The sequence below is a fragment of the Mesocricetus auratus genome, unplaced genomic scaffold (assembly GCF_017639785.1).
Source record: "Mesocricetus auratus isolate SY011 unplaced genomic scaffold, BCM_Maur_2.0 Super-Scaffold_100003, whole genome shotgun sequence".
Taxonomy (NCBI): domain Eukaryota; kingdom Metazoa; phylum Chordata; class Mammalia; order Rodentia; family Cricetidae; genus Mesocricetus; species Mesocricetus auratus.
The window spans coordinates 7016072-7088160 of record NW_024429188.1 but is presented as its reverse complement, the minus strand read 5'-3'; the positions used below and the strand labels follow the sequence as shown (position 1 = coordinate 7088160).

Below are 72089 nucleotides of genomic sequence, written 5' to 3'. Positions count from 1 at the left end.
TCCATGGGGAATGATGTGGGGATTGGGTGGGTGGCTGGGAGGCTCGTGTAGGGACAGAGGAGGAGGGGTGGGAGAGGGAGCTTGGATTGACATGTGAAGCATTCATGTTTCTAATTTAAATAAAACCATTACCAAAATAGAAAATCTAAGCAAATCAATTGTTGGAATAGAAACTGTCATTCCTATTTTCACAGTTTCCTAGAATGTGCACATTTCTAACGAAACCTATGCATGACATTTTATAATTAAAGACAGTGTGAACACAAACCTTATACAACTATTTGTAACTGGAAGGAGATATAGCTTGATGGTGGTGTAATTAATTAACATGTGTGAGGCACTGAGCTCATTCCCCACTACCACAAAATATCTGTATGTAGAAGATGAAGAGCAATGGATATGTCCATTTTGTAGCTAGTCCTTACTCTATATTCCACCTTGAGACAATGAGGTGCAACATATAATGTATACTGACGTATTTTTGGTGAACAAATATCTTCTTTGAGACAAAGCTTACACTTCACATTAACGCTATGAAGCATCTTATTTAGATCTATTGAAAACTCAAATCTTTGGATGTAGCAATAGTGAAAATGAGAAATTCACACTGAGGGATCCCACTGATTCATTTAGTAAAAAGGAAGGCAAAGTCCTCCAGTCATTAGACACATAGATAATGACATTGCCATTGCCATTGTCCATGCAGAAGGTTTGAGGGACCCTCAAACTGGATCTCCTTGCCAGGAAACCTTCCCTACCAGCTATCCACTGTTCCACAGTCTCTGTGGAATGTACTTTCTAACTGGGTGGAGGCAGTATAGCTGCTCTACTAGGGCAGTTTCATCAGCAAGATAGGTTTTAAATAGATGGTGGCTTGGGAAAAACCCTGTCCATCCCCTCTTCCTTGACAAGGCAGGTCTGAGGCAGTGGACTGCACAAACAATGTGCTTTGAAACAGAACGAAAGCAGTGGAAAATGCTGTTGTGCCAAACAAATAAGATAGCTGGGCAGACTTTTATGCTTGGATCTGAAATCCAAAAAGAGGAGGTATTTATTTCTTAAAGACCCAATTGGAAAGCCTCCATACAACTTCATTTAAATTTTTACCTTATTGTTTCCTGGGTGAAGTTATCCATTTGGAAGGTGGCAGAATTATAAATGCACTACAAAGCAGCAGGAAATGTTGACCATAGAGGTCATCACATGAAGAGGGAAGTACCTTGAATAAAAGAAATACTATTAAGCAGATATTTCAGTTCAGAACAAGGCTGGCTGATAGGCTCTCACAAACTTTGGATTATCTGGAGAGTCATTTATACACTAGAGGAGTATTAGCCCATTTGATATTCCTGTCCCTCCAAAAATACCCATCCAATCATTATACCCATTCTGTAGATAAGGAAACAACACAGAGAGGCAAATTCACACAGTCATCTTCAAGGAGCTACACAGACGGCAGTGCAGCTCCCTGATTTCCTGTAGTCACACATGTGCCTTCCAGACAGTTATGATATTCAGCAGGACTTACACACACTCAATCACAAGTCAATGGCCTTCTCTGGCATTCTATGTCCTGTGAAACTGAATGTGATTAATAAAAACCACCTGGAAGATATAAAATACTTACCTCTTTATCTTTTCTATTAAGTCTAAATGTTAGTGACTTCCAACCATAAGAAAGATAATAACTGTAAACATTCTCATGTTTCCATGGATACCAGGGCTTAACTGGCAGACTCGGAACAATGAACACATTCCGAAATACAAGAATGTACTGTACAGTGTCTCTTTAACACGTTGATAAGTCTTTGCAGAAATGAAATTTATTTTCAAAGTCATAAATCAAATAGCTACTATCATTTATGAAATCCATAACGAATGTTTAAAAACATACCCTGGGCAGATTAAATGACTGAGTGGATAAAAGCACCTGCCTAAAATTTTGATAATCAGGAACTCACATGGTGAAAAGTTGAATAGACTCTACAGAGTTGTCCTCTGACTTCATGTGTGTGTCTTGGTGTGTGTGAAAAAGAAAACAAAGAAGCTGTTTAAAAAGAAATCCCCATGTCCCTGTGTTAATCTCACTGATTGAGAGTAAGACCACTACCACAATTTAAAGCCAAATTTGAAGTAAGCTTTAATTAAACACTGGCTAGGTGGATGGGCTCTGGCCAGGTTCATTTCTGGGTTTCCAAATGATGGGCCTAATTCAAGTTTGCAGCAGGTCCAACCAAGGGCATGCATACCTCCTGATGTACCTCCATCTTAAACCCAGTCAGGGGTAAGCATACATTCTAACGTATTTCCTGCCTGTGAGGCTCCTGCCCACAATGTGAGCAAGCACATCCAGTGCAGATTGATCAAATAAAATTTTTAAGGGTAGTCAAAAACATGCGGCTTGTTATCTGCCATAAACAACAGCCTCCAGAATCTCAGGAACTATCTGTTGTTGAGCAAGAGGCTTACAGATCAGACATTTTTGTTTCATGGGTGGATCTCTTAAGCATAGTAATTGAAACTTAAAATGTAATTTTGGCTCCCATACTTGGTTGTTAAGATTTTTCAGCATGTGCATGTGTTTCTCAAAGCTTGATGACCTGAGTGGATCCCCAGACTCTACATAAAAGTGGAAAGAGAATCAACTTTAAGAATTTGTCTTCGACCTCCATATGCAATCTGTGGCATGCGCATGCCCATGCACAATGATTAATGTTTAAAAAGAAAAAACCCACAGTGGATAGAAAGATGCCCTGCTATAAAAGTGCAAAAATTAGGGTAACCTGGCCACCCTGAATTCTTTGAGACACGGAACCATGGTTAGATAATGATGGTTTACAGTTCCTAACCTGTTGTAGGGATTTTTTGGTTTTGTTGCTGCAAACGTAAGTCTATTTCTTCTCCTTTCTGTATTTTACTTTCAATGTGGCTGTGACCTGGTTATGTTAAATGTTGTATATACATACTATTTTGGTTCTTCCTACATACAAAATATGTATGTGAGAAACTCCCACAGTATAAGAGGTACAAAGGTCTTTGTGCTCACAGATAAGCCCTAGGGGAACCTGGAATGTTAAGCACACAGAGTTGTTACTTCAAGGAAAGGAATGTAATACATTATCTTCCCAGATGTCTAGGAAAGGCAATACTCATTAGCCTGGTGACCTTTGCTCTATCAGTTTTGCGGGTAGTGACTTTCCCAGCACTATATACCCCCCCTCAGACTCTCATCATAAATTTGTTTTTCTCAGTCAACTCGTAGAATCTATCTTTATGGATATAGTCACATCTGACCTGTATTTAGCTTACTTTGTTCCTCAAGGAGATTTATGTATGCTTTGTTCTTCACATGTGATAGAGTTAATTGTCACCAGAATAATGTTCACCAAATTATGTTGTGCTTAAATATGTCTAAAACTAAGAGTCAGACTCCAGAAGTTTGAACCAACACTTAATACTGAGATCACGTTGACCTGAACTGCCTGCTTGCTTCCCAAAGGCCTGTGAAGGTGGCAAGGAACCCCATACCATAAGAACATATTCAAAATAAACCAGAGATATAAGTGAGCATAGACGTTACAGAAAATGTGGCTTCCTATTTTACAGTTTCCTTCTTTACCCTTCATATTTCATGTGTGGTATAATTTCCAAAGAAGAAAATCCATATGTCTGAAGCACATAACTCAATGAATTAACACAAATTCATGTACCCCTGTAATCTACATGGAGGTCAAGATGTAAAATATTTCTGTTAGTGGTTGTGTTGTGGAGTATTCACTCAAGAAGACTGCTTGGAGCTAGGTTTAAGTCAATAGAAAATCTTTATCAGTCAGCTAGTGGGTTTTCAAGATCCCAGTTTATCCCAAGCCTTTCTCAGGGTGAGCTTTTAAACAGAAAAAAAATGTTCTGGGTTGACATACTTCAGTTAACAATAACAATTAGCCAGAAGCAGAACTATAGAAGCTAAAAAGCAAAGTTAGTACAGTTAGAGACTGTGCCAGAACTATGGACTTTGATGGGTTAGGCCTTTGTTTTAGTTCTGGCAAGTGGTGCTGTCTATGTGCTGAGTTTTACAGCCTGAATGACACTTCCATCATGGAGTCAGTTGTGCTAAGGTCTTGGGGGCCTTCTGAGGTCTGTGGCTCTGTTACAGTTGGAGGTGTTGCTAACTGATAGAGCCCTTCATTCACAAGTCCTTAAGTTCAATCCCTAACAGTCAAACTAAACAATACCAACTACAAAACAAGGAAAAACCCTACCACACACAACTATTTTCCTATGAGCTGTTCTAGAAGTCCTGTGTGTAGCTTCATAGGGAAGCCAAAGGAATGCTCCTAAATTTAGATCAGAGGGACTGAATGATGTTCAGAAACAAGGCACAGATAATTTTTAGCACTCGAGAAATAAGTAAGGAATTTTTAAAGAGGGATCTGTTTTTTCCAGTTATTCATGTTTGTGAACTGAGGACTGCAGACTATATGCAAGAAAACAAGTACACTTATGGAAGAACACTGTATTTCTAAAACAAGTACACTTATGGAAGAACACTGTATTTCTAAAATCTCCACCAAGGCAGACTTTCACTCACAACTCAGATCTCAAAGCCAAAAGTCTACAGTGTTTTGTGATATTTCAGTGGAGTAGTTGATAGGTTTTATATTCTGTATTATAACGGTACATAAGTAATTCATTTTGTCATAATCTGCAAATACACACTGTTAACGGTTTTTTGGTCTAAGTTAACCCACAGCTTCACCTGTAAGAATGCAGATTGATAACAGCAGACACTAAGCAACTTCAGCACCCTTTGGATGAGTCCAGAAGTTCACATAAATAGCAGTTACAGAGAGTAAAGATGATAAGGAGAAGGGCACAAATAGCAGGAATCCTAAGGATGATACTGACAATCTGACCAGAGGGACAAGAATGAACTCTAGTAAAAGGGAAATGGCTCAGTAAGTGGGTAAAGGCATTTGTTGGCAAGTCTGATGAACTAAGTTCAATACTGGGGACACAGAAGATTGAAAGAAGAAAATTTTCTTCTGAAAGTTGTCCTCTGACTTCCATATGCAGGCAATGGCACAGACTCAGACACACACACGTGCACACACACACACACACACACGTTTGCACACAGGCATGTACACACATGTATACACACACAAAATGATATAAAAACAAAATAAACAATGAACTGTTAAATGATCAGCTAAGAGCAGATGAGTGGCTCTCCTGCCAGATGGACTTTTTGGACTGAACATTTTTTGACCAATGTATCCATTTCTTGTGTCGTATCTTCAATGCCCCAGATTCATTCTTCCATCTCCTGTATTCTGTTAGTGAAGCTTGCCTCTGTAGCTCCTTTTTGAATTTCTACATTTTTCATTTCCAGAATTCCCTCAATGTGTGTTTTCTTTATTGCTTCTCTTTCCATTTTCAGGTCTTGAACAGTTTTGTTCATTTCCTTCAATTGTTTGTGCTTTCCTGGCTCTCTTTAAGGGATTCATTCATTTCCTCCTATTGTTTGTGTTTTTTCTAGATTTCTTTAAGGAATTTATTTATTCATTTCCTCTTTAAGGACTTCTACCATATCCATATATTTGTACTGAAGGTCTTTTTCTTGGGCTTCAGTTATGCAGGGGCTGCTACAATAGGGTAGCTGGGTTCTGGTGGAAACATGCCCCGGTTGTTATTGATTGTGTTCTTAGGCTGGCTTCCACGCATCTGGGCTTGGGGCGATTATAGGTCTAGGTGAGGATTTTTGGGTTCGTTTTTATTGGGTGGGTGTTTTGTTCCTTGGTTTCTGTTTCCGCTCTGTATTTTCAGAGAGTGTGATGGCTGTGTGTTGCCTGTTTCACTACACTTCTTGGCTGGTATGCTCGCAGGGAGTGCCTGCTGGTGCTGGAGGCTGGGATGCAGCAACGAGTGGGGTGAGGGAGGTCAGGAGGTGACATGTGCAAGGGTAAGGAAGGCTGGTGATCTGTTGTAGCACAAGGGAGGAGACTGAGGGATTGGGTCTAGAGGAATAGAGCGTGGAGAAGGTCTATGGGTAGCCCAGCCTGTGGCTGAACAGGGGGAGTCTGCCTGAGCTGGGGGTGGGGATACAGCAATGAATTGGGGGAGAGAGGCTTGGAGGGGACGGTCTGTGGGATTCACCGGAATTGTGGGTGGTGTTGTGTGTGTGTGTGTGTGGGAGGTTGTAACTGTTGTTCTGTTGTAGCACTAGGGAATAGCCTGAGAGACTGGATCTAGGGCAGTGGTTCTCAACCTGTGGGTTGTGACCCCTCTGAGAGTAGACCAACCCTTTCACGGGTGTCACCTCAAATCACCACAAAATACAGATATTTACATTATGATTCATAACAGTAGCAAAATTACAGTTAAGGAGTAGCAATGAAACAATTTTTTAGCTGGGCCGTCACCACAACATGAGGCACTGTATTAAAGGGTCACAGCATTAGGAAGGCTGAGAACTGGTCTAGGGAAGCAGAGAAAGTGGAGAAGGTCTGCAGGTAGGCTTCCTGGATTTTCAATGAAATACTTTTAAAAGAAAAAATAAATAAAACAATTATTTGGCAACAACAACAACAAAACAAATTCTTCTATATCTCGGTTGTCTGATACTCCATCTTAAGTAGTGACCTGCTAACCATGAGTCAGGCACAGAGTATTTATTTTCCAGTACACCAACAACTCCACCTACAGATTTCTCTGGATCATGTCTGGAAGCTAGTTCTAAAACTAGTCTCCAGTCAGGTGGCCTGAGAAAATTCTAACCAATGTAAACCTGAAATTATGGACATGTAGGTAACTAGCGAGTTGTAAAACAGCTTGCCCGGTGAAGGTTCATCTGGAAGACACAGCTAACTGCTTAAGCCTTACTGGGATACTGAAATGTTCAGAGACCTTTGGAAATTTAAAGGACTTAGTATTTGCTTCCTGCTGAAGCCTTTTTAATGACATATGCATGAAATACAGGGAGTCCCTGTCTCAAAAGAACAAAAATGGTTGTATATACATACAGTTTAATACTCAGGATGCAAAACAGTCACTGCCAAACTGTATCACTAGCATTTACTTTTTTTTGAGACATGGTCTCACCATGCAATCCTGGAACTTACCATGAAGACCAGGCTGGCCTCAAACTCACACAGAACTACCTGCCTCTGCCTCCCAAGTGCTGAGATTAAAGGAATATGCCATCACTCCAAGATCCACTAGCATTCACTTTTGAAAATGAAAACCACATTACACCAAATGGTTACCCTCGAAAGCATATACATACAAGTAACATTATATGGACCAAGCAGGTTTTACACACACACACAAATAAAATAAGTACAATTTCAAAAAAAACACGATCAATAAGAGGGAAATCATACCTGGTACTAGGAACCTAGTCAACTACCCAGCATTAGTAAAAAAAACATAGACCTTAGAGGAGAACCTACAACCACCACTTTACTAAAACAGCATAATCCATAACTGCACTCTATTTGCTCTTATACTCAGAGACAAATGTATGTCTCATCCTTCATCAAGGAAACTTGTCTTTGCAACAGATCCAGATCATTACAGAAAACCACACTCAATCAAAATATAGAGCTGTGGAGCTCAGCCCCAATTGATACATCTACAAGTCAATCCCTGCACCTAAGGCTCAGTGATAACTGCAGAAGAGGAAAAAAGACTGGAAGAGCCAGAGGACCAGGGAGTTTGCTGTGAGACTGTGTCTCCTAGAAATGTCAGAAGCGATATCCATAAAGTCTCATCAACCTGACTGCCTAAATGTGAGCTGAGCAAGGACAACAGTAGATGTGTTACCATAGACGGTGGAGACTCTTGAATTCTCAACCTGACTGACACAAAGAACTACAGGCAACCAAGGAATGCTGAGAGAGGGAGAAATCGTCTTCCCTAGAGAAGGGCACATCAACTTGCTATCCAATACCAATGGTCAGCCCTGAAAACATACATACAAGAAACATTATTCAGACTGAAAAGGGGGTATTTATAAACATAAATATATGTACATACACTTACATATATGCATATAACAACAACTAAGGAAAAAAGAGACCATGAATTTGAAAGAGAACTGGAATGGGAGGGTTTAGAAGGAGGAGAGGAGGGATTACATAAATAATTATATTATGATCTCAAAAATAAAAGATAATTTTCAAAATAAAAAGCACATACAGGGTTCGTGAGATGTCCTTGTGGGCAAAAGCACCTGTCATGAAGCCTGGCAACCTAAATTTATACCCAGGATTCACATGGTGGCAGGAGAACCAATTCCCACAAGTTGTTCTCTGACACATGTGCTGTGACATATGTGTATCTACACACACAAAGGTAACAAAAATTTAAAAGCCCACATTGTGCAGGCAAAAATTCTTCCCCTGAATTTCTGTGCCTTCTGAAGAGCTCCTCAGCAGGCATACAACTGAAAGTCAATGCCCTTTGTTGCCCAGGGTATCAGGCAAGCTAGATAACCAGGCTTGACAACGTGTACCGTCTTTGCTGCTATTTCATCTGGGACAAGGTCTCATGTAGGCCACTCTGTCCTCATACTCATTGTGCAATCAAGACTAGCCTTGAACTGGTGTCCATCCCGCCTCTGCCTATTGGCAAACAGCTGTCATGATGCATTTGTAAGAACAATGCTTTGAAAAGAATGAACATTAACCCTTGAAGTGATGGGCTGCTTCTGAGGTCCCAAGACGAGCCATGTAGACTCAGACAGAGCTTCCATCAGACAAGGCACTTTACGCTCAGCAGACATCAGCTTCAACAGAAAAACTATGTAACCCAGACCTGCTTCTGCTACAACCTCCCAGAGAACCCATGTTTCTAGCTTCATGTGCCCAGCCAGATGAGAGACAAAGGCGTGAGAGGTAAGTCAGACTGTAAGAGATTGGTAGAATGGATAGGCCATGGCCAAAAGGGGATGGATCAGAAAGGCTGCTTAGAAAGTGGTAGTAAAAAGGACAATGCCATGAACTGATACAAAGCGTTGTTGTGGGTATGCTAATGCACTTAGGATTTTAATCTTTGATTCAGTACATTCAACATATGTTGTTCATTCCTTTTTTAACCACCAAGAAACCATACACGTTCCCACACATTAATTATTGCTACTGATTTTTGCCTGAGTCAGAGAATTATGATAGATGTGATGAATGGTCACACTGTTGACCTAGCAAGGACAAAACACACAGCAGCTTGAAATCACAAGAATGTTGCCTACCGTGCCCCTTAGGGATGCGTTTGGCACCTGTATACAGAAGGAACAACTACGCTGTGGGTCCAGCCATTCACCATCAAGGACTGGGATTGCAAAAGTTTGCTACTGTGCCTAGCCTAGGATTTTTTTTGTGGAGGATACTGCTGGTATTTGAACTCAGGGCACCATGCTCATACGCTTTTCCTTGGGGCTACATGCCCAACACTGGTATTTTTATTTTGTGCAAAGCTGTAATGTAGGAAGTAAAGACATTTTTCTTTCATTTTAAGAGGCACTATTTATTTTGTTAAAGTCAAGCGAGAGGATCTGTTGGTAAGTGGTAAGTATCAAGCACAATTGTGCATTTTTGCCAGGGCAGAGTTCAGGGTAAAGCCACAAGAACTGACCACAAGCAAGGTCAGTGTGTATACAGAGAGTTCCATAGCTATGCCCATGCCTATGCATGCCAAGGACCAACCATTAGCACCATATTGTTTCTTATGCAACAGTATCACTATTCACAGACATATATACATGGACTCTCTGGAATTCTAGGGTCCCTGCTAATCAGACTTGGAACAGGCAAGCAGGGAATAGACAGGAAGGTCACAATTGTTACGTGATTCAGTACGAGCATGCTAGAACACTACATATTGTTCTCCATAACAGACAATCCTAGAACAACATGAAAAGGCAGGTTACAGACAAACAAAATTCCATTATTCACATTTTACACACATCATTAAAAACGCTCACAACACTGTATTTGGGGATAAAGAACCACAGGTATATAGTTTGGTGACAAATAAAAATAAAACAGTCTGCAATCCCTTAAAAAGTTTGTGGACAGCCAGCATCACATTTTCTGACATGACCCACGTTCACAGCAAGGGATGACCAAGTGGAAGAAGGAAGAGACTTCACTGGAAGATCAGGGACTTTGAAAAGTAGAAGTAGCTTTGTTTAATAGGAGTCAACACTTTTGCAAAGGTTTTCTTCCAACTGACAGTGGTAGGCTGTCAACAAGGCCATCTGTGGTCTGCAGTACAGAAGCTTGCCCATTTTGACTCAGCTGTACAAGGGCACTATCATCTTCACCAGAGCTTAGGGTGTTACCTTCTATTCCTCTGGTTCAGGAAGCACAGATTCTGGTCCTTTAAGACAACTACATGTGAGAGTGTGAACACATGCATGTACACATGGATCTAAGTGTACATGTGTCTTCTGGAAAGGGTGTGGTTACTGCTGAGAGAGGGAAATCTTTGCATCTGCTTCAATCTCAGGGGAAAACAAGAGAAAAAACAATCCCTTGGTAGTACAAAGACTAATGATGCCTGAACATCAAGTCACTAGAGGAACTTGCTCATCTTTCACCATGCATTTAGATATATAAGCATCTTTTGAACTACACCAAATGTACACACATTTAACATTAAGTAAGTTACACGCACCACTGGTGGCTGAACCTTTTTCATGTGTTTACCTGCCATACACACATCTTCTTTGGTGAAGTGTCTAGTCAAGTCTTTTGCCTACTTTTTTCAAACAGTTTGTTTTCTATTGTTAGGTGTTGGGAATTCTTTATACAAATCTTTTATCAGATATAGAAGCAATGGAAGTGGGGTGTGATGGTAAACCTAGAACTCAGGAAGTGGAGACAGGAGGATCAGGAGTTCAAGATCATCTGGACTACATAGGGAGACTGAAGCCAATCTGGGTTACATGAGACTCTTCTAAAACAAACAAATAATAATAAAAACAAAATGAGTACAAATCAGACACATGATTTACAAATATTGTTTCCCAATCTCTGTCCTTTTAACCAGAAACCAATAGAATGACAGTGTTGCTTTAATGAATAACACTCTATTTGTCACTTTTCCATTTTTACTGCTAGGGACAAGGAACCTTGAAACTCTGTTTCAAATGTAAGCACTAGTCACTCCACAGGACCTCTGACAAACCAGAAGATGGAATCTTAAGTCTTAAGGTACATGACATGTGGCCCATGGTAACAGACAGAAAAGTAACAAGAGACAAGCCACCGATTATCATTAAGGATCACATACACAAACAAATTAGTGTTTTGGGGGAAGGAAACTTCAAAATATTCCATTGGTCTCAGGAAATAAAGAGCAAGCAATACCATTATTAGTAGACACTCTTCTAACCAAATAATGTCACTTGGCTACAAATTATTTAAGATGCAACAAGAAGGACACTAGCTATCTGTTTGTTTGGGGTATTTCAAAGCATGCGCACAAGGTATGTGATGATTTTACTCTAGGCATGAGTGTATCCAATATGTAGGTTGTTCATTTCATAGTTGGTTTTTAACCACTAGGAAACTTCATGTTTCTCACACATCAATAAATTATCATCATCACTGATTTTTACTGGGTCAGAGAACATCATGATGATAGCCCAGTGAATGCTTGCATTGTTGAATGAACAAGGACCGAACACACAGCAGCCCATGCCTGGCTCAATCACCAGGGTCTTTCCTCTCATGCACCATAGGGACGTATTTGGCATCTACACAAGGGAGGAACAATGGTGCCACTGCTGCTGCAAAGGAGTGTTTGCATATATTGTGGGCTCAGCCACTGGGCATCCTAGGGGACCCTGCTGACCAGCAAAGCCTGGCATTCTGTGAAGTTACATGTAATACGAAACTGCTCAGCAAACCAACAGAAATGAAAAACATAATAAAATCATCACATACTAACAGGGCATTATTGCTTCTCTCAGGCTGCAGGCTGTCGAACAAGCACTTGAGCTGCTCTTCACCCAGGTGGATTTTATCTTCCAGCTCTCTCTGCTCAATGATGAGGGCTGACTTCATCTTCACGAAGTGCTCATAGTCAGCCAGGTTCTCCTCGCTGAGGTAGGTGGCCAGGATGTCAAACACAATGCGCTCACGACGGTCTAGGTTCTCTTTAAGCTCTTTGGCGTCCTCATGCTGCTGGGTTAGAATTCTCTGTTTCTCCAACAGTGACTGCTGTTGAGAGGGAGGGAAACAGAAAGTTCTGTTGAGGCAAGGCCAAAACAAAGACTCTGGCCAACCCCTTTAAAGCCCTGCAGCTTTGGGATACTGGTCTCGTAACTGTCCGTGGAAACCTTGAAGCCACATTCGATCCCCATTGGAATGATCACGATGGAGTCTACATGTATTTCTAACTATGGTTAGCTTCTCTACAGTTCCTCCTTTCCTCACCCTTCCAGAAGTCACTCATAGGCCCCACTGGGTTTCCTCTCTGTCTGTGCCTTCTTCTCTGCCATTTGCCTTAAATCAGGGACCAGAAGCTACAGAGTTCTGATATGTTTCAAAGGGACAAAGGACTTGATGATTCTGTTGGTCCCAAAATTGTTTTTTAAAATATTTATTTTTTATATATAATTTTTTTATTCTTTTTTTTTAATTTAGATAAGAAACAAGGTTGCTTCACAAGTCAGTTCCAGGTCCCTCTCCCTTTCCCTCCCCTCTTCCCGTGCCCTCCTCCCATCCCCCCCCCCCCGTTATCCCCTCATTCCCCCAGGGAGGGTGAGGCCCTCCATGGGGGTGTCCATAGTCTGTCATTTCATATAGGGCAGGGCCTAGACCCTTCCCCAAGAGTTCAGGGTGAGAGTGCACCTCACATTGTTCTATGGGAGTCCAAAGTCCGTGTGTATACTTGGGATGGGTACTGATCTGCTGCCCAAGGCTCAATAGATTCCCTAGGCCTCCCCGCTGACACCCAGAAGCTACAGAGTTCTGATGTTTCAAAGGGACAAAGGACTTGATGATTCTGTTGGTCCCAAAATTGTAAAAGGGAAATACTATAATCAGGTTGAGCCTGAGCCACCAAACAGGACACCGTTAGGAGTTAAGGGCTATTCCATACTGTTCCATACACGTCTCCCAGCAACTCTACTCTCTGTGTCTTGCTTTCCTGGTCTTTCTTGTTTGTCTTCATACCACCTCCTGTTGAAGAGTTTAATCCTGCCCTAGAATGAAAGAGTCTCAGTCTGTGTGTGTGTGTGTGTGTGTGTGTGTGTTCATCCATCCTTCTCCCTCTCCTCCTGTCCCTCTTATACTAGAGACTGAACCCATAAGCTCATTCATACTAGGAAAACACTCTACCACAGAACTATAGTGCAATGCTACTTTTGCCTTTTATTTTGAAGCCATGTGTCAGTAAGTTTGTCTGGGCTAGATTGCATCTTACTTCATAGCTAGGACGTACCTTTCACTTATGTGTGTTCTTACCCAGCCTCCTGAGTAGATGACATTATAAGCCTGAGCCACAGAGGGTCTAGTTGCTGGGAGGCGTGTATGGAACAGTAAGGAATAGCCCTTAACTCCTAACAGCATCCTATTTGGGGTGGGGAATCAGTGTCCTGCTTCGAAAATCCTGTCTCTAACACATAAAGATTACAATCACTGCTTTCAATTTATAAAATATACACATCCAATGGAAACCCTACCAAGTCCAAGATGAAAGAAGATAAAAAAGGAAGAGATAGATGCATTCATTGTCTTCACATGGAGACTAACACAAAGAAGTCAGGAAAGAGGGGATGTTACCTGTTACTAAATGTGGCCTGAACAAGAAACTGTCTTTGGTATTCCCATGACCATATAAGGTTTAGAGAGCATCTTGCCTTGTCAGACCCGAGACAAACAAAGAGATAAGATATTTTCTGGATAGAGGCCATGTAAGGCCATTGTACTTCAATCAGAAAATAAGCAGACACTAACTTGTTCTACAAAAGTAGGTCAGATTGTGAAAATCCGATGGATGATGGATGCCTGAAAGGTACTGAGATAGTGGTGGGGGAGTCCAGTAGATGTTTGATTAATAAAGAGATTCATTTTGAAGTCCCATAATATGCAAGGAACACAGAAAGATGTTGACTGAAACGTAACCTATGAAACAAACCCAGCAAGTAAGATATTTCTCCTCTTTTGAGTACAAGAAAACTGAGGATAAACATGGTGGTCCATGCCTGTGATGGCCCCTACCCCTACATCTCATTAACTTGCTCTGCCTGTCAACTGAAAGGAAACCAAGAGAGTGGACCTCGTATGAACCAGAGCTCCATGCTCTAGACACTATACAGGCCATGCATAGGCAGTATGAGGCTTCTGAGCCTTCTGAGAGCTGACTTTCTGAGCACCCCAGGACAGCCTTTCTACAGATCCTCACCACTTCCCATTTCCCAGTCATATGTGTTTGCAATTACTCGATCTCCAGGAGAAAGACTGTCATCCAAATTATTGAGGGCATTTTCCACACGGGCCAGGCGGCCTGACAGAGACAGCAGGAGGTTCACCACTTTGTCCAGGTCTCCAATGAACATCCGGAACTTGTCAAACTCATTGGGGTTGCAGACATCTTTCACAATGGCTTCCACCTCATCCCCCAGAGCATTATTAGCTTGGATGTCCTCCAGCAGGCTCTCACGGGCTTCCCGGAGTACCTGCAGCTTGCAGCTGATACTGTCGATGAGCTCTTGCTGTAGGACACAAGGAGGCAGGGGGACACTTGTTAGAATGATCCCAAGCTAGTGCCCTAAGTTAGCGTAGCCACATCACACACAGCCTGGGAAGAATTCAGTCAGATTAGGTGTGTTAGTCTTTGTACCATCAAATAATGGGGGATTTATCAAATCAATGAGAGGAAGGCCTCCTGGTTAGTATGAGCTTCCTTGTTTGTATGAGCAAAGAGGAAGCTCAACTGAGAAAGGTACTTGCTGCCAAGTCTGAGGACCTGAGTTCCATTTCTACAACCATACATAAGAACAAAATTTAAATAAAACAAATTTTCACTTGATGAATGTTCTGTTACACTACAGCTACCTCAGTTTGAATCATAGTAGATAACAACTTCAATCTCTATGTCTGCAAGGATTCATAGACTCTATATGATACCTTGACCTCTGTCTTTTTAAGTATACAAATTACAGACTTACATACAGAGACATTTTGATTCTTGTGTCTAGTGCTGTTGTTGATCCGTCTTTGAGCAAAACTGCTATCACATATTTTTATTAAAAATTATTTGTTTAGTGTGTGTGCATGTGTATGCATGCAAGTACATATATGCCACGACACATATAGCGCTTAGAGGAAAACTCTGAAGACATGGTTCTGTTCTGTGAGATCTTGGGATTAAACTCAGATCTTTAGACCTGTGTAAAAGTGCCTCTACCTATCTAGCTATCTCCAAGGCCTGTCATTACCCAAAAGCAGAAGAGACCACCCACAATGCCAGCTTGTTAACTCTCCCCCAGAGAAGGAGAGAATAGGAAATGTCGTAAGACCCTCTCCTGAGAATCCAGTCAGTTCCTCCTGTACATTTTCTATTAGCATGTAATATTGCCCCCAATGCATGTGTCTTTGGGAGTTGGGAAATGGTATATAGATTATGAATGTTTAACTGAAGTGGGAGAGGGCTTCACCTATGTAGCTTCAGGGAAGTTGTCATCTAAGCTAGGGTGAGACTTTTCCAGTGATGGGATTGTTTTTGGGTCACTCTCACTTCTTTCAGGAAATCCAGTAAATTCATTGATTCATCAAGCTACAGATGGGTAGAACTAGTCTTTTAGATGCCAGTTATGCGAGGAGTTAGATATGAGGCAAATGAGGATGACTGCAGTTATGTGTCTTAGGCACTACGTCTCCTGACAGAACGCACCCTTGTGGTTAGACATGCTTGAAGCTGCAGGTAGGCTGTTTCTACTTTATCAGAAACTAAGGAGCCAGGGCATTCTCCCACACATGAGTGCTAACAAAGAGTCTACACCCTCAACAGACCTAAAATCAACATTGCATTATGGTTGACACTCTTCCTTTTGTGAGCTTTTAAAGAGGATCATGTGAATGATATCCCTTAAAAAGGGAGAGCTGCAACATAAATCCAGCCACACTGAACCTCTTAGAAGAGAAAGTGGGTGGTACCCTTGAACGAATTGGTACAGGAGACAGCTTCCTGAACATAACACCAGTAGCACAGACAGTGAGATCAACAATTAATAAATGGGACCTCCTGAAACTGAGAAGCTTCTGTAAGGCAAAGGACACAGTCAGCAAGACAAAAAGGCAGCCCACAGAATGGGAAAAAATATTCACTAATCCCACATCTGACAGAGGGTTGATCTCCAAAATTTACAAAGAACTCAAGAAGCAAGTCTCCAAAACACCAAAGGACCCTATTAAAAAGTGGGCTGCAGAACTAAATAGAGAGTTTTCAATAGAGGAGTCTAAAATGGCTGAGAGGCACTTGAGAAAGTGCTCAACATCCTTAGCCACCCGGGAAATGCAAATCAAAAGAACTCTGTGATACCATCTCACTCCTGTCAGAATGGCTAAAATCAAAAACACCAATGACAATTTATGCTGGAGAGGATGTGGTGAAAGGGGGCACTCCTCCATTGCTGGTGGGAGTGCCAACTGGTTCAGCCACTTTGGAAATCAGTATGGAGATTCCTCAGAAAAATGGGAATAAACCTACCACAAGACCCAGCAACTCCACTCTTAGGCATATATCCAAAAGATGCCCATTCATACAACAAAGATGTCTGTTCCACTATGTTCATAGCAGCTTTATTTGTAATAGCCAGAACTTGGAAGCAACCTAGATGTCCCTCACCCGAAGAGTGGATAGAGAAAATGTGGTACATCTACACAATGGAGTACTATTCAGCAGAAAAACATAATGGAATCATGAGATTCGCAGGCAAATGGATGACACTAGAAGAAACCATCCTGAGTGAGGTAACCCAGTCACAAAAAGAGAAACATGGCATGTACTCTCTCATATATGGATTTTAGACATAGATTTGGGGAGTGCCAGCCTACAATCCTATGGCCAGAGAGTCTGGGAAACAGAAACTTTATTTAGTGGCTGATCGAAGAAGAGGCAGACTCCCTTGGTTAAGTACTGAGCTGAACTCAAGAAAGCCAGTAACAGAGAGGGAGGACTAATGATCAAAGGGATTAAGACTGGGCTGGTTTAACCCCCAGAAACAGCTGACCAGACAAAGGTTAACTCTTGAGTCTCAGGCATCAGCCTGGGAAGCCAGCATGGGACTGATCAAGACCCCCTGAATCTGGGTGTCAGTGAGGAGGCCTAGGGAATCTATTGAGCCTTGGGCAGCAGATCAGTACCCATACCAAGTATACACACGGACTTTGGACTCCCATAGAACAATGTGAGGTGCACTCTCACCCTGAACTCTTGGGGAAGGGTCTAGGCCCTGCCCTATATGAAATGACAGACTATGGACACCCCCATGGAGGGCCTCACCCTCCCTGGGGGAATGAGGGGATAACGGGGGGGGGGGTTGGGGGGAGGGTATGGGAGGAGGGGAGGGAATGGGAGAGGGACCTGGAACTGACTTGTGAAGCAACCTCGTTTCTTATCTAAATTTAAACTGGAAAATAAAATATAAAAAAACATTTAGATAATAAAGGCAAAATTAAGTTGAAAAAAAGGGGGGAGAGCTGGTGCACCATGGTTTCAGAAGCAAAAAGAGTTGCCTTATTCCATGAATATGCCACCCACCTCACAAATACTCATCAAAATCCCTTCAAAAAACTCAATGAAGAACCATGGGCTGTTCTGTGCTTTGGAAAGTCTACCCAATTTATCTTTGAAATGTTTGCTTTGCTTAGTTTTGCCATGTAACCTTTTGCTTAATCTGTCTGGCTCTTGACTGAATTCCTTCTTTCAATAAGAGAATACTGAAGAGATCCTTTGTACCCTATCTGGGGTAAGCAGATGGTTTGTTCTCATCTTCCCAGAAGTTAACAAATAACTGAATACCATGATTCAAAAGTACTCTTCACAAATAATTAGCAATAAGAACACTACGTCTGATAGTTAATCTCGATTGTCAACTTGACTGGACTGAAAACTTGTTTGCAGAGTAGTGAAGCACAGCTCTGGGCATGTATAGAAAGATGTTTCCAGAGACAATTACATCTTGGAACTCTGACATAATTAATGGCTTTATCCATCCATGGTTTCAGAATTTGAAAAAATGTTGGGAGGTGGTGGAACTGTGGAAGGTGGAGTCTGGTGGGAGGACTGAGACACTGGGCATAATCTGCAGAGCTGCATCTCGCCCTTGCTCTGAAGAGCTGCATCTTGCCCTTCCTGTTGCTACTTTGCTCTATATCCTGGCTGTGATGAGTTGAAAAGATATGCTCCACCATGCCATACCCACTATTGGAGAACTCAGACTATGAAACCATGATTAATACAAATCTTCCTTCTCTAATGTTGCCAAATGTCTCATCACAGAGAGGTAAAAGTTACATATGTAAAGGAATGTCAGCAACCTTCTGAGACATCGTTCAGTAAAATCTACTGCCTTCAATCTCACAAATAATTTCTATGGGAAATATATATGTACCATAAATGATTTAACATTTCAACTTTCACTTTTTTACAGTGCGGGGGATATAACTCTGGGCCTTGTTCATTCTAGGCATTCACTGTATCACTGAGCTACACAGACTCACATTTTGACTATTTTTAAGCATATGGCAATGTGGAATTTATCACATTCATGCCTCTGTACAGCTTGTTACTACTAGGCATTTGTTTCTAGAACCCCCATGTTCCTCATACAGACCAGGAAACATTAACACTATAACCTACCCCTGTACAAACCATGTAAAGCAGTGGTTCTCAACCTGTGGGTTGCAATCCTTTGGAGTCAAATGACCCTTTCACGGGAGTCACATAAGACCATTAGAAGATAGATATTTACACCGTGATTCATGACAGTAGCAAAATTACAGTTATGAAGTAGCAATAAAAATAATTTTATGGTTGGGGGATCACCACAACATGAGGAACTCCAACTATATTAAAGAGTTGCAGCACCAAGAATGTAGAGAGCCACTATTTAAAGGATAAATTTAATTTATTATTTTTATGTAGTCCTGAGGATCAAACCCAGGACCTCGTACATGTTAGGCATGCACTCTGTCACTATGCTATATCCCTAGTTCTAAAGCACTAATTTTTTTCTGGTCTTGCTGTTGTTAAGACAGACTTTCTGTGTATTCCTGCCTGACCTAAAAGTTGTCGTCCTTCTGATTCTACCTCAGCGCTAGGATCATGGGTGCACCCTCCCTGAATTGCATGTGTATGTGGTATGCATGTATGTAAGTGTATAGATCTTAGCATGCATGTGAAGGCCAGAGGTTGACATGAGTGTTATCCTTGATTGTTCTCTACCTTCTATACTGAGGCAGAATCTCTCATTTAAACACAGACCATGGCGAATTGGCTACTTTAGCTAGTTGGCTTGCTCTGTGGACCCCCTGTCTCTGTCTCCTAAGAACTGGAATTACAGACAGGCTGTCACACCCACTAAATATGTATGTGGGTTCTAGGGATCTGGACTCCAGCCTTCCTTGCTTCCATGGAGAGCATTTTACCCACAGGGCCATCTCCCTAGTCCTAAGGCACTGATTTTCAAAGAGCAAAAGTAAAAATACAATGTGCAGCTGGATATCATGGTCCATGCCTATCCAGCAAGGAGGTGGCTGAGATAGGATTGTAAGAGATTTAAGACCAGCCTAGGCTACGTATGGAGTACCAGGCCAGACAAGGCTACATAGCAGGACTCTGTCTCAAAAACAAAGTATATCAAATACACACATGTGTACACCACATACAGAAGAACTCCCCTTTTATGTTTTAAATGAAAGGGGGATTGGGATGCAGCTTAGAGATAAGAGTGCTTAACCATGATGATTTAGACCTTAGCTTTCATCCCAAGAACAGGAGGGGGGAGGAGATGGGCAAATCAATATTTACTATCTAAAAATGTAAGCCTGCCTGGGCATGTAGTTGCAGTTATGCAATCCTAGAACTTAGGAGGCTGAAGCAAGAAGACAAGTTAGAACCCACCCTGAACTACACATCAAGTTGTAGGTCAGCCTGGGATACAGGACTCTGTGTCCAAAAATAAATAAATCAAAGAAAGTAAAACTGTTCAGGCTCCGTAATTCACTCAGACCCGAAGCAGTTGCCTCTACTGACACAGTATCCCAGCACCTTGTTCCTTTCAGAACAAATAGGTAGAGCACCATACAGACAAAGGTGGGTGACAGATTTTTTAAAATTGATTTTTGGGGGGTGGCATTTCTGAGACAGGGACTTGCTATGTAGCTCTGGCTGGTATCCAGCTGGCTAAGTATCCCAGAGTGACTCTGAACTTGTGTTAATCCTCTTCCCTCTTCATCCTGAAAGCTAGGATTACAGGTATGTGCCACCACACCTGGATTTTAAAGATATTTTGGAATACTTTGTGGGGTAGGGTGCTAGAGAATGAATCTAGGGCCTAACACATGCTAGGTAAGCATTCTGCCAACGAGCTATGTTCTTGGCCAAGGTATGCACTTCTAAATGTACTGTGCTAACTGTAAAAAAAGGCGGTTCCCCATGTGTACAGAGTAGCCTAAATTAAAATGCTTCAAATTCTATGACTTCTGTTTTATGAGGAAAAACTGAAAATGCTGAATTTTTTTTGAAAAATATGGTCATGTGACTAAAGAACATAGTTCTGTAATTCAAAGTCTCTAAGAGACCAAACCCCCATCTTCCTACTTAATTCCCAGAATCCAAAAGGTTACCATTTTCTACACTGAAAGACTTTTAAAAACATACAAACAGGTCAAGATACTACCTCCCAAATATTTCTAACATAAAACATCAATCTGTGCTATCTTTCAAATCACCAGGTTGGGAGCAATAGGTAACACTGTCCTTTTCAGTGATTGTCATGGTGCTACATAACATGACCCTGAGGTAATTTCCATCCTTGTTCTCGAAGCTGAAGCCCTGCTTCCTGCTGCTTCTTCCAAAGGCCACCAAGCTCCCACTAAGGGCATCTGTACCTGCTTCACCGTTCCCTTACATAGTATGTATTTTTAGGGCTTGAGCCTGGCATCGCTCTGGGTTTCTGCAATCACTCGCCCTTGTCTTTTTCTAGCCATTCACTCTATTTCAACTGTCTAATACCTGATGCAGTATAACAAGGGTTGGCAAACTTGTCCCATTAGGTGCTAGAGAGTAGTAGACACTTTTACTCCTTGTAGGCTGCATGGTCTGTGACAGTAAAACTTATTTCCAAAAGCAAGTAGAGGGTCAGGTTTACCAAGCCTATGTTAAATATGTATTTATTTTTTTGGGGGGTGGCCATACATAATTCCAATGAGAACACAAGGTCCCTTACAGAGGGACTTCTTTTTCAAGTCTACCTATAGTTGCATCCCTAAGCTTTGTAGAACAGCTGGAACATAATTAAGCATGAAGGGCTTATTCACGCTGAACCATGTCTTGCAAGAAAAGCAAGCTGCTGGGGTGACAAGTGAGTGGTCCTATTACCTTTCACTGACTCGGCATCCAATTCTGAGAGGAGGGTTGCTCGTTCTTTTTAATAATGTGTATTTTTAAAATTTATTTTTACATTCAAATTCCACTTCCTCCCCTACCACTCCATCTCCAATCTGCTCCTGGGAGAGGGTAAGGCCTCTCCTCTCCTAGGAAATCTACTAAGTCTCTCCCATCATCTTGATGAGGCAGGACAAAGGCACCTCCCCCTCACCCCAGTGTCTAGACTGAGCAAGGGGGTGGTTTGTTTTTATTTTATCTTTTTGAGGAAGGATCACACTGTGAAGTTTAGGTCGGCCTTGAATTTAATGTGAAGCACAGATTCAATCTTCTCTTCCTCTTTCAGGGCATGATATCACCATGCTCAGCAGATTGGGGATTTTGTTTGCATAAAGGAAGGTCTTGCTGTTTCTCCCAGACTGGCCAGAATTCCTGGCCTTTCATGATTCTCTTGCCTCAGTCTCCTTAGTGGGGGTGAGTTAGAGGTACTGGGTTGGGGTCAGATTTGTGATTCTCCTTCTTACCTTCTTAACTGATAGGTCATGGTCCAAGTCACCCCCTGAATACTCCTCAGGATCCTGTAGGTCTTTCATCTTGATAAGCAGTTCTACCTTGGGGGCTGACGTGCTGTAATAGGTAGAATTGGTGGCCAAGGACACGACCCCTGGCACACCTGGGTCCTGTTTCCTGGGTAAAGAGGCCAAAATTTTAATCAGCTACGGCACATGCATCCTCTTTGAACAGGGCACCTGGGCTGTGACAAATGGCACTGACAGAAGGACAAGAGCCAGGGAGGTGAGAAAAAAGCTAAACCCAAAATATTAACAACAACAACAAAACAAAATAAAAACCCCACTAATACAAGGGTCACAGACTGTTATTCATTGCTGCCATTTTTTCAGTAGTAGGTTGGAAGTATGGGTCTTGCTATGCTAGGCAAGTGCTCTCATACCCAGTTGTGTCCCCAACCCTGGACCACAGTGCTTTAATTTTTTCTTTTTTTCTTTTTTTTTTTTGGTTTTTCAAGACAGGGTTTCTCTGTTGCTATGGAGTCTGTCTTGGAACTCCCTTTGTAGACCAGGCTGACCTCGAACTCACTGGGATCCACCTGCCTCTGCCTCCCAAGTGCTGGAATTAAAGATGTGTGCCACCACAGCCTGCCCAATGTTTGAGTTTTTAAAAGTGTGTGTATGTTCTGTTGAATCTTGAACATATACTAGATACCAACTCTACAACCCCAGATGTAAAAAACAAAAATGTGTCTGGACACTGCCACATGGTCACATGTCTCTCATAGAAGCATAATTGCCCTTCCCATCCCATCAGTGACTCAGATTAAATCCAAGTCCTTACACATGGTAGGTAAGTACTTTACCTCTGAGAGGCATCCTTGTCCCTAGGTAACTGAAATGTAAACAAACAACATTTCTAATGAAAGAAAATGCTGCTCAATATAACATCCTTAGGTTGGCCTTGTAATGTGATTCAAAAGTAGTTGTAAGGCAGGCAGACAAAAGATACATAGATTAAATACTTGTAAAGATTACATGATAACTGTAGGACACATGTACAATACCAGGTCTTAGGAATCTAAGGTGGGAAGACCCTGTGTTCAAAACCAGTTGAGGTAACTTCTCTCAAAACAAAACAACATGGGTAAGGTTTATAGCTTAGTGATGACAAACTTGCCTAATATGTATGAGGACCTGGGTTCTAGTTCAACATTTTCAAGTAGGTAGGAGAGAGATATGCAGGTGTGGTGATATATTCCTATAACCCTAGCATTTAGGAAGTTGAAGTAGAAGGATCAAGTCCAAGGGAGCCCAAGCTTCATAGAGACTCTACTTCAAAAACAAACAGATGGATGGGCAGGCACGTGATACACATATTGAATACAGAGATTAGATGATGGACACAACACAGGTGAGGGGGTAGACGATTAGCCTCATACCAACAGAGCTATTCTCAGGGCCAGCACTAACAATATCTGAGGGCTGTATCATAAACTATAAGATCTGTAGGAGTATCCTACTACAGTCCTTTCCACTAGATGTCAGGAGTGCTTCATTCTCCACTGTAACAGATGAAATTACCGAATGACATTCCTAAAGGTTCCTGGAGAGGACATGTGGATACTGCTATAACTATTCCTGTTGTAAACTAAGGACAGCAGCAGCAGCTCCAGTGACCTCACCATGCCTCTGCTACATTCCATGCAATCAAATCCAGGTATGATAATTTAAAACTTAGCAAAAACTGCTAAGTACTGGGGACCCAAAGGAAAACCATCACCTCTCTGCAGAAGCAGTCATGAATATCAATACACTCCAAAGTCCTTCTTTTACTCCTAAGCCCACAAGAGACAGGGACTGAGGAACAAACATCCCATGGTGTGTGTCATCTACTCACTTGTCCTCTGTGACTCTGGGTGCGGGGACTTTGGGAAGCAGCTTCCTTTGCTGCTGAGCTTCCTCCAGGAGGTACTCATCTTTGGGGAAAATTCCCTCCATCAGATCCATGGTTGTTTTGATCTTCACGCTGGGGTCCAGGATGTCAGCCAATGACTTGTCCTTTCCCACAATCTCTCTGGCTATTTCTTCAGACTTCAAGTCATCCACGGTCTTCTCCTTGGCCTTCCCATAGTTGAGCGAGGGAGGGGAGGAACAGCTATCTCTGACAGGAGGTGCAGGGGTGCTGGGTGGCCAGGATTCTGGAGGGCGGGATCTCTGAGGGGTTTCAACCTCCTGTCGTGTATACACACAGAAGCGACAATAGCACTGCTCTGATGTGCTCAATGACTTTATCTGGTCCCTCTCCAGCCCACTGGACAGTGTGGGAAGCTCAGTTGCGTATGTGAGACTCTGTCGGCTCTCCATCTCGGGCTGGCTTTCTGAGTGCACAATTTTTATGTGCACCATCTTCACGGTGGTGTTGTTGTCCATCACCCGCTCGATTCTGCAAGGACAAGGGTTGTCCTCTGAAATCTTGACATGCACAGATTCCTACCCACGATTCACACAGAGACCCCAACACAAAGACCCACTGTCGACCAGACAAATAAAAAGACAAGGCAGAGGTTGAAAATTGTCCTCAACTGACCCCTCACATGGTCTCTGGATGCCTAGCAGTCCAACTCAAATTTTGTCACATACCTATAGGCATTGGCAAAAGAGATCCTGAGTGATGTGAAACCTGTTCAATATTCATTTTTGTTTTCTTGTAAAAGTGGGCATTGCACCCAGGGTCTTAGGTTAAGACAAATGCTCTATCACATGAGCTATGGCTGCACTCCCTGATTTAGTGTTTTTATTCTGAGGGTAATGCAAATGCATCAAACCTCATTTGTTAAATCTCCCTTTGTAGGAGAAATCATCAGTGGACAGAATTACCACAAGTCTACAAGTAGGTTGCTGCATACCAGCAGGTGCCTGGGTAGCCCTCCTTGTCCTTAGAAGACTTCTGTTGGGAGTGGCTGTGCTGGGAATCTTTGATGAGTACCCGCACCCATGGGTTCCACTCAGGTGCTTTGTCATGTGCATTGCATCCCATGTCCCACGTCTCATCCCGACTCACACTTCGTCTTTGTCAGGGCAGCTTCAGATGTCAGTATGAGACAAGGACACCTTCTCTCCAGATCCCTAACAATACTACCAACTGAAAGATGCTGAAATGATACCATATAAGACATAAAACACAGCTGACGCACACATATAAAGCTGTGAATTCAACACCATCACTGGAGACTGTGCTTGGTCTTTTGTTTGTTTTGTTAGGTCATACAAGTTAAAAGTCCTCTGGGAAGAGAGAACCTCAAGTGTAAAGTACCTCCATCAGACTGGCATATAGGCAAGTCTGTTGGGGCATTTTCTTGAGTAGTGTTTGATGTGGGAGAGTCTGGCCCACTGTGGCAGGTGGTCCCGGGTTCTATAAGAAAGCAGGTTGAGCAGGCCATGGGGAACAAGCCAATAAGCAGTGTTTCTCCAAGGTCTCTGCTTCAGTTCTTGCCCTGACTTTCTTTCTTGGAGCCTGTAAGCTGTAAGGTGAAAGAGATCCTCTCCTCCCCAAGTTGCTTTTGGTCATGGTCCCAACTGGGACAGAGATGTAATTACAACGCCAATGATATCCATTCTAAAATGATTTTCTATTAGGAGAATTCCATACATGCTTATGTTTTCATCAAATCCACCCATATTCCTCCACTATTCCTTCCAGATTTCATGGTACTTTTTGTTTTACTTTGTCTTTTAAAACCTTTGAGTCCACTTAATGTTATTAGAATGTACATGGGTGTAGATCTGTCTATTGGAGTGTGGGTAGCCTCCCAGGGGCCACATCTTGAAAGAAAACTGACTCCCTCCCAGCAGCCTCAGTAGGGAGTGGGACTTAGTGAAGCTCTCCTCTATCTGTGCTGGGATGTGTCTAGCTTAATCTTGTGCATGCAGTCAAAGACACTGTGAGCTCATATGTGCAGCTGTCCTGTCCAGTCTCAAAAACAGTTTCATTCTAGTCACTAACTGCCTCTGCCTCTTACAAGCTTCCAGCCACTCAAAGATCTCTCAACTTTGGGAGAAGGTGTGATATTATATCCCATTTAGGGTTGAAAACTTAGAAATTTCATATTATCTGCAGGAGTTAATGGATATCTATTTTAGTTGCCTTCTATTGTAAAAGAAGGTTCTCTGATGAGGGTTAAGATGTACCAACTTATGGGTATAAAGACAAGTATTTAAGGGAGGGTTTAATGCTATGTCCACTTAGCAGAATGAGTTGGTTCTCTCCTAGGGTCTATGAACCTGCCCAGTTATGAGTTCTTGGCACTGTTAACAGTATCAGACATAAGTTTGGTTTTGTCAAGCAGGTCTTAAAATCCAATCAGAAAGTAGCTGGTTACTCCATAATATTCCTGTCACTATTGCATCAGTAGATTTTTTTCCAGGCCATTCATTATTATAATTCCCAGAGTTCACAGCTGGGTGAGATTGTTTATAGCTTACTCCCTAGTATTGTCAATAACACCTTCTAGCACTATGAAAGCTAGCCAGTGGGAATGAAGCATTTAGGTCATTACCAGCTTGTTTTCATGTTTTATGATTCAAGTACATGGTCTCTTCAGCAATAGGATCCTACCATGAAGTTCTGGAAGGTAAACAACAGCAATGGCAATAACCTATGATGGTTGGGGTCTATGAGACTTCAATGTCTAATAACTTGAAAAGAGGCAACCCATGGCGCTAGGCTTTTCATCTGAGTTATTCAGAAGTTTAAAGGGGAGTAGGTTGAAGAACTAAGGATATAGCACAGTTGATAGAGTCCTTGGCTATCTTACCACTTCGGAGGTTAGAGGCAATAGGATGAGAAGTTCAAAGACAGTTTAGGTTACATAGACAGTCTAGGCTACCCAGTGAGTTCAAGACCAATCCAGATTATACACCAAGATTGTGTCTCCAACAAAAAAGAGGAAGAGGGAGAAATTTTAAAAGTATGCAAATATTGGACATTGCTCAACTTTACCTAAAGATCTTTTTCTTAGGTTAAATCTGATTTTGACCACTGGCAAAACATGCTTAGTCTGCATGTGCCAAGAAGTAAGGCAAATGGAAATGCATTCAATGCAGACAAAGGGGATCATGTCATTAAATTACAAATGGTCATTTGAGCTGTGACTCATTCTCCACACCATTTTTCATGACCAAATTTACCCCAGTGTTTGAAGCTGCATCAAGGCTCCAGCAACAAACACTGGATGACGGAATGAATATGTAGCATGCTGTCATAGGAAAATACCTTGCTGAGTTGTCTTCTTGGATAAGCATGGGAGGCTTGTCTGTCAGCTTCTGTGGGGCAAACTGGGGTGAAGGGGAGCGAGAGGTTTCCATTGCTGATGTCTGTAGTTGTTGACACTTGGAAGAGAGTTGGACTTGTGGTTGAGAGACAGTTGTATCCTCATTCACATGCTGGCCGTATTGTGAGAGAAGGGTAGGTGAATCACACACGCACATCCAAGGACTTAGTAAGTGGTGTTGGTAAGGACTTGTTGGGGACGGCTAGGTAAGAGTCTGTAGGTGTATAGCCTCTGAGGTGGGGCTGCCTTCTTAGGGTACAGGGCTGTGCTTACTGACCACAAAGTGTGCTTCTGAACAGGTAGGGGTAAAGGGGGACCCTGGACTTGGGGTCCCAAGTCTGACAGTGTGTTCTACCCTGAGTATGTATATTCTCAAGGTAGAGTACTGGCTTGGTCCAGGCCCTCCTGTGGAGGTCTTCCTGGGAGTGGGATAATTCAGGCAATGTGGAATTGGTCTGTGGGTTCTCATTCAGTAGGTCCTGCAATGTTCTCAAACCGACTTCATAACACTGGGCATCTGCTTGTCTAAAGGAAGATGTAATAATAATTAGGCAAAAATTCTTATTAGGATCTTCTCTCTTAGATCACTTTAAGGACTACCCATTTTCCAGCACCCATGCCTACTGCCGCTTGTGATGTGGTAAAAATTCATAACACATGCTATACATATTAGGCTATTTGTGAAACATGTTCTATATGGCATATTAAGCATGTATAACACACATATATAGACCTGGTATAGACATACATGTATATGTAAACTACATTTCTTTAATTGAAAGAAATACCTCCCCCCAAAGAAAAAAAAATCATGTTTTTGTGAAAATTGCCAGATACAAATATGTTTGGGATCATTTGATTCACATTGTAATGCTTTTACATAGCATATGGGAAACACTTATATACACAGGGATAGACCTTTCAAGATGAGCCAAGAATCAATTCAGTCATAAAAATCTTTAAAATTAGACATGTCAAACCAGGAAAACAACAACTGTTTATTTTGGAAGCAACTATGACTTACAGAGTTTCCCATTATACTATCATTTCACATCAACATGCATATATTTTCATAGGCATGCTCATGATGTCCATATAGAAGCTTGTCTGGATATATGATTATTCATGCCAAACGCTTATGGGTTGACTAGCAAACTTGCAACAATTAAGTGTGTAGTGCCAACATACCACACCAAACCAATCCCAAGTAGAAAACAAACCTTTGATTTATGGAAAAGAGCAATTCTCAGCCTAAAACCGACGTTTGGGCTGGGCATTGTACTTCATGTAATCCTAGTATTTGGGAGGCCAAAGTAGGAGGATTGCATCCATCTAGTTAAAAACCAGACTGGGCTACAAAGTGAGTTATCTGAAAAACTATCAGTTTTGAGGAATACAGTATATAACTCAGTGGCTGAACACTTACCTAATAAGTGCAAGGCCTTAAGTTTGATCCATAGGTTGGGATGGGGGAGCACACTACCAAGAAAACTTTGCGACTGACCCAAAACAGGACAGCATGTATAAGTAGCAATGAAATGACAGAACCTAATTACTGACAAAAGGAATGCAGACCCATCCCTGTTTCATATCCAGAGTACTTAAGATGCACTTGCTTCTGCTCTCTTGTTACATCATAGACATGATGCATAATACCTGGGTTCTACAGGCGGGATCTGCAGGACTATCATACCAGTGCCCTGCCTTGTGGATGCTAACCTTGCTGTGTTCTGAGGAGCAGAGATGGGAAGGTCCCTTCCTTAGTTAATAGATACTCCAGAGTAGAGCAGAGTTTACAGTCAATGTCCTCCTGCTGCCCTACATCCCCCAAAACATAGGGAGCCAAACAACACTAGCATGCAGCTAGAAACTGACATCCTATTGACATAGCAGCAGGAAAGACTCATTAAGCAAAATTATTTCCTCTTGCAGAGAAGATGAAATCTCTGGCCTGTGCAGAGATTTGACATTTCTGGACTGGTTATTCACATGCTAAGGACTGCAAGAGGGTAGGTTCATCTTAACCTATGCTAAAAAATACAGAAGGAATAGCTTTTCACTTAGACAATAAACGTTTCCTTTCTTGCATTCCTGCTTCCTAGTGTAGTCCCTACAAGCTGCTGGTCTGTAGGGCTTGCCTGCCTTAGAAAAGTGTAACTTTCCCTTTCATTGTTGTTTGTCTTCTTTCTCTAGTACTGGGGACATTTTCATTCTTCCTAGGCTCTACCAACTAAGCTACATCCCACCCTTCCCGCCTCTTCACTTTCTATAACATTCTTCTCCACATCATGTGGCTGACCTCCAAACTGGCTTAACTCAATCAGCATAGCACTTTCCTCTCTTCTCCAGTCTCTCCTGCGCAGCTGCTTAGGTTTACAACTTGCTTGTCCCCAGGTTCTTCTTTTAAACTCTAATGAAATTGTTCTCAAGCTTTTATTTGAGTCCATTCTGAAAACCTTTACTCATGAGGGGACCACAATTTCCATGGTATCACCAACAAAACAAAACAACTTAGGTCCACATCAGGTCCTCATGAACTGTCTTCCCTAATATTTAACTTCCTGAAATGTAGTAGCCATGTAGTACCCAGCTAAAACATCCTGGTACTTAATTAGTATTATTTGGTAAAAAGCCACTGTGTTTTAGAACCAAAATCAAATGACCTGCAATTTATTGCTAAAATCTAAGTATTGTTAGTCACTCACATGCATGAGTTAAAATGGATGCAAAATGACACTGGCTGGGAGGGTTGAATGCATGGTTTCACACAAGCTAAGCAAGCACTGTACTGCTAAACTATATGAGCAGTAAGCAATCCCTGATTTCTGATCTCTGATCTCAGATTGAATTGTCTGAGACTTACTCAGAAAACTGAAGAGAACTCACACACCAGAGTCAGCTTCACTTGCAAAGATGGGGTCTGTAAATAATGATTCAGGGTAAAAGAAATGCTGAGAAAACACGCCTTGAACCAGACTGGGCTTCTCTCCTGGCTAGAAGACTCCCTAGGTTCCTTCATGGCTTATTTAGAAACATCCCATGTAGCATTTGAGGGCTCTGTATTTGGCAGAGCATTGCATGGCAGAGTTCACATATGCTTGTAAGAGCAAGGTAAACTGAAAAAGCCACCTTGAGAAACTCCCTTCGTCTTACAAGGCTGATTCAGCTTCAGCCAAGGAACCATAAGCAGTTCCAAGGATCTCCCAAACTGTGCCCACCCCAGTCAAAACGACCCCATCCGGGTGGTCAGGCAATGCCTAATTTTGGTAAATATCATTATTTCTAACATCTTTTCATCACAACTGTCCTTGTGGGTAACCATTAGTAACAATTTTGAAATTCCCTAGCCCCCATGTCAATGAATCCAAAGGTCACCTACTCTTACCCAATCCTGAACAGCTAAGGCACGTGCCAACCTGCTTGCGGTTTTCTTCCTTTATAAACCCCTTGCAATTGAGGCCAGGCACCCTTTTCCTGCAGCTGCTGTGCCAGTTTGAAGGACTGGGTCCCTGCTGAGGATCGTAACTTAACATTAAACCTTATGCATTTGCATCAGTGAGTTGGCTCATTGGTGGTCTTTTGGGGTCTCACGAACTTGGCATAACAATGACAGCAGATAGAAGCTTAGTATGCAATGATCCATCGAGAAATTTATCCTTATTCACACTACCATAGACACAGCAATTTAATGTGCCTTCCTGCTTTCTCTATTTTCCTTGGCCCTTTCCAACTCCAAGCTTGCAGAAGTCTACACTATAAAATCACCAACTGATTTTTTTATTTAATTTTTTATTTTAATTTTAAATAGCTTGTTTTACATGTCAATCCCAGTTCCCTCTCCCTCCCCTCCTCCCACACCCCCCATCCCCCCCAAGCCTCCCACCCTATTGCCAATTCCTTCCACATAGGGGATATCTAGAGTTTGTCATTTCACTCAGGGTAGGGTCCACGCACTTCCCTAAGAGTCCAGGCTGAGAGAGCATCCCTCTTTGTGCTATGGGCACAGGATGTCTGTTTGTATTCCAGGGATAGACACTGATCCATTGCTCAGGGCTCCATAGGTTGCCGAGGCCTCCTCACTGACACTCACATTCTGGGGAGTCCGGATCAGTCCCATGCTGGCCTCCCCTGCTGTCGGTCTGGGATCCAAGAGCTCTCCCCTGTTCAGATCAGCTGTCTCTGCTGGTTTTGGAAGCCCATTCCTTGCCAATTTGCTCATCGCTCCTCTCTCTCTGTCACTGGGTTCCTTGGGTTCAGTTCAGTGCTTAAGTGTGGGTGTTTGCCTCTGCTTCCATCAATCACTGGCTGAAGGCTCCCAGATGGTTATAGACATCAAGTTCATTATCAGGAATGGGCATTCGGGGTGGCATTAATTCTCTAGTATGACTGTTCTCCTGTTTCTACATGTGGGCACTTAGTGCTATAAACTTTCCTCTCAGCACTGCTTTCAAAGTGTCCCATAAGTTTGTGTATGTTGTGTCTTCATTCTCATTGAATTCCAGGAAGTCTTTAATTTCTTTTTTATTTCTTCCTTTACCCAGGGATGGTGCAATTGTGCATTGTTCAATTTCCATGAGTTTGTAGGGTTTCTGTGATTTGTGTTTTGTTGAATTCTAATTTTACTGCATGGCGGTCTGATAATTTACAGGGGGTTATTCCAATTTTTTTGTATCTGTGGAGATTTGCTATGTTTCCTATTATGTGGTCAATTTTAGAGAAGGTTCCATGTGGCGCCAAGAAGAAGTTATATCCCTTTGTGTTTGGGTGGAAAGTTCTATAGGTGTATGTCTGTTAAACCCAGTTGGGTCATACCTTCTATTAGTTCTTTTGTTTCTTTGTTAAGTTTCTGTCTGGAAGTCCTGTCTAATGGTGAGAGCAGAGTGTTGAAGTCTCCTACTATTAGTGTGTGAGATTTTATGTGCATTTTGAGCTTTAGTAATGGTTCTTTCACGAATGTAGGTGCCTTTGTATTTGGGGCGTAGATGTTTAAAATTGAGACTTCATCTTGATGGACTTTTCCTTTGATGAATATGAAGTGTCCTTCTTCATCTCTTTTGATTGATTTTAATTTGAAGTCTAGTTTGTTAGATATTAGGATTGCTACACCCACTTGTTGCTTGGGACCGTTTGATTGGAAGATCTTTTCCCAACCCTTTACTCTGAGATAACGTCTGTCTTTGATGTTGAGATGTGTTTCTTGTTTGCAGCAGAAGGAAGGGTTCTGTCTTCGTATCCATTCTGCTAGTCTGTGTCTTTTTATAGGCAAGTTGAGGCCATTGACATTGAGGGATATCAATGACCATTGATTGATGATTCTTGTTTGTGCTTGATTTATCGTTAGTGAAGTTATTTTGTGTATTTTCTCCTCCCTTTTTCTTTTGGTCTTTTGTAAAGTGGGATTATATATTGGCTGTGTCTTTGTGAGTGTAGTTATCTTCCTTGGATCTAGGTTTTCCTTCTAGCACTTTCTGTAGAGCTGGATTCATGGATACATATTATTTAAATCTGGCTTTGTCATGGAATATTTTGTTTTCTCCATCTATGGTAATTGAGAGCTTTGCTGGATATAGTAGTCTGGGCTGGCATCCTTGTTCCCTTAGTGTTTGTAGGACATCTACCCAGGATATTCTGGCTTTCATTGTTTCCATTGAGAAGTCAGGTGTAATTCGGATAGGTCTGCCTTTGTATGTTACTTGGCCTTTTTCTTTAGCTGCTCTTAATATTTTCTCTTTATTCTGTAGGTTTGATGTTTTGATTATTATATGGCATGGTGACTTCTTTTTCTGGTCCAGCCTATTTGGTGTTCTGTAAGATTCTTGTATTTTCACAGGCATATCTTTCTTTAGGTTAATGAATGTTCTTCTATGATTTTGTTGAATATGTTTTCTGTACCTTTGAGTTGTATTTCTTTGCCTTCTTCTATACCTATTATTCTCAGGTTTGGCTTCTTCACGATGTCCCATATTTCCTGGATATTTTGTGTTAAGGATTTGTTGGTTTTGAGATTTTCTTTGTTGATGACTCTATATCCTCTAATGAGTCTTCGACACCTGAGATTCTCTCTTTTATCTCTTGTATTCTATTGGTGATACTTGCATCTGTAGTTCCTGATTGTTTACCCAGCTTTTCTATTTCCAGCATCCCTCATTCTGTGTTTTCTTTATCATTTCTATTTCAGCTTTCAATCCTTCAACTGTTTGAATTGTTTCCTTCATTTGTTTGGTTGTTTTATCTTGGTACTCTTTAGATTCTTTGAGAAATTTGTTTATTTCTTGAATGTTCCCCCAATTCATGGATTTTTTGTTTGTTTTTTCTTCTATTTCTTTAAGGTATTTCCTCATTTCTTTTTTGAGGGACTCTATTATCTTCATAAAATAATTCTTAAGGTCTGCCTCCTCTGCTTCATCTATGTAGTGCTTTTCAGGTCTTGCTGGCGTTGGTTCTCTAGATTCTGGTGGAGTCATGTTGGTCTTTCTATTGCTGAGTGAGCTCTTATTCTGTCTTCTTCCCTTCTCTTCTTCCAGTGGGTGCAGGTGGGGTCTTTCCGTCTCCTTCCTTCCTGAAGCTGAAGCTGGGGATGTTGACACTGAAGCTTAAGCTGAAGCTGGGGTTGCCGGAGGTTGGGCCTGGAAGGATGATGTCTTTCCTGAAGTTGGGCTCGCAGGAGTTTGGGGCCTAGAAGGGCTGATGTCTTTCCTGCGTGGGCGGGTCTTCTGAAGCTGGGCTCGCTGGTGTTTGAGGCCTGGAAGGGCTGATGTCTTTCCTGAAGCTGGGCTCACCGGGGTTTGGATCCTGGAAGGGCTGATGTCTTTCCTGTGTGGATGGGTCTGCGGGATGCCAGGAGTGGCCCCAGAAGATCGAGGGGATGGGTGTTGGGCAGGGGATGGGGCGTGTCCCCCCCAGAGACCTAATCTCACCTGAAGCTGGGCTCGCCAGACTCACCAACTGATTTTAACTGCCCCAGTTAATAAGAATCCAGTAAATCAGGTCACAGATATGCATTAATTAAAGGACCAAAATGTAATAATTTGAGTTCTGTTGGGACCTTATTCAAGTCTGTGTTTTTAATGGTGTTCAAGAGATGTATACTGCAGACAGAGTCTAGTGTGACATGCTTGTGCTATGTTTTAATGTGGGCATGTATTTATAAATAGATGTATACTACATATGCTATGTATGCTGTGTGGATATTTATGTAAATGTACATGTGTGCCTGCGGTATATATATATATATATATATATATATATGTATATATATATATGTGTGTGTGTGTGTGTGTGTGCGCGCACGTGTGTGTGTGTGGGGGGGACTATGTATCTGTACTCTGTTGTATATGTAGATGTGTGGCTGTGTATATGTGGCTATGTCGTGTACATATACTCTCTGATTTATGCTATTACTCTGAGGCAGGGTCTCATAAAGTACCTAACTGTTGACACAAAAAAACCTAATTCTCACCTTAAAGGGAATAAGAGATAATTTATTCAGGGCCATATTTGAGTGAGTGCAGCCTGGGAACACAGGTTTAGGTTACCCCAAATTCCATGTTCCAATATGGAAGAAGTTTCAAGAAGGTTTTTGTTTGTTTTGTTTGAGGCAAGATTTCTCTGTGTAGCTTTAAAGCCTGTCCTGGAACTCATTCTGAGGCAATCAATTAACCAACTGACCAATCAACAAAGGCACAGACCTCATCAGAAACATTTAAAATATGGTTTCAGTTAAATTCTTAGAAATGCCAATTAATCAATCAATCAGACTTCCCAGAGCACAAGCAGCTGTAGAATAAGGTCTGATTATCCTCTGAATGCCAAATTTTCAGGCAGGGGAACAAGATGGCTGAGCATCTCTTATCTATCGTAAATGTTTGGAGGAAGACATATTTGAACTTGGAATTAAAAGATTTTTGGACTATTTGCATACACAAACACACATGAAAAATGAAATACCTATGGAATGGAACTTAATTATAAATATGAATACAATAATGCTAACTCATGGCAAGCACTTATATTTATAGATACACATTTACATTTTACATGTTTCATACATATATACATACCTGAAAGATGATTTTAGTATACTATTTTTAGTTCACCTGCATTTTGACTGTAAGTTATCAAAGTATAATGTATAATGTCAAGTGTACAAATTCGTCTCTTGTGGCATTATGCGGGCACAGTTTCTGATTCGAGAGGAATTTAGATTTAACTAGGGATGATCAACCTATAATTGCACAAATTAACAGACAAATTATGCTAATGATGACAAGGAAAAGAACCATTTCTGCCAGTTATGTTCAAACTCTTGAATCTTTCCATTTAGCTAATTTTCTTTGTTTTGGGATTTAGGGAATTATCTTTAAGACAGGGTCTCACTATGCAGCCAAGACTGGTCTCAAACTTGCAATATAGCCCAAGCAAGCCTTCCTGAACTTCCTGAGTAGTTAGATAGCAGATGTACACAAACATGATCAGGTATTCAAACTTTTGTGTCTTGTTGGATGTCCTTTGGGGAAAACACAAGCCCAGGAGCATCATGGCTTTGGTCATGTGTTTACTACAATGCCTCCTGGCTAAAGCTTTTATCTCGGTTCCAGTTTGTGTTTTTCAGGCCATGTGGGAAAAGCAATTACTTTAGAAAACTGGATGAGTTTTATTTCTCCAATGTCTTCACAGATGGATTAAAAAGGTTTTCAGTTTCCTTGGGATTTCATTTTAACTTACAGAAACTCAGATGACAAGTAGTAATGAAATTGACTTAGACAAAATGATAAGTCATTTGTGGTTAAATGGGTATGGGAGATTGGAAGAGAAATTCTACTCACAGATGACCCAAACTCAAATGAACAGGCACTGGTTTTTAAAACCATCCATTATTTTTAAAGGGAAGAGTAGGCGCCTTCTGTGCAAGCATGAAACTTGAGTTTGGATCACCAGCATCTATGTAAAAGAAGCTGGGTATGGTGGTGGTGTGTGTAACCCCAGTGCTGGAGGGGGGGTTGGAGAAAACAGGATCTCCAAAGCTCACTGGCCAGTCAGACTAGCCATACTGATGAGCTATAGGTAAAGTTAGATACTGTCTCAAAAAGATGTGGCCTGGTCTACAGAATTTGTCTACAGCTGTCTATAGCTAGGGATACACAGTGAAACCCTGTCTCAAAGAACAAAAGCAGAACAAAAGAAGAAGACAGAAAAGGATAAAGACACTAACACAGACTTTTGGCTCTACATGCACGGGGCACGCACATGTGAACACACACACACAGAGCGGCTTGGGCCTGGGAATTATAATGATCTAGCATAAGTGCTACTCAAGTATCTCAGTGAACTAGCTATGATATTCTGGGAATCTGTGGCAAGGCCTTTCTCATTTCTGTGGCTCCTTACTTCATATTTGGTTCCAAAATTTGAATCAGCAAGGAAGTGGGCTCTGCTCAATCTTAGTAAGAAGGCTAGGAAAAGCACTGAATGGTGAAGGATGACATGCCTCCAAGTCTATTTCAAAACCAGCCCTCCAAGCAATTTGGATGTCAAGAAAACATTAGGAAATCTGTTTTACAAAACCTCTCTCTTCAAATTCCTTCTCTCTACTTTTCTACTCACAACATGTAGGTATCAAAAGCTATATCCCTGGTATTTTAATCTTTGGCTCTGTATGTCCCTTCCAAAGGAAATAATCATTTCTGTAAAAATGGTGACACTGAATATTCCCCAACTCCAGGTCTAGGGAAATCTACCTATGTCCCTCCAGTCAAAACAACTTCCCTGAGCCCTGGGCGAGACTATCTTCAAAATGCTATGCCTTCAAAATGAAGTCTGTAGTACTCTACTTGGCTAAAACAACATTGCCCCAGATAAAACTGAAAAGAAGTCAGGAAAGTGTGTTTGTTTTTAAAAATAGTTTTCCAAGCCTCATCACACTCTTCACCACATAAGCTCTTCCTAGCATTCTCGTATGCATATTCGTTCTCTCTCCCCATTACTCTCTCTGCATGTCCTACTTCTTCCTTCCTTCTTTTCTTCTTTCTTTTACTTGAGGAAGGATCTCATGTGTCTCAGGCTGGTCTTGAGCTAACTATATAGCCAATGATAACCCTGGACTTCTGAACCTCCTGCTTTCACCTCCTAAATGCTGGAACTCAGGTGTGTACCAGAATGCCCACTTTATGCAATACTGGGGCTTCCTGGAGGCTAGACAAGTACTTTACCAATTGGGGTATATCACTAGCCTAACATTGTCCTTGTATCCTGCTCAGTGTTTATTAAATAGAACATTATACACACTTTGGTGTTACTATTTCCCTTTGACAACACCAGGAATCGCAAGTACCCAGGGCCTCAGGCCCATACGACAAGCTCTTTACCACTGAGCTATAATTCTAATCTGCTCTTTATTTTCACATAGAATTGGCTAACCTGGACTTGAACTTGGATCTTCCTGCCTTAGTCTCCCAAGTAGTTGAGCATAAAAGCTTGGTTAACACCAGACCAAGCCATTTGTGATTTTAAAACTCTAGTATATGTCTTGCTATGCAGAGCAGGGATTAGCAGAACTAGACATGTTAATCCTTGGTTTGTCATGTCCCTTTCATTAGGAAAAGGTATGGGTATTAAATCACTGAGTGTGCTACATGGTTTATAAACCAAGTTTTATCATAATATACTTTTCTAGAACAATTTGGTCCTACTGTATGAAAACCTTCCCCAAGATAGTGTAAGACGTATGAATGAGAGATGGACAGGCTGGAAAGATGGCTCAGTGGTTAAGAGCAGTTGATACTTTTGCAGAAGTCCCAGATTCAATTCCCAGCCCCTGCATGATGGTTAATAAACATCTGTAATCAGTTTCAAGTGATCAAACAGGAACACACATGGTGTACATACATGCACATAGCAAAATTTCATATATATAAAATTTAAAAATCATATTTTTTAAAGAAAAAGGAGAGGCAGACAAATCTAAAATTGCACAGAATGAAACTTGTTGGGAGATTTACTAATAGAAATGTGGTCACAGGTTGTAACAAGACCAGTTGGAGACCTACCATTTGAGTCAGAAAGAAGTATATATACATCCTGCATGTAATGTACCTGTTTATTTGAGATCAAAGAATCAGGCACATCCCTGGAGACAGGGTATGATACTTTGAATATAATTGGCTCCCATAAGTTCATAGGAGTGACACTAGTAGGAGGTGTGACCTTGTTGATTAGTTGTGGCCTTGATGGAGGAAGTGTGTCCCTGTGGGAGTGGACTTTGAGGTTCCCATGCTCAAACTACACCTAGTTCAGTTCACTTCCTGTTACCTACCAATCAAGATGTAGGAGTCTCAGTTCCTTCTTCAGCACCATGTCTGCCTGTATGCTACACCATGTCCTGTCATGATGATAATGGACTAAACCTCGGAAACTGTAAGCCAGCCCCAGCTAAAGGTTTTCCTTTATGAAAGAAGAAATGTCAGAAATATTCTCATTCACACCCAACCCAGCACCTGGACAATGTTGACCACATAGCAGTTCACACTTCGAGGACAAGTACTGCCACAGTTGACCCACCCAAGCGAAGCCCCGAGTCCACACCCTGTGACTCCTCACATGCGCTGAGCCGCAAACAGTGGCAGAACCGACAGAAGAATAAGCAGAGACACAAGAACAAGATTCGACCACTTCAGACACCAGACCAGGTTCCTCCAGACCAGGTTCCTCCCGTGGCTTCCACAGAGGAGACTGAGGTGCCTCCTGCCCCAGAGTCAGACGGTCAGCAGACTAGAGCCGGAGCCCTGCGGGCACGCATGACACAACGAGCTGGATGGGGCCCAATTTCAATACCTTAATGAACAGTTGTACTCACCTGCCCAACGCTCTTCCAGGAAGACCCGAGGCTTTTCACCTGTATCACCTGGGCTTTTCAGAAACAAATGAAAAAGTGGCCACTGTACCCAGTGGATCCTATTACCAAAGATCTCCGACAGAAACCTGCATCCTTGGTGGTAGCTGACTTTGGCTGTGGAGATTGCCGCCTAGCTTCAAGTGTCCGGAACCCTGTGCACTGTTTTGACTTGGCCTCTCTGGACCCCAGGGTCACTGTATGTGACATGGCCCAGGTGCCTCTGGAGGATGAATCTGTGGATGTAGCTGTGTTTTGCCTTTCACTAATGTGAGCTAACATCAGGGACTTCCTTGAGGAAGCAAATCGAGTGCCGAAGCTGGGGGGTCTGCTCAAAGTAGCTGAAGTTAGCAACCGCTTTGAGGACATTCAGACCTTTTTGGGGACTGTGACCAAACTTGTCTTTAAGGTCATCTACAAGGACCTGACCAACAGCCACTTCTTCTTGTTTGACTCTGAAAAGACTGGGCCTCCTCGAGTAGGACCAAAGCCCAGCTCTCAGGCTTGAAACTTCAGCCCTGCCGCTACAAGCACAGGTGACCAAAGGACACCTGTTAAAGGGGGAAGGCTCGGACTCCAAGCTCAGAACTCTGCAGACTGTACCTACCCAAGCTATGAGCCAGGACCTGGTGCTGTCCTCCTGTATCAAGAACACTGGTAAAGCCTTCTGCTCAACTCTACTCTAATGGAGCCTTCTTGGCTACGCAAAGCATGCTCAAGAATGAGGAGTTTATTGTGAGGGCATTGGTGTATCTGGGAATTGTGGGCCACTTCAGATGTCATGTAAACTAGTTGGCTTGGAATTGATGGATTTGTTTGGTTTTCTTCATCTTTCAGAAGGCACAAGGACACTCCACTGTGCCATCTTCTGACTGCATTGTCTAGCCTCTGCTCATCCATAGTTTCTGCTCCTTCAGCTTCAAGACTACAGACACACAGCTTTTGCCTCATGGCAGGTCCCAATGCTAGTTTGCCAGTTGGGGCTGGCAGTTATTTCTTTCTTTCTTGGAGCTGAGAATCATTTAATGTCTTTCTTTCTGTTGTTGTTGCTTTGAGAGGGCATCTCATACTGAGTCCAGGCTGACCTTAAATAGCAATTCTCCTGATTATGGGGGTTCCAGGCGTGAGCCACTGTACCCAGGTTAATCTCTTCATCTCTGTGTATTCCATTCTCATTTGAAAAACGTAAAATTCTTGTGTTACAGCATGCTGTATGGGTTAACTGAGAAAAGCTGCAGCAAGAGCTGGGAAAATAAGAGGCGCTAAATAAATCAGCTATGGCTGTTGTGTGTCAAAAAAAGTTTCCTTTATAAGAGCTGCTGTGGTCACGGTGTTTCCTCACATCAACAGAAACCCTAACTAACAAGGTCTGTTTTGCTTATTTGTAGTATATTGGGAAACTATGTGAAGGAAACAGACTATGGTTACTTAGTGACAACCATGGAGGTGATGACTAAAGATCATAACAATCAGATCAATTTTTGTTTCTTTATTTGACACAGCATCTCAATATATAGCTCACTCTGGCTTTGAACTCAGTGTCCCCTTAGCAACAACAGATGCTGGGATCACGAACATTTCTTAAGTCCTCAGCACAGGCATTTTTCTTTTACCAAACTCTTTGCAGACTAAGAGCATGACAAGGTGCATAGGACATGGCACTCTCCACTACTGCGTGAGCACTCAGATCTCCTACAAAAGGTATGGAAGCTCTACCAGAAACAATCAAGCTTCTTTAAGCTAGGATTTCCATCTACAATAACACATCACTCTGAAAACTGGGTCTATTTTCATTCTTAGTCAGTTTGTCATCTTTGCAAAGTATTGTAGACTATTTCATAATCAACCAAACTGTGGGTGGTTGCATATAATGGCATACAAACAGTAACAACATACCAGCAACAAACACATAGTTGCTAGGAGCTGGTGGCCACCAAAATACAGAACTGGTAGGTAATACAGAGTGACCAAGTGTGGGCCATAAGAAGAGGATTCAACTTAAGTGCTACAGAAATAATCTCGCCCTAACCAATAGTAAATGTTTGAAAAGTACACTCCATACTTCATAGATGTATTTTACCTAAATGACAATGATTTTAAAACCCACTTTTAATAGGAATATGAACAGTAATGAACAAAAAGAAAATGGCCAATAGATATACAAAAAGATTCTTTCTCCAGCCCCCAAAACACATGTTTAAAGTGGTAGTTACATAATAAACCACAGAATTCTAAAATTAATGTTTAATATTGGCAAAGTTACCAGGCAGTGGTGCTGAGAAGATGGTATATTCTTTTTTATGTGGATGAAATGTTCTATAGATGTCTGTTAATCCCAATTGGGTCATTACTTCTATTAGACCCTTTGCTTCTTTGTTGAGTTTTTATCTGGTATTCCTGTCTAGTGGTGAGAGTGGTGTGTTGAAATCTCTCACTATAAGTGTGTGGGGCTTTATATGTGATTTAAGTTTTAGTAATGTTTCTTTTACGAATGTGGATGCCTTTTATTTGGGGCATAGATGTTCAGGATAGACACTTCATCTTGGTGGATTTCACCTGTGATGAGTATGTAATGACCTTCTTCATCTCTTTTGATTGATTTTATTTATTTTTTATTTTAATTTTAAATAGCTTGTTTTACATGTCAATCCCAGTTTCCTCTCCCTCCCCTCCTCCCGCACTCCCCTTCCCCCCACCCTCCCACTCTATTGCCAAATCCTTCCACATAGGGGATATCTAGAGTCTGTCATTTTACTCTTGGTAGGGTCAAGGCACTCCCTAAGAGTCCAGGCTGAGAGAGTATCCCTCTTTGTGCTATAGGCACACGAAGACTGTTTGTATACCAGGGATAGACACTGATCCACAGCTCAGGGCCCCATAGGTTGCCCAGGCCTTCTCGCTGACACTCACATTTGGGGGGTCCAGATCAGTCCCATGCTGGCCTCCCCACTGTCGGGCTGGGGTCCAAGAGCTCTCCCCTGTTCAGATCATCTGTCTCTGCTGGTTTTGCCAGCCCATTCTTTGCCAATTTGCTCATCACTCCTCTCTCTCTGTCACTGGGTTCCTTGGGTTCAGTTCAGTGATTAATTGTGTGTTTGCCTCTGCTTCCATCAGTCACAGGATGAAGGCTCCCAGATGGTTATATACATCAAGTTCATTATCAGGAATGGGCATTCGAGGTGGTCTCTCCACTATTGCTTAGCTGGCCAATTGGTGTTATCCCTTTAGATCACTCGAGGTCACTCTGGTGCCTGATCTGTATTCGATCCTATGATTCCCTCTTCCCCCTATTCTACCCCCACCCCCTCAACTTCCTGTCCCCCATGACCAACTCTCTTCCTCTTAACCCCTCTCTTCTTCCAGGTCCCACTCCCACCCTCCCCCTCGCCATGTTCCCCATTCATTCAGAGGATCTTGTCTCAATCCTCTTCTCTTGGGTACTATGCATATATGCATATCTTTTAGGTTCTTTCCTGTTTCCCAGACTCTCTATCAGTGGAAGTGCAGACTGGCACTATCCTGATCCATGTCTAAAATCCATATATGAGTGAGTACATACCATGTTTGTCTTTTTGCGACTGGGTTACCTCACTCAGGATGGTTTCTTCCAGTGCTATCCATTTCCTGCGAATTTCAAGATTCCATTGTTTTTTTCTGCTTAGTAATACTCCATTGTGTAAATGTACCACATTTTCTCTATCCACTCTTCAGTTGAGGGGCATCTAGGTTGCTTCCAGGTTCTGGCTATTACAAATAATGCTGCTATGAACATAGTGGAGCAGATGCCCTTGTTGTATGAATTTGCCTCATTTCGATTTATGCCTAGGAGTGGAATTGCTGGGTCTTGTGGTAGATAAATTCCCATTTTTCTGAGGAATCTCCATACTGATTTCCAAAGAGGTTATACGAGTTGGCACTCCCACCAGCAGTGGAGGAGTGTTCCCTCTCTCCACATCCTCTCCAGCATAAATTGTCTTCGGTGGTTTTGATTTTAGCCATTCTGACAGGAGTAAGATGGTATCTCAGAGTTGTTTTGATTTGCATTTCCCTGATGGCTAACGATGTTGATCACTTTCTTAAGTGTCTCTTGGCCATTTTAGCCTCCTCTACTGAGAATTCTCTATTTAGCTCTGTACCCCACCTTTTAATTGGATCCTTTGGTGTTTTGGAGACTTGTTTCTTGAGTTCTTTGTAAATTTTGGAGATTAGCCCTCTGTCAGATGTAGGGTTAGTGAATATCTGATTGATTTTATTTTAAAGTCTAGTTTGTTAGATATTAGGATTGCTACCCCTGCTTGTTTCTTGGGTCCATTTATTGGAAAATTTTTCCCAACCTTTAACTCTCAGGTAATGTCTGTCTTTGAGGGTGAGGTGTGTTTCTTGTATGCAGCAGAAGGAAGGGTTCTGTCTTCGAATCCATTCTGCTAGCCTGTGTCTTTTTATGGGTGAGTTAAGGCCATTAATGTTGAGGGATATTAATGACCATTGATTGCTCATCCTTCTTTGATTTGCAATGGTTGTTGGTGGTGGAATTATGTGTGGAATTTCACCCCTTTGTTCTTTTGGCTGTTGGTAGAGAGGGATTCTCTATTGCTTATGTTTTTCTGGTTGTAGTTAACTTCCTTGGGTTGGAGTTTTCCTTACAAAACTTTTTGTAGGGCAGGGTTAGTGGACACATATTGGTTTAATCTAGTTTTGTCATGGAATATCTTGTTTTCTCCATCTATAGTGATTGAGAGCTTTGCCGTGTATACTAGTTTGGGCTGGCATCCATGGTCTCTTAGTGTTGGTAGAATATCTATCCAGGACCTTCTGGCTTTCAGAGTTTCCATGGAGAAATCAGGTGTAATTCTGATAGGTCTGCCTTTATATGTTACTTGATCTTTTTCCTTAGCTGCTCTTAATATTCTTTCTTTATTCTGTATATTTGGGGTCTTGATTATTATGTGGCGAGGGGACTTTTTTTGTAGTCCACTCTATTTGGTGTTCTGTAAGCTTCTTGTACCTTCATTGGCATGTCTCTCTTAAGGTTGGGAAAGTTTTCTTCTATGATTTTGTTGAATATGTTTTCTGCCCCTTTGAGGTGGTTTTTTTTTCTCCTTCTTCTATACCTATTATTCTTAGGTTTGGTCTTTTCATGGTGCCCCATATTTCCTGAATGTTTTGTATTAAGTATTTGTTGGAATAAGGTTTTCTTTGGTTGATGAATCTATTTCTCCTAGTGTATCTTCAACACTTGAGATTCTCTCTTCCTTCTCTTCTATTCTGTTGGTAATGCTTATATCGGTAGTACCTGACCATTTGCCCAGCTTTTCTATTTCCTGCCATTCTTCAGATTGTGTTTTTTATTGTATCTATTTCAGTTTTCAACTCTTGTAGTGTTTGAATTGTTTCTTGCAGTTTTCAGTTTATCTTTTCATCCATTTGTTCCCTTTTATGAATTTTTTGGTTTGTTCTTTCTTCCATTTCTTGCATTTTTTGGTTTGCTTTTTCTTTCATTTCTTGCCTTTTTTGCTTTGTTTCTTCTTCCATTTCCTGCCTTTTTTGGTTTGTTTCTTCTTCCATTTCTTTCATTTTTTGCTTTGTTTTGTCTTCCATTTCTTGCATTTTTTGTTTTGTTTCTTCTTCCATTTCCTGCTTTTTTGGTTTGTTTTTTCTTCAATTTCCTGCCTTTTTTGGTTTGTTTTTTCTTCCATTTCTTGCATTTTTTGCTTTGTTTTTTCTTCCATTTCTTGCATTTTTGGATTGTTTTTTCTCCCATTTCTTTGAGCGATTTTTCTATTTCCTCTTTTAGGGCCTCTATCATTTTCATGAAAGTGGTTTTAAGGTCATTCTCTTCTGCTTCGTTTGCCTTGGAATGTTGGAGTCTTGCTGGTGTGGAGTCTCTAGAATCTGGTGGTGTCATATTTGTTTTTCTGTTGCTGAGTGTGTTTTTGTATTGTCTCTTTCCCATCTCTTCTTCTAGTGGGTGCAGAAAGAGCCCCTTACTGGTCTGGTGGTTAGGGGACCAGAATTCCCTTTTGATGGGTGCTAGCAAGTCCAATAATCTGGTAGTTCTTGTATTCCTTGTCCTGGTTCTGTTCCCGTTGGTGGAGAAGAAGAACAGGAATCTGGGGCGCTTAGCCTCCCACCTGGTCCCCTAGACCCTTTGCTGGATCCTGTTTTACCTGATCCTACTGCTGCCTGAACAGCTGCTCCCCTGTTCTCCCTGGCTCCTCTGCTTTCCTGGTCTCGTTGTTGGGAGAGAAGTCCTGGAGTCTGGGGTGTTTGGCTCCCACTGGGATTGGAAGCTCTGTGCAGTTCCCAGGCAATCCCCAGGCACTGGAACACAGGCCTAGAAGCAGGGCCTGTTGTACCTGATCCTGCCGGAACAGCTGTTACCCCTGGGCTCCCTGGATCCTCTGGTTCCTGGACCCTCAGGAACAGCTAGTCCCCTGGTCTCCCTGGATCAGCAGTTTTCCTGGTCTCGTTGGTGGGAGAGAAGTCCTGGAGTCTGGGGTGTTTGGCTCCCACTGGGATAGTAAGCTCTGTGCAGCTCTCAGGTGATCCCCAGGCACTGGAACACAGGCCCAGTAGCAGGACCTGTTGTACCTGATCCCGCCGGAACAGCTCTGTTTTCTCCCCCTTTGAGGTGGATTTCTTCACCTTCTTCTATACCTATTATTCTTAGTTTTGGTCTTTTCATGGTGTCCCATATTTCCTGGATATTTTGTGTTAGGGATTTGTTGAACTTCAGATTTTCTTTGGTCACAGGAATACAAGATGTAACGCCATGGGGTAGGAACCCTGGAAACCTCTCCATATAAGGATATGTTACTTGGGAAAAGAGGTTTTGTTTATGTTTCTACAGAAAATGAAAAGCTGAGGATTCCTTCCAGGCTTCTGTCCTTTGATGAACCAAGACACCCGGAAGCAGTGGACCAGGTGTTCCAACAACTGAAACAGCTAATACGATGCAGTCTTACAGACCCCGAAAATACGGACTTATACAGGTTTCTGAGTTTTGTCATGATCCCCATGGTATAAACAGCGCCCCCTTCCAGCACAAAGCAGTTTGGAATGAGCGACGTCCTAATTCCTATCTTGTTTATAAATCTGTGTTTTCATTTAAATGGGGTTGTTTATAATTGGCTAATGATCACAGCCAATCTCTTTATAATGGTAAAAAGAAGAATTATGCTATGGGTATGGTTTTTCATTTATTGATACAAATTCAAGGTCAACTTTGTGATGTGTATATTTATCCTCTTGATTAAGTATTGTGCTTATACTGATCTTTTAAAACATGATGCATAATTAAATACAGACTATAGATAGTTACTTATAATAGTCAGAACTTATATTTAGGTTAGTTTGGTTTTCTAGATATACAGAGATATATTTGAGATAGATAGATAGATAGTCTTGAAACCTTTCAAAGACCTTCAGAAAATGGCATTTAAAATGGTTTAGGGTTTTTCTTGACAATGAGAAATGTCTGCTCCTGACAGCCCAATTATGTCTGAGTGGGAGATAGACAATGAAGAGACTCGTTATGGAGTTTGCTTTCAGCATGGCAAGATTAGCCATTTGGGCAAGAAACTGCTCTTGCCTAGACTGCTTGACTGTTGCTGTATAAACTGGACATGCAGGACCCACAGGAAAGTGACTACTGAACTCAAACTGTCCTTCAGGGTTCCTGATTCATGGAAGAGTCCATGAGACTTTCTGAGGACACAGAAAAATAACTGACAGACTGCTGATGCAGATGGACAGTCTGAAATTTCCTGCTTTGCTGAGAAGTCTTCCATACACACTGTGGCCTATGGGCTAAAGATGGATGCCCCAACGTTACAGAGGAACTTTGGGTGACTGTCCAGGCAGTAAGATGTCTCTGTCAATTCTAGTGTTTATATATTATCCTTCTGTTGCCTTTGATGGAGTTGAAGACAGTTATAATTATAGTTTGCCTTAGTTATGATAAAAGATAAGCTACATATAGAACTTTGGACTCACAAGGATGGGATAGATGACATTTTCTTTAAATCTTGCTAAATGTTGATAGACAAAATATTGTAACTATGTTCTTACTTGATAACTGTTCTTTTATATATAATTGGACTACGTCAGATTTAAGAACTTTCTTTTTGTTTAGACAGAAAAGAGGAGATGTTGGGGAAGTCCTGTGTATATGTCAATAAAGCACTGTTTGCCAATAGGGAACCAAGATAGGTGGGACTAGCAGTCAAGGAGGACTCTGGGAAGGAGAAACACAGAGAGTCAAGATGTAACGCCATGGAATAGGAAGCCCGGAAACCTCTCCGGTAAGGAAATACTTAGATTAGCAATTATGGGGTAATTACTTAAGTCAAAGCTAGCCAGTAAGAAACAAGCAAGGCCAAGAGCTTCATAATTTAAAAAAAAGATTTTCTTTGGTAAATGAATCTATTTCCCCTAGTATATCTTTTAGATTCTGTCTTCCATCTCTCTCTCTCTTTTTGGTTTTCTGAAACAGGGTTTCTCGGTATTATTTTGGAGACTGTCCTGCAACTCACTCTGTAGACCACACTGGCATCAAACTCACAAAGATCCACCTGCCTCTGCCTCCTGAGTGCTGAGATTAAAGGCGTGAGCCCCCATTACCCAACCTGTCTTCCATCTCTTGTATTCTGTTGGTTATGCTTGTATCTGTAGTACCTGACTGTTTGCCCAGCTTTTCTTTTCTATTTCCAGCATTCCTTCAGACTGTATTTTTTAATTGTCTCTATTTCAGCTTTCAACAATTGTACTTTTTGGATTGTTTCTTGTAATTTTTGCTTTGTCTTTTCCTCTCTTATTTGTTGAAGTTTTTGGTTTGTCTTTTCTTCCATTTTTTGAATTTTTTGGATTGTTTTTTCCTCCATTTCTTGCAATTCTTGCAGTTTTGGAATTGTTTTTTCCTCCTCCATTTCTCATATTTTTTGGTCTGTTTTTTTTTCCATGTATTTAAGGGATTTTCTCATATCTTTTTTGAGGGTGTCTATCATTCTCATGAATTTGTTTTTAAGGTCTTTCTCATCAGCTTCTTTTGCAATGGACTGTTCAGGTCTTGTGGGTGGAGATTCTCTAGTTTCTGGTGGTGTCACATTGGTTTTTCTGTTGGTGGGTGTGTTATTGTATTGTCTCCTTCCCATCATTTCTTCCTGTGGGTGCAGAAGGAGTCTCTCCCTCCCCTGGTGTGTATGTGATCACGGTTCCTTTCCAGTGGGTGGGAGCAGGTCCACTACACTGGTAGCTTTCCTCTTGCGTGGAGAGAGGCCATCCTAGCATCAGGACCTTAGCAAACTCTGGGTAGGCTGGACCCTCGCCTCACCTGTCCGGTGGGTGGAGACTGGGACTTGGAAGCTGGCAGTCTCTTGGCAGGCTGAATCCTGTCGGGCTGGGATCCGGAACCGCTGTGTGCAGTCATCAGGTCTCCGTGTTTCTGCTCAGGCCACTGGAAGTTTATATGTTTGTTTTTTTAATGTGGGCTCTTGGGACCAAACTCAGATCTTCTTGCTTACAAGTCAATCAGTCTACTAAGACACCACCCTAGCCCAAGCAAAATTTTCATGTTGTAGGGGCTCACAGTTAAGAGGCTTCCAATGGGACTGGAGAGATAGCTTAGTGTTTAAGAACACTGGCTGTTCTTCTAAAGGTCCTGAATTCAATTCCCAGCGAACACCTGATGGCTTACAGCCATCTGTAACAAGGTCTGCTGCCCTCTTCTGGCCTGCACGGACACATGCAGGCAGAATATTTATTACTAATAAATAAATCTTTTTTTTTAAGGGAAAAAAGAGGTTGCCTGATGTTGTTCTTTTGATTCAGTTACTCGCAGGTAGAGTAGATGGAACAGGAAACCATGCTTTAGTCACGGGTACATGAAAACACGAACTGCGAGACTCAACAAACCCATGTGGAGTTTATTGGAGGAAAGGGTGAAGAGACAAAGGGAGAAGCAGAGAAGAGGGACAGAGAGAGACACACACAGACAGAGAGAGACAGACAGAGGCAGAGAGAGAGGGGGAGAGAGAGACAGAGAGAGAGACAGAGACAGAGATAGAGACAGAGAGAGAGAGAACTTGTGAAGGTGTGGAGGTGCTCACTTAAAAGGGGAAGCTTGCAAGTGTGTACTAAGCCTGTACACAGCCCCATAACGGAAGACATAGCCACGAAACACAGGGCCCATTGAGCTGCCTAAGTTTCTGCCTGAAAGCTGATATGTTTGTCCCACTCATTGTCAGGGGGCGGGACAACATAATGCTGGTTCCAATCCTGAGTCTTAGAGGAGGCTCTACACTTGCACTTTTGGAAAGTCCTGAAACTCTTAATGACTATGGGGACTTCTGACGTTGGACTGGATGCATCTTGCATTTAGAGATGACTATGAGTATGTGAGGAACAAAAGACAGGAGGTTGCTGCCTAAAACCAACGTTTGGGTGTCAAATGAACAGATGCTGACTTTGTGATGATTAATATTGTCAGCTTGGCAGTTTATAGAATTAGGAGACAGAACTTTTGGCAGGTCTATGAGGAATTTTCTAGAGCAGGTTAACTGAAGTAGAAGGAAATGCCCTAGATGTGGGCAGCACCATTCCATGGGCTTGGGTTCCAAAATGAACAAAAAGGAGAAAGATAAAACATTAAAATAGCAGTGACAGGAGGTCATGGCCTGTTTGTGTCCCCATAGAATAATCTGGGGAAAGCTGAAAAGTAGCTATCCTAAGAGTAACAGACACTCTGCAGCTGGACAAAAGGCCATTCCCAGGGCAGCAGCAGCATTAGGAGAAGGGTAGGGGAACTTCTCCCCTTGGCACTGAGTGCCTGGCACTACACAACTAACGGAGAAAAACAAGATGCCATTTCAAAAAGACTTTTGCTGTGTCGGCAGCTCGGCAGCCCAAGGCCTTCTGTGAAGGACACTCTTGAGAAATTCAGACCAAGAGTCATGGGACTGTGGAAAAGAAACACTGATTCAAACCCACGCAGAATTCACTTGGTGGGAATTAGAGGCAATGGATGTATTGCACAGAGTTCAATCAGTTCATGGAACACTGGGAAAATCTGCATGGGGTAATGTCACCATTTGCCACTAGGACCATGGTAGCACTTGTGGAGGTGTCACCATCATCTGAAATTTTGCCTGTAGAGCAGTGCTCATAGGCCAGGACAGCATTTAATTCAGTCATCCAAAGCAAGCTTCAAAGAAGAAAATGGGACTGACCATTGCAAAGGAGCTCAGAACAGTAAGACAGGATTCCAGGGGCCAGGAAAGGAACACAAGAGAATACAGATAGAATCCAGTAATCAGGCCAATCAGTCCTGTGTGTCCACATAGCTCTCTGCCTGGCATATATCCAAAAGATGCCCATTCATACAACAAGGATGTCTGTTCCACTATGTTCATAGCAGGATTATTTGTAATAGCCAGAACTTTGAAGCAACCTAGATGCCCCTCAACTGAAGAGTGGATAGAAAAAATGTGGTACATTTACACAATGGAGTACTATTCAGCAGGAAAAAAATGGAATCCTGAGATTGGCAGGCAAATGGATGACACTAGAAGAAAACACCCTGAGCGAGGTAACGCAGTCACAAAAAGAGAAACATGGCATGTACTCTCTCATATATGGATTTTAGACATAGATCTGGGGAGTGGCAACCTACAATCCAATGGCCAGAAAGTATGGGAAACAGAACCTGCATTCAGTGGCTGATTGAAGCAGAGGCAGACTCCCACGGCTAAGCACTGAGCTGAACTCAAGAAAGCCAGTGACAGAGAGGGAGGACTGAAGACCAAAGGCATTAAGACTGGGCTGGTTTAACCCCCAGAAACAGCTGACCTGACAAGGCTTAGCTCTTGAATCCCAGACTGATGCCTGGGAATCCAGCATGGGACTGATCAAGACCCCCTTAATGTGGGTGTCAGTGAGGAGGCCTAGGTAATCTATTGAGCCTTGGGTGGTATAACAGTATTTATTCCGGGTATATAAATGGACTTTGGGCTCCCATCCAACAATGAGAGATGCACTCTCACCCTGGACTCTTGGGGGAGGGTCTAGGCCCTGCCCTGGATGAAATGACAGACTATGGACACCCCCATGGAGGGACTCACCCTTCCTGGGGAAATGAGGGAATATTGGGGGGGTTGGTGGGAGGGCACAGGAGGAGAGGAGGGAAAGGGAGAGGGACCTGGAATTGACATGTGAAGCAACCTTGATTCTAATTTAAATTTAAAAATAAAATATGAAAAATAGTGTAGTAAAAGCTGCAAGAGAGAAATACCAGTGTGGGAGGTGGACGAGGGGGTAACATTCCAGGAGCCAGAGGGGTCAAGGACATTATGAGAACTAGGGCAACAGAATCAACTAAGCAGTGCTCATAGAAGTTCACAGAAAACAGACCCTATACAGGTCTGAGCCAGGTCCTCTGCATATACATTATGGTTGTGTAGCTTGGTGTTCTTTTGGGACTTCTAGCAGTGGGAGTAGAATGGATGCCTGTGCTTGGTATCCTTATTCCTCCTGGGGTGCGAATCCAGCCATGATATGAGGGTTTGTGTGCTGTTTATTGTGTCTTGTTAGGCTATGTTTGGTGGATATTCCTGGAAGGTTTGATACTTTTTAAGAGAAACAGGAGGAGTTGATCTGGGGGAGGCAGATGAGCGGGGACATGGAATAGTGGAGGGAAGGGAAGGGAAACGGCTGTCCAGATGTAATGAGGAAGAGGAGAGAAAGGGAAAGAGAGAGAGAGAGAGAGAGAGAGAGAGAGAGAGAGAGAGAGAGAGAGAGAGAGAGAGAGAGAGAGAGAGAGAAATACCACATCATGCAGACAGGCAAGCTCCTAAGAGCAATGGCTGATTTCTCAATAGAAATGTAAGAGCCAGTAGGAATTGGGATCAAGTAATGAAGAACCACAACTGCCAATCCTGACTACCATTCCCAGTAAAACTATCTGGCATAATTGAAGGTATGGGAAGGTTGCCAAAACAACCCTGTTCAACAAGGCAACGTCCGGAGGCATCACCATCCCTGACCTCAAGCTCTATTATAGAGCTATAGTCCTGAAAACAGCTTGGTATTGGCACAAAAATAGACAGGTAGACCAATGGAATCGAATTGAAAACCCGGGTATTAACCCACATACGTACGAACATCTGATCTTTGACAAAGAAGCTAAAAATATACAATGGAATAAAGAAAGCATCTTCAACAAATGGTGCTGGCATAATTGGAGACTGGCATGTAGAAGAATGCAGATCGATCCATGTCTATCGCCATGCACAAAACTTAAGTCCAAATGGATCAAAGACCTCAACATAAATCCAGCCACACTGAACCTCTTAGAAGAGAAAGTGGGTTGTACCCTTGAACGAATTGGTACAGGAGACAGCTTCCTGAACATAACACCAGTAGCACAGGCAGTAAGATCAACAATTAATAAATGGGACCTACTGAAACTGAGAAGCTTCTGTAAGGCAAAGGACACAGTCAGCAAGACAAAAAGGCAGCCCACAGAATGGGAAAAAATATTCACTAATCCCACATCTGACAGAGGGTTGATCTCCAAAATTTACAAAGAACTCAAGAAGCAAGTCTCCAAAACACCAAAGGACCCTATTAAAAAGTGGGCTGCAGAACTAAATAGAGAGTTTTCAATAGAGGAGTCTAAAATGGCTGAGAGGCACTTGAGAAAGTGCTCAACATCCTTAGCCATCCGGAAAATGCAAATCAAAACAACTCTGAGATACCATCTCACTCCTGTCAGAATGGCTAAAATCAAAAACACCAATGACAATTTATGCTGGAGAGGATGTGGTGAAAGGGGGACATTCCTCCATTGCTGGTGGGAGTGCCAACTGGTTCAGCCACTTTGGAAATCAGTGTGGAGATTCCTCAGAAAAATGGGAATAAACCTACCACAAGACCCAGCAACTCCACTCTTAGGCATATATCCAAAAGATGCCCATTCATACAACAAAGAGGTCTGTTCCACTATGTTCATAGCAGCTTTATTTGTAATTGCCAGAACTTGGAAGCAACCTAGATGTCCCTCACCCGAAGAGTGGATAGAGAAAATGTGGTACATCTACACAATGGAGTACTATTCAGCAGAAAAACATAATGGAATCATGAGATTTGCAGGCAAATGGATGACACTAGAAGAAACCATCCTGAGTGAGGTAACCCAGTCACAAAAAGAGAAACATGGCATGTACTCTCTCATATATGGATTTTAGACATAGATCTGGGGAGTGCCAGCCTACAATCCTATGGCCAGAGAGTCTGGGAAACAGAAACTTTATTTAGTGGCTGATCGAAGAAGAGGCAGACTCCCTTGGTTAACTACTGAGCTGAACTCAAGAAAGCCAGTAACAGAGAGGGAGGACTGATGATCAAAGGGATTAAGACTGGGCTGGTTTAACCCCCAGAAACAGCTGACCAGACAAAGGTTAACTCTTGAATCCCAGGCATTAGCCTGGGAAGCCAGCATGGGACTGATCAAGACCCCCTGAATCTGGGTGTCAGTGAAGAGGCCTAGGGAATCTATTGAGCCTTGGGCAGCAGATCAGTACCCATCCCAAGTATACACACGGACTTTGGACTCCAATAGAACAATGTGAGGTGCACTCTCACCCAGAACTCTTGGGAAAGGGTCTAGGCCCTGCCCTATATGAAATGACAGACTGTGGACACCCCCATGGAGGGTCTCACCCTCCCTGGAGAAATGAGAGGATAACGGGGGGGGGGGGGGGGAGGGCACGGGGGGAACGGAGGGAATGGGAGAGGGACCTGGAACTGACTTGTGAAGCAACCTTGATTCTTATCTAAATTTAAACTGGAAAATAAAATTAAAAAAAAAAAGAAATGTAAGAGCCAGTAGGAGTTGGGATCAAGTGATGCAGAACCACAACTGCCAATCGTGACTACCATTCCCAGCAAAACTATCTGGCATAATTGAAGGTATGGGAAGGGGAAAGAAAGATTTCCCAGGGTAAAAATAGGCTTAAAGAATTTATGACCACTAAGCCATTTCTACAGAATATAGTGGAAATAATATTGTGAACTGAGAGGAATAATGAATCCAAGAGTCTACAGAGAAATAAATGAGGGCTGGTGAGGTGGTCTAGTCACTGATTGCACTTGCTAAGCCTGATGACCTGAGTTTGATCTACATAACCCACACTGTAGAAGAAGATAACAGGCTGCAATAATCCTCTGACCTCCACATCCTGGGATGTGTACAAAAATAAAAGAGTAGCTAGAGAGATGACTCAGTGGTTGAGTACTTACTGTTCTTCCAGAGGACCTGAGTTCCCAGAACTGGTAGTTCATAATTACCAGAGAGCAGAGTGGATATAAAAGTATATCTTTAAAAACAAATAAAAGAGCTGGGCGGTGGTAGTACACACCTTTAATCCCAGCACTCAGGAGACAGAGGCAGGCAAATCTCTGAGTTTGAGGCCAGCCTGGTCTGCAGAGTGAGTTCCAGGACATCTAGGGCTATGCAGAGAGAAACCCTGTCTCAAAAAAGACAATAATAATAATAATAATAATAATAATAATAATAAATAAGTTAATTAGTTAACTAATCAATTACATAAAAGAAAGTAGACACATTTTGTTAGGCGTTGTGACATATACCTATCCTTCCAGCACTTGCAAGGCAAGGCAGGAGGATCATGAGTTGCTACTGGTCTGAGCTACTCAGACCTTCTCTCAGAAGACACAAAAAACCAGAAGAAATAGACACACTCTATTGAGAATTTCCTTATCCCATCACTCAATCTTCTCTATTTCTTCCACCTAACTTCCTTTTGCTCTTACTTATCAGAAGAAGAACTGTGCCCCCTCCAGTCAAAGACTACACCCTCTACTTGTGCATCTTTGAACTCCCAACCCTCTTGATTCTGCCTCTTAGATTCAGGGATTGTAGGAGTGTGCTGCTATGCTAAGTTTCCAGGTCTATTTCTTAACAGTCTTCTCTCATTTACATACCAATCCCAGTTCCCACTCCCTCCCCTCCTCCTGCTCTCCCCACCTTCTCCCCACCTCCCAACCTCTATGTACTCCTCAGAGAGGATAAGGCTTCCCATGGGGAGTCAGTGAAGTCTGGCACATCACTTTGAGGCAGGACCAAGGCCCTCCTCCTTATCTAAGCTGAGTAAGGTATCTCTCCATAGCGAATGGGCTCCAAAAAGCCAATTCAAGCACTAGGGATTAATCCTTGTCTCACTGCCAGTGGTCCCAAAGACTGCCCAAGCCACACAACTGTTCACTCACATTCAGAATACCTATTTGGTCCTATGCAGGTCCCCCACCTAACGACCCCCATCAGTCCAGAGTCAGTGCGTTCCCACTAGCTCAGGTCAGCTGTTTCTGTGGGTATCCCCACAATGGTCTTGAACCTTTTCCTTGTATTATCTCTCCTCTCTCTCTTCAACTGGACTCTGCAAGCTCAGCCCAGTGCTTTGCTGTGGATCTCTGCATCTACTTCCATCAGTTGATGGATGAAGTTTCTATGATGATAATTAAGGTATTCATCAATCTGATTACAGGGGAAGACAACCAGTTCAGGCTTCCTCTCTATAATTGCTTAGAGTCTTAGCTGGGGTCATTCTTGTGGATTCCTGGGAATTTCCCTAGTTCCAGGTTTCTCCCTAGCCTCATAACTCCCTTGTAAGTAAATATTAGATGTAAAGCAAAGGATAACCAACCTATATGCCGTGAACCCAGAGAAGCTAGGTAACAAGGAAAATCTTAAGAGAGAGATACATGGATCCCCCTTGGAAGGGGAAATAGACAAGCTCTCCTGAGAAAATTGGGAGGGGGGAGAAGGGAGAGCAGAAGGGGAGGGGGAGAAGAGAGGAGGGGGAGAAGAACACAAGGGAACTGGATGGTGGAGATGGGGGAGGAACAGAGAGGGAGAGTAAGAAAGCCATGTCTATTTGTTAACCATTGAAGGACTTAGTTCCTTCAGTACTCTAATGTTGCCAGTTTCTTGTCTCTAGGGTCACCAGCACATCCTCTATTATCTCCCACCTTGAAGATGCAACCTTTAATCCCAGCACTCAGGAGGCAGAGGCTTGGTTCACAGAGAGTTCCAGGACAGCCTCCAAAACTACACACACACACACACACACACACACACACACACACACACACACACACACACACACATACACACACACACACACAAACACAAATCAATCAATCGATCAAGCAATCAAACAAACAAACAAGAAATAATATCCCAGTTGGGCTAATGTTGCAAACCTGTAATCCCAGTATTTGGCAGGTAGAGGCAGGAGGATCAGGAGTTCATCCTCCCCTACTTATCGAGTGTGAAACCAGTTTGGGCAACATGAAAAACCCTGTCTCAAGAAATAAAATAAAATGAAGAACCTTCTCTGAACTGTGTGAGCCCTTGTCTCTACCGCCTACTTTCACAGTCAAACTCTTCCAACTACAAGGTACATTGTTTTTTGTTTTTCCAAGACGGGGTTTCTGTGTATAACAGTCCTGTCTGTCCTAGAACTCACTTCTATGCTGAAATCTGTTTTTCTTTTTAAGGTTTATTTATTTTGGTTTTATTATATGTGAGTGGCTGTGCAGTGAATGAGTGGCTGTGCAGTGAATGAGTGGCTGGTGCTCTGGGAGGTCAGCAGAGTGCAGCAGATCCTCTGGAACTGGAGTTACAGGTAGTTGTTCTTGGGTCCTTTGCATGAGGAGCAAGTATGGAGCCATCCCTCCAGCCCTTTTGTCTGTTGTGTTTTGGTTTGAGACAGGGTTTATGAAGTCCTGGTTGGCCAGGAATTCACCGTGTACACCAGTCTGGCCTCAAACTCACAGAGATCCACCATACATAGCCCCGGCTTCTTTATTTTTGTTAGTCTTCCATTCTTTGCTTGTCTTCCCCTTTTTTCTTTATTCCTTTCTTTCTTTTCGACAGTGCCTCATGTGGATCAGGTTGCCCTGAAATCCACTCTATAGTAACGTAGCCTTAGCCGTCTTGCCTCTGCCTCTGCCATATGAATGCTGAAATTCCAGGCATGTATCACCAGGCCTCAGCTCACCTTTTAAAAATATTTTTACATTTTATTTATTTAGTGATGTGTGTGTCTGTACATGTGCACACACATACATGCCATAGCACGTGTGTGGCGGTGAGAGAATAGTTGGGGGTAGCTATTTTATTTTCCTTCATTGCATGGGACCCCAGGATGGAACTCAGGTAGTTAGTCTTGGCAGCAAGTGAATTAACTCACTGAGCTATCTGGTCAGGCCCATGTACGTATGTATGTAGTATGTATGTATGTATGCACACATTATACTTGCATATATGTATATATGTGTGTATATATATAATTGAAAATTTTCATACAACACATTCTGATCACAGTCTCCCCTCCCCCAGCTCCACCATCCTTTCCTCCTTGCCCACCAAACTCTTCTTCCTTTCTTTCTCTATGTATAGAAAACAAACAGGCAAAAAAAAACCAGAATTAGAAAACAAAAAAAAAACAACAAAGAAAGAACAAAGGAAACACATTCAGACACAACCCCAGACAAAAACAAAACTGATAAAACACAAAACAGAAACCATAATATACAAGCAAAAGGTCAGAAAGACAAAAAAAAATGTCCAAACAAAGCAATATGAGAAAAAAGACTACAAAAATACCATTGAATTCATTTTTTTGTTGGCTAACTACTGTTGGGTGTGGAGTCTGCCCTTAAGTGTGATTTATCTACACAGTCATTTTTGAGCAGGTTTCAATTGGAGATACTGTGTCTATTTCTCCTCTAAGCACTGAAGCCCCATCTGCAGGCCCCGAGCATGTTGCCCCAGTTTCTGTCAATTCAGACGTGTATCAGTCCTGCTGTGTTTCGAAGGCCTTGTCTCTTTGATGTCCTCCATCTCTTCTACCTTTTTCAATCTTTATTCCTCCTGTGGAGTTCTGAAGGGAGAGTATTGGTGAAGACATTCCACTTAAGACTGAGTATTCCAAGCTAGGTGTGGAGGCACACGCCTTTAATCCCAGCACTTGGGAGGCAGAGGCAGGCGGGTCTCTGTGAGTTTGAGGCCAGCCTGGTCTACAGAGTGAGTTCCAGGACTGCTAAGGCTACTCAGAGACTCACACGCCTACTTTAAGGGAGCCTTCCTGACTCAGCATAAGTGGCAAAATCTGCAAGGCTCTTTTAAGAGGCCCTGCTAGAAATCGAGTGGTGTGTGTGAGCAGCTGGCAGTGGCAGCTGCCACATCTCCAAGCCAGAAGCATGCTGCTCGATGGAAGCATAAACCAAGGCAATCTCTGATTTCAAGGTCAACCTGGTGTACAGTGTGAGCTCAAGGGCAGCCAAAGTTACACAGAGAAACGCTGTCTCAAAAAGCGAAAAATAAATAAATAAATAGGGTTGTTTTTTAATTGTTTGTCTGCTGAGGAAATAGCAACAACTTCTAAAAGAAATGCAGCTGGATTAATCCAATTTATATATTTTAAAAATGCCTTGATTTCAAAATTTAAATATAAGGATATGTTACTTTGGAAAAGAGATTTTATTATCTGTGTTTCCACAGAAAATGAAAAGTTGTGGATTCCATCCAGACTAACGTGAAGCAAGACCTCTTGAAGCAGTGACCCAGGTGATCCAACATTCAAAGCAGCTGGGACAATACAGCCTTGCTGACCACTGTAAAGGGAGGCTTTTTTCTTTGAGAGAAGCCTCCCCGCCAGCCTGGTTCTAGAGCCGCATCAGTCCCAAATAAACACACAGGAGGCTATATTAATTATGAAGTTGTTGGCCTTGCTTGTTTCTTACTGGCTAGCTCTGACTTAAGTAATTACCCCATAATTGTTCATCTAAGTATGTCTCTTACTGGAGAAGCTTCCGGGCTTCCTAACCCATGGCGTTACATCTCGACCCTCCTGTGTTTCTCCTTCCCAGAGTCCTCCTGGACTCCTAGTCCCACCTATCTAGATTCCTATTGGCCCAACAGTGCTTTATTGACAAATAACAGGACTTCCCACATCAGACCACTACAGCCAGGATTTCTGGGTCTTGTTAGGATTCCCAAGACAGCATCCCCAAACAGCAGAAAGCAGTTTGGAGAAAATGACACCCACATTCCCAAATATTGTTTATAAATGTTTGTTTTCATTTAAATTTGGTTGGTTAGAAATGGTAATGATCACAGTCAATCTCTTTTTAAAGGAAAAAAAGGGGAATATGATATAGAAATGAATACTTTGCATTGGTATGGATTTGGGTTTATTGATACAAATTTAAAATCAATTTTGTGATATGATATTTCTCCTCTTTAGGTATTGTGCTTATATAGCTCTTTTAAAAATGTAATGTATAATTAAATACAGATTATATAGTCACCTATAATAGTCAGAACTTACAATTAGGTTAGTTAGGTTTTCTGGATATACAGAGATGTATTTGAGATGGATAGATAGTCTTCAAACCTTTCAAAGACCTACAGAATATGGCAGGTAAAATGGTTTAAGGTTTTTCTTGGCAGTGAGACACAATTGCTCCTGGCAACACCAATTACATCTGACAGGAAGGTAGGCATTGAAGAAACTCATTATGGAGTTTGCTTTCATTATGGCGAGACAAGACTAGCCATTTGGGCAAGAAACTGCTCTTGCCTGAACTGTTTGACTGTTGCTGTATTAACTGGACATGCAGGACCCACAGGACCACAGGACCCACAGGACCCACAGGACCCACAGGACCCACAGGACCCACAGGAAAGTGACTGCAGGACACAGAGAAATGACTGACAAATTGCCAATGCAGGCAGGCAGTTTAAAATTTCCTGCTTTGCTTAGAAGACTGCCAGACACATTGGGGCCTGTGGGCTGAAGCTGGATGACCCAATGTTACAGAGGAACTTTGAATGACTGTCTAGTCAGCAAGATGTCTCTGTCAGCTCTAGAGTTTATATATTATCCTTCTGAGGTCTTTGATTGAGTTGAAGACAGATAGCTATGGTTATAGTTTTCCTTAGGATAAAAGATAAGCTACATATGAGACTTTAGACTCACAAAGATAGGAGAGATGATGGAAAATATTGCTAAATGTTAATGGACTAAATATTGTAACTATAGTTCTTACTTGATAACTGTTTTGTTATATGTGTAATTTTACTATGTTAAAGTTAAAACCCTTCTTTTTATTTAGACAGAAAGGAGGAGATGATGGGGGATGTTCTTCTGTATATATGTCTGTCTTATTGGTTGATGAATAAAACACTGATTAGCCAGGGAGGATGACAGGTAGGACTAGGATATGAGGAGGATTCTTGGAAGTATAGGCAGAGAGGAGTCATCTTGAGATCCCAGGCAGTGATGTAGCTAGGCAGAAACTGCCACTATCTAACCATAGAGGTCTGGAGATCTGTACAGACAGGCAGGAAGTGATGTACCTGGGCAGAATCAGTATATAAACAGGGACAAACAGGAAATTGCTCTCTTCTCTTCTCTGTGGAGATTCTGAACGGACACCTTGTAGACTCCAATGGAGTAAGAGGCCCCAACCTTTTCTCTGGTAAGAGAAGACCACGTGGAAATACTTAGATTATTAGAAATGGGTTAACAATTTAGACAGAGCTAGCCAATAAGAAGCCATAACTAATGGCCAACAGTATTTATAATTAATATATGTCTCGTGTGTTTCCTTGGGGCAGAGAAATGCTGCCAGGACCTGCTAGGCCAGAAACATTCGCCTTACAAATATATGTTTAGACAGCATGGCTCTGATATAGATATCAGATATAAGTAAGCTAAAACATAACTGACACTGGAAATCCAGTGGCCTATGAGTCAGTACAAAATGGTTGATCCTGGTGACCCCAAAAGCTAACATTTATGTATTTTGCTATATAAATAGTTTTATCAGAGGATAATTATGTGTAATTTTAAACAAATATGGCATTGATGTCAAAAGCCTGAATCTTTGTCTTCACTGGCCAATCTGTGTGTTTGTAGGCCTGTGCACCTAACTTCATATGGTCTATGTGTTGGTCTCTCTCTGTTCTTCTAACCCAAATCCCAACGTGAAGTATAAATATCTAGTGCTTGATGGGTGACAATTATGTTTCCCTATTGTCATTTGTACCTGAAGGAGATGCCAGATAAAAAGAGATCATTTTCTGTTGTTACTCTTGGGTACTGGGGGGAAAGCATGCATGGTAGAGTAGAAAATATAAGCAAGCATGGGTGACAGGGACCCAAGGAGGGAAAGAGCATTTAGGTCATGGGCTTTTAAATATGGATGCACATGGGAATCCCCTGGGGGAGATTTAAATAGTGCTCTTACTCAGCCTTCACTACCAGGGATTCCAGTTTATCCGGGCGTTGGACTTCAAGCTCTCCAGATGATTCTGATATTTAGCTAGCTCTGTGAAAAACTGAATGAGAAATACTAAACAAGTTATACAAAGTCCCAGGTGACTTGTCATTGTATTCATTGAAATCTCCACCAGGGTTACACCAGTTTTGTCCAGAGCCCTTGTAGAAAGCAGATCCTGAATAGGCAGTCATACATAGAGTGGGGCTTGTGATTTTACATTCACAGCAAGCATCAAAGGGATACTACTGCTGCTGGACTGCGTGTAATACTTTAAGTAAGGAGGATCCCCCAATCTAATTGATGGAGAGACCAAGGCCTAGGGAACGTGGATGATTTAGCAAATTTTTGTGGCTAATTTGGAATCAGGACCTAATTGTCTTCTTCCCAGTGAATATTTCATATCATATGCCTTTCATATATGAGAATTCAACTATGTAAACCATCTATAAAAGCAGAGCATTAACAGATTAGACAAAAGCAGTCAGGATCTAGTGACTTGAAAAATAGTATAAGAGACTCCCCCACTAAAAAGCTGTATAGGATATTGCCCAACAGAACTGATAGTGAGACCGTATTTCTGAGGACATTTTGATCACAGTACATAGAGAAATAAAGCATATATTGACTTGAAAACTTTTTCCTATTGACTAGCTTTCATAGTGTTGGAAGGTACTGTGTAGGCTGCTTAGGGAGAAAAATCAACAGTCTTACCCAGATAAGTAACTCTTGTACCTAAAATAATAACTGACCTGGCAAGGTATGCAACAACGACATGAATGTTGCAAGGCTTACCCCCACAATTTTCTGATTGGATTTGAGGCCTGATCCATAGGAAATTACTCATGCCTGGGACTGTAAATCTATTAATGAACCAACATCTGAGGAATTAAAAAAACAGACAAATAAGAAATAACCTATGGCTATGATTTTGATAAACAGATCTGGTATCAGGCTTAGAACCTTCTAAATACTTGTCTGGATAATGATGAATTACTGCAGCTCTCAACCCTCAGCAGAGAAGCTTTTTTTTCAGTGAACAGTAGTTAATACAGAGCCTCACAACTGTTCAAATGCAGAGAGTAAACAACTGTGGAGTGCTCAGTCCTAAATGAGATATCTATATTACACTCTGTGATGGTTTGAGTGAAAAATGTCTCCCATAGGCTCAGGTGTTTGAATATCTAGTCTTCAGTTGGTGGCACTGTTTGGAGAGGTTATGATGGGGGTTATCCTTGTGGATGAAGTACATCTGTGTGTTGGCATTTGAGAGTTTTAAAGTCTTCCCCAACTTGCAATTTGCTCTCTGATTTGTGTTTGCTCTGAAAAATGTGATCTCTCCGCTAGCTTCCTGATCCTGTCACCATGTCTGCCACTTGCTACCATGCCCAACTGTTATTTTAGACTCATTCCTCTGATATCATAAGCCAAAATGAACTCCGTCTTCCTTAAGTTACCTTCAATCATGATGTTTTATCACAGCAACAGAAAAGTAACTAGACACCAGGAGTGAATTGTGGCTGTGAACCTGACCATGTTTTCTAGAGGCATTCAGAAGTCTTTGAAACTTTGGACTGGAAAAGTGGCTGAACTCTGCAATCAAGGCTTAATGGGCCATCCTTGTAGGAGCCTTTAGTACAGCAGTACTGGCAGCCCAGTGGACCATAGAAGCCCAGCTCAAGGTTTTAGAGACAGAATCAAGGACTTTACTAGCATCTATCCTTGTCTGAATAACTTGCCGGAAATTAGATTTAAAAATGTAACAGACTAATTTCTTTGGTGGGAAAAATTTCAAGACAACATGATATTGAATCGCTGGCATAGTTTTTTATTTAATTTTTATCATTTTTTAAATTTTGGAAACCATCTTTGGCATAGTTGTTGATGATAATACTTATACAGGTCTGAAATGAAGGGAAAGAAGGTGAGACAGAAAGAAATGTAAAATGCACAGTTTGGAGAGACAAAGTATTAATAATCTCAATGTTACAGCCAAGGCATCTGTTGAAAGAAAGGCTACAATTGCTATGGAGATTACAGCCACTAAAGAGAGGCCTGCTCTGCACTGGATCAAAGAAATGGTTGCTTTCAGGACAGGACCCATCCCAGCTAAGTCTGATGGCTAGGTTTATGTCTACTTGACACAACTAGAGTCATCTGAAAGGAGGGGATCTCAATTGAGAAATTGCCTCCATAAGAGTATAAGGCATTTTCTTAATTAGTGATTAGTGGGAGAGGGTCCAGCCCATTAGGAGAGTTGTGCCCAAGTTGCAAAGTCCCCAGAGACCACCAGGAAGACAGACCCACTAAATTGAAAAAGCAAGGTTTTAATTGTTCATCCACCCATGACAGGGTCTGGCTAACTGTCGCAGTAGCCTCAAGGGGGGAGTGAAGTTCCCTGTCTACTGTTAGGTTTTAAAGGCAGAAGTTACAGGATTACTTCAGTAGGTACAGGTTGGCTTCTGATTGGTTGACATTTGGGGACAATTAGGAGAATTTCTCAAAGTCATATTTTGGCATGAAATACCTGTGTACCAATTATTCTTAATGGTCAGTGCTGAGAGGGAACATTCTGTGGTTTCTATGGCATTGTCTTGTTACTTGCAGGTGGCCTGTTGTACATAGATACCAATAGTTTTCAGAACTATAGCCTGGAGACTACAGGGGAGTTTTGGTCTCCTCTGGAGTTTCTTTTGTGGCCAAATAGTTCCCAGGAACCAAGCATCTAAGAGCCTTGGGGGGGTCAGTTTCTTTGTGTTAATTTTTGGCCCCTAGACTCCGGGAGGCAAGAGGATCTGGAGTTTCCTTGTGTCAGAGGACTATGTGTCTTATCTTTAGCCTGTCATGGTTACTACAGCAGGGGCTGAGGGAGGGTCTGGTGTGGGGACTGCTAATAATCTAGATAGTGATCCCAATTGACCTAGATAGTTAACTAAGGAGGGTAGACAAATCCTTCTGCTGTTATGGTCCAGCTTCAACAGTTCAAACAAACTTTAGAAAATAAAAAAGGGGAGTAATGTCCCCAGTCCCCACATGAATCATCAAATAATACAATCCTCATTAAAAAAATTTTTTTAAATGTGAATGCCAGTGAGCACTCTGCTTCAGACAGATTCTGTCATGATGGAACTTGAGCAACTATTGCTCAGGTCAAATGGAGACATCCATGCACTAGACAGTGGAGAAGACCCTAATTTGGGGTCGAGGGCATGTTTGTGTTTTCTTGCAGGAAAAGAATAAAGCTTTGGCAGCTGTCAGAAGATTTGGTGAGATGCATGGAGCAGAGAAAAACTTGACCTGAGACCGTGGGAGCCTACCTAAGCCAATTTGAGTGAGATCTCCTAAATCAGTGTTCCTGACTCTTGATGTCATCGAATCTACAGCCTGAGAAAGAAAGAAAACAGTTGGTTCGAGATTTCCAGTTTCTCAACAGGCCTGCTGCATCAACCTCCCGGACCCGTGACTTTTCATCGAGAAGCCAACAGAGAACTGGAAAGACTAACTGTCTGTGCTTGACACACCTTGAAACAACAGAATTCATTTTGACAGTTTTTCCCTTTGGGGGAAAAAGGACCCATTTAAAACATTTGGACATTGGTATTGACTGTGATGAGTGGCAAAAGCCCCTTTTCAGTATTTGAACAGGACATGGTCACTTGAAATATCAGCCTTGGTGGTTCCTGTTTCTGGAATCACGCCTATTGCCAGTGTATTTTTCTGGAGAAATGCAACTTGTCCTAATGCGACAAAAAGGAGACTGGCTCAAGCCGCATATTCAGCTGAGGCTGCTGACGTTAAATCAACAAACTGCATCACCACAGGAACAAATAGGTGCTCTGTGGATAGTGCAACAAGCCTCTTGTGCATATTTTTTATCATGCTACATGTGTAGCATCAATGACTGAACCTAATGTATCTGTGCAAATGCCTCTGGAACAAGGCACGTTTGAACTCGGCATAAAGCCAGAATGCCTACCGCCACTGCCACCATTTCCAGGACCCCCATTGACATAGCGCCTCTCCATCACCGTACCCATCACCAGATCTGGGCAATAACATTCTACCGGCCTTCCTCTGTTACAAGGGTAACCCACATGTGATTTACATTTACAATTTGATGGTCAAAACAGTGATAAAGTTTGCAATCGTTCTAAGATCTGCTCAGGAAAGCATTTAGAAAGTGCACTTGCACAGATACATTGGGCACAATCATTGATGAGTCATGTGGGGACTGGGGACATTACTCCCCCTTTTGTATTTTCTAAATTTTTTTGAACTGTTGAAGCTGGACCATAACAGTAGAAGGATATGTCTACCCTCCTTGGCTAACTATCTAGGTGAATTGGGATCACTACCTAGATTATTTGTAGATGCCCTTTAAAAAGGACATATCCATTAAATATTTCCCAAAAACTGAAAATCACTCAACGATTGTAAACTATACTGTGTCCCAAATAACTTTTGAAAATTATTTGAAGTCTGTGAGCAGTCTTTCCCAATCTAACCTGTAGAGCTCTCACTAGCTGACAAGGCCTCATTTGTATCTTAACTTTTCTGTTAAAACATTAACAGACTGGCTGGATGTTCCTTTTGGCTATATATAAAGCATTCTAGGTAGCTTTTTAACTATTTTTGAAGGGATTTAAGTATCCTTTTAATCATATAAGCAGTTCATACTCACGCATTCACAATCACATTTCATACATAACGGTGTGGCCACACCATACATTCAGAACATACATGCATCTTTAGGTCATCCTTTTTCCCTAGGTCATGATTAGTCTGTTGAAATGAAACTTCCTTAATTAAAATCTATGTAAAAGAACAACTCCAGCCAATCCTTGAACTAAAAAGGTTAAAAAGTCCTATATGCCCCCTCATAATTCCACCATTTGAGCTAAAGTCATGGGGTACAGCTGTATCTACTCCTTGTAACTCTGTAGATGCAAGGTGGAGAGGCCAGGCTTTTGGCCAAAAGGTTTTAGAGATGACTCACAAAATCGACCTTAAATGCAAACAAAATTTTCCATTCCATATACCTTTGTCTTTTTCATTTTCTTTACTTAATACCAGTACCTCTTTACTGTTACCAAATTTTTTTTGATTCACCCATTTTTTTTCCAGACAGGGTTTCTCTGTATTATTTGGAGGCTGTCCTAGAACTCGCTCTGTAGACCAGGCTGGCCTTGAACTCAAGAGATCTGCCTGCCTGTGTCTCCCAAGTACTGGGATTAAAGGCGTGTGCCGCCAACACCTGGCTATTCACCGAGACAAAAGTTATAATCCGATGTTAAAGACCTGTGTGACTAATTATGTTTCATTTACAACAAAGCCCAATGTATATTCTGAGTATAGCCATAAATGCAACTTAATCTTTCAGATGTACTATAAGTTGTATCATTTCATTCTGTTTTGTTAGCCCATGTCAGCATACTGAAAAGTGACAGTGTGGCAAAGGATCCTCCTCGGGGTGGTGTTTTAATTGTCATAAAAATGTCATGGATAAAGGGATCTGTTGAGCCCTTATGGTTTCTCAGAAACTAGGGACATCAAAAAGAGTTATTTTTGAAATAAAGTTTTGTCACAATTACCTCCATAATGTTCTTTTTAAAGTAAGCTGGCAAATACAAAGCTACAAATTATCCTCATTCTGAGAAATCATCTTCTGAAAGCTTTCACAGGGTAGGATCTCCTCCTGGTCGCTGTCTCAGGAAACAATAATGTCCTTCATAGCCATGTGTTTGTCTCTATACAGTTTGAATGGATACGGCTCTTTACTGGCTGCCCCATTTTTGGGTCCTGACATCACTATTACAATACTTTTTGTCTTCCAGGCTTGGGGAAGATGATAGCTTACTACTGAAGATCATTTCCAACATCTTCTTTATGGAGTATAATAATCTGAGATGACATCTGTGGTCTCAGAGTCTGCAGCACATTTGTCCAGGCCCTTCTGGTTTTTAGAGTCACCATTGAGAAGTCAGGTATAATTTTAATAGGTATGTCTTTATATGTTATTTGGTCTTTTCCCCTTACAACTTAGTATCCTTTCTTTGTTCTGTACGTTTAGTATTAGGTGGTGAGGGGATTTTCTTTAGTAGTACAATCTATTTGTTATTCTGTATACTTCTTGTAGCTTTATCAGCATCTCCTTCTATAGGTTAGGAAATCTTTGATTTTTTTAAAATATACTTTCTGGACCTTTGAGCTGGGTATCTTCTCCTTCCTCTATTCCTATTATTATTATGTTTGATCTTTTCATAGGGCCCTTTATTTCTTGGGCATTTTGTCAGGAAATTTTTAGATTTAATATTTTTGTTTTCTTCTATCGTATGGTCAATGCCTGAGATTCTCTCTTCCATTTCTTGTATTTTGTTGGCGAAGTTTGCCTCTGTAGTTTTGCTCTAATTCCTAAGATTTTCATTTCCACAATTCCAACAGGTTTTTTATAGGTCTATTTACAACTCCAGGTCTTTAACAGTTTTATTTATTGCCTAACACTGTATTTTCCTGAATTTCCTTAAGGATTTTATGCATTACCTCTTTAAGGACTTCTATCAAATTCATGAAGGCTGTTTTTAAAGTCTTTTTTCCTTTTTAAAAAATAATTTACTTATTTTTATTTTATTTTATTGGTGTTTTGCTTGCATGTGTGTCTGTGTGATGGTGTCAGAACCCAGCAACTGGAGTTACAGATAGATGTGAGCTACTGTGTGGTTGCTGGGAACTTAACCTTGATTCTCTGGAAGAGTAGCTAGTGCTCTTAACTGCTGAGTCATCTCTCCAGCCCCCAAGTCTTTTTCTTGCGTGTCAAGACTTATAGTGGTAGGATTCCTGGCTCTAGTGTAGACATATTGCCTTGGCTATTATTGATTGTGTTTTTATGCTGGCGTCTCAGCAGGTGGGTTTGAGAATATTGCAGTTCTAGGTTCTGATATCTGGTCGTGTCTTTATTGAGTGGGTGTTGGTTTTTCATTGGTTTCTGTCTCCTCTCTAGATTTTCAGAGAGTGTAGATGGCTGTGTGTTGCCTATTTTCCTGACCAGCTCAGCAGGTGTGTTCCCTGCTGGTGTTGGAGATGGGGCAACTTAGATGAGTTGAGAGAAAGAAGGTTGGAGGAGAATGTAGCAGGCTTTCTTTTGAGCCACCAACCAGCTCCCAAACCATGACATGGATACTTACTATTAGTTATGAATGCTCAGCCTCATCTTATGCTTGTTCCACTAGATCTTATATCTTAATTTAAACTGTTTCTCTTCATCTACATTTTGTCTTGGGGATTTTTACATTTCTTTCATTATGTATGTTTTACACTACGTGTATCTAGATCGACCAGGGCATCTCCCTCTCTTTTTCCTTAGTTCTCTCTTCTTCTCTATCAAGCCTAGATTCCTCCTCCTATTTATTCTCTTTGCCCACCAGCACCATATCTATGCCTCTACTGCCTAGCTATTGGTCATTCGGTTTTTTATTAGACAAAGCAGGTGCCTTCAGCAAGCATGGTGAAACAGCAACACATCTTTACATCTTTAAAAAATGCAACATAAAAATGTAACAGACCTTTACTTAGTTAAAGTAATATTTCACAACCAGAGAAGGTCTTTGTGATTCCTTCGGGATAGGACAGAGAGAAAATGAAAACTACAGCAGGTTTCCTGCTACAGATATGGGTATGAGACTGAAGGACTAGATCTCAGGAACATAGGAGAGGTGTGTGTCTACATTGACACTACTTGTTGCCCCAGAATGATCAGCTTTTGGGTTAGCAGGCAGTGCCAGCTGGAGTTAGGGTCTGCAACAAAGCAACAAAGTTGGCAGAGGGATGTTACAAGGGCATGGTCTGTGGGATACAAGGAGATGTGGGCATGGGGGAGCAGAAGCTGCAGCTGGTGTCCTGTTGCACTGCTAGGGATAATACTCTGAACTCTGTTTCAAATCCTTCTTTCTAACTTGATTTTTTTCAATAGTGTGAGGCTATGCTAGGTAATAAAGAGTGGGAAAGTATTTACCAAGTGCAAATGTAGGCTGATAAATAATCTAATTTGAAGCCTTCCCCCTTACTCAATCTACAAAACATGAATAAACAAAATCTTAAAAACAAAATGTGGATTTCGGCTGCTTTTTCTTAGACACCAAACAGGTGAAAATGGAGTGAGCATAATGCCCACTTTTCGTGAACTCTAACAGGATGTCTGTTCTGATTCTGTGCTAAAGAATGAGAAACAAAACCACATTCCCCAAACTTCTCTTACTTACTTCTGATTGTATGGTTGGGGAATAGTTCACTGGGGAAAAATTGTATCAATAGTGAGATTTTTTTCACGGAGCAATTTTTGATGTTCTGTAGGTGATTCATTTGCCAATGAGTTTTAACTGTGATCAAACCACTTTTGGAAATATTTTCAGAATGATAATAGAATGCTCCCTAAGGGAAAAGGGAAAGACAAACCAGATTGATCCTCTAAGTATTGGTGACACAGGGAAGATTGGAGAAGGGGGCTTCCTGCCACATCTTCCTCTGCAATGAGAATTGACTACAGGAAAGAAAAGTTGTTTGGGAAGTAACTCTTGAAGAAGCTCACCAAGAGCCTCCTGTCTCCTGACAGACTCTCTTCCTTTACAATTACAGTGTACAACCCCTCCCCCCCCCCCCGCCGCGCGAGGTATCAAGGTGGTGCATTCTGACTTCTCAAGTACATCCTGGTATCTCTGGAAGCCCACCCCTCAACCCTGTGCCCAGTGGCCAGAGACATCAGAGGTGGTGCTCTGTGATGCTGGAAAGGTTCATAATGGCTGGCGAGGTTGTGCTGACCACTCAGGGCTGAAGGGTGTGGCCCTGCATTGTTTGGCAGCTTAGATCAGTGGGGTGCAGAGAGCTGTGGGTCAGACCTCTCTCTGATGGTCTCCGTTATGGATGTTAGTAAGGAGACAGTGGAGAATAATACAGATTTAGACCCCTCAACCTCAGAAGAACAGCAAAGGAATGCGGTGATTTCCAGTCAGGCTTCTCCCTGCGCACCTGGCACAGCTGCAGATCAGCCGATTTCGGCAAGACGTGGAAATGTGAGACCACTAGAGCAAAATATCCTTTCTTCTTCATTTAGCAGTTTCCCTTCCCTGGGACTCTTGTCTCTCTGTGGCCTGGCATGGATTTCCTCCTCAGCCTATAACTTTTCCTCACAGCGTCCGGTTCACATGCTTATCATCATTGTGCTGTCGTTGTAGGTTCAAAGGTTTTATAAGCGGCAAAGAAGACACCGGCGGCACAGGGTGCCAAAGAAAAGACTCATTGAGAGGTATTTGAAAAAAGTTGTGAAAGGTGGGCGAATGCCTTCTGAGCAAAACCATCAGCTTAACTTGGAGCTGGGCAAGAGTGATCCTCAACAAGAAGAGTCCTCACCAAGCACCAGAGAATCTACTGGGGACATGACCATCCCTGAGACTCAGCGTGATCAAGAACTCTCAGCTCCTCAGAGGTCTTGATTCTCTGTCACGGCCAGTCATGGACAGTGGCAAGTCCACTGACAGTTACCACAGAATCCTCCTGTGGTACCGTAAATAAAAGCAAACAAACCTGAGCAGATGAGTTTCCTGTGGTCTGTGGTGGGCTCTTGGGAGAAAGGGTGGTAGATGGACTGGTTAGAGAGGGGCATTGGTTTGTACAGGTCTGGAAGCCTGACAACTGGTCTACCTACAGCCTGGAGATGACGGATATGCACTGTTAGCAACCATGAAGAAGTTCAACTTGTTCCTGATGCTTTATTTCATAGGACAGGATGTGGGGGTAGAAAGGGCTGGTGTGTCTTTGTCCATTTGGAAGGGGCACAGGTTGGTGGGAATGGTTTATAGGGTGCAGGTATGAAATGCTACATGGTGAGAGGTATGGGGACAGCAGTACCAGCCGCCGCTGAACATCCTGGATGCCAGCCTCCTCCCAGTGTTTGTTACATCTCACTTTGTGACATAATCCACTTACAGGATTCAAGAGAGCCCAAGATATCACCTTACTAAAAAAACAGTAACACCCCAATAAAAGGGTGATTTCAAATCATAATAAATTCAGCATTGATTAGCCTAATCCTTATCAGATTTCGTGTTTGGAAGGGCAGTGTAATTTGTATGCTTGTAGTGCAATTCATAAAGCTGTGGGCATGGTCTACAGGGAGTTTAAAAAGTACTCACGTGCCCTAAAAAAATATCCTTACTTTGAGTGTTTCCCAAAGTTTCTTATCTTTAAATGCAGATGGAAAATCCTCTGATAAGTGTCTTTTCAGTGCTTTATAACATCACTGGTTTCATTAAAACATGAAACTCATAAGGAAAGAGTTGTCACTGGAAGACTAAACTGGTGTGTTCCGTTTCAATTGCTGAG

The 72089-nt window shown here is 42.0% G+C and overlaps 1 protein-coding gene and 1 pseudogene across 1 annotated transcript; one reads left to right on the top strand and one right to left on the bottom strand.

Moving 5' to 3' along the window:
• Window positions 1-11566: 11566 nt before the first annotated feature.
• On the bottom strand, window positions 11567-27598 carry LOC121139918 (protein Shroom2-like). The gene is made up of 6 exons (XM_040743942.1): window positions 27409-27598; window positions 24034-24579; window positions 22149-22311; window positions 14453-14725; window positions 11952-12227; window positions 11567-11761 (listed from the first exon to the last, which is right to left on the bottom strand). The coding sequence occupies exons 1-6, from the start codon at window positions 27498-27500 to the stop codon at window positions 11567-11569; spliced, it is 1545 nt and encodes a 514-aa protein (XP_040599876.1). The 5' UTR covers window positions 27501-27598.
• A 484-nt stretch (window positions 27599-28082) lies between these two features.
• LOC121139917 lies at window positions 28083-39893 on the top strand (annotated as a pseudogene).
• The last annotated feature ends 32196 nt before the right edge of the window (window positions 39894-72089 follow it).

Bases quoted from the DNA above. Each gene is read 5' to 3' on its own strand.
- LOC121139918 (XM_040743942.1), bottom strand. From the start codon at position 27,500: ATGGAAACCTCTCGCTCCCCTTCACCCCAGTTTGCCCCACAGAAGCTG. The intron at 12,228-14,452 runs GTAATTGCAAAC...CCCTCTCAACAG, and splicing joins GTCTTTCTCCTGGAGATCGA to CAGTCACTGTTGGAGAAACA. The intron at 11,762-11,951 runs GTATGTGATGAT...TCCCTTGTGTAG, and splicing joins GAAGCAATAATGCCCTGTTA to ATGCCAAATACGTCCCTATG.